The 72,089-nt window shown below is 38.7% G+C and overlaps 2 protein-coding genes across 22 annotated transcripts in view; one reads left to right on the top strand and one right to left on the bottom strand.

The window, feature by feature from the left end:
- Nucleotides 1-2,176, top strand: part of znf521 (zinc finger protein 521) — a 160,827-nt gene extending 158,651 nt beyond the window's left edge. For all 21 annotated transcript variants that reach the window (XM_083542596.1, XM_083542601.1, XM_083542599.1 and 18 more), the window contains one exon: nucleotides 864-2,176. In XM_083542596.1, coding sequence (XP_083398722.1) covers nucleotides 864-896 — 33 coding nt within the window. In that variant the 3' untranslated portion in view covers nucleotides 897-2,176. The remainder of the gene's footprint in view (nucleotides 1-863) is intronic.
- A 24,778-nt stretch (nucleotides 2,177-26,954) lies between these two features.
- On the bottom strand, nucleotides 26,955-71,064 carry LOC310726859 (histamine H3 receptor). The gene is made up of 3 exons (XM_083542896.1): nucleotides 70,544-71,064; nucleotides 54,552-54,718; nucleotides 26,955-29,395 (listed from the first exon to the last, which is right to left on the bottom strand). The coding sequence occupies exons 1-3, from the start codon at nucleotides 70,809-70,811 to the stop codon at nucleotides 28,640-28,642; spliced, it is 1,191 nt and encodes a 396-aa protein (XP_083399022.1). The 5' UTR covers nucleotides 70,812-71,064; the 3' UTR covers nucleotides 26,955-28,639.
- Between the last annotated feature and the right edge of the window lie 1,025 nt (nucleotides 71,065-72,089).

Raw genomic sequence — 72,089 nt, 5'->3', positions numbered from 1 at the left:
ATTCAAAGTACATTTGTCACATACTTATTCCTACAGAGTATGACATATAGTGAAATGCTTTTTACGACTGTCCAACTTGTAAACATAAAAGAAATACAATATAGATGAAAAAAAATGTAAAGTAAAGTAACAAACATTTAAATATAATCTGACTATACGTATGAATAATATATATATATATATATATATATATATATATATATATATATATATATATATATATATATATATATACACATACACACACACACACACACACACAGGCAAAAAGTATATAGGATGGATGGATGGATATGTATGCCAGATATGTATGACAGAAGTACAGGTTAAAGTGACGCAGTGTGATGTAATTTTCATTAAAGTGTCCATGTGCTTATGTAAAAAAAAAAGTAAGTAAAGAGTGAAAGTGCAAGTCCGGTCCAGTCCAGTTAGAGTTCCACTAGTGCAAGTAATGCAAATAAAAGTGAATATTTGTTTTCACTATTAATAAACACTTTTATGAGACTGGGGTGCCATACTTGTATTAACGTTATAATTAAATTAAAATACAGCGGGTATGTAAAGAAAAACATTTAATTTAAGGCATATGGCAGACGCTATCAATAAATACATTCTGACACCGGTTCATTAAGTCGACAAATTTCATCAATCTAAAAACTCAGTTGGAAGGGAGTACAGTTCGAAAAAGGAATGTGGGTTTTGTTTTTTTCAAGAAAAAGTGCTAATTTATGTACTTATTATGTACTTAGTGTCTCAGTTGTTTGGATATAAGTTTAAAAAAAAAATTAAATGTTTTAAAAATGAATTGCAATATGTCTCTGTATAGTATCTGATGTCTGCTATTTTTCTGCTATGTTTTGCAGAATCACACTTTGAGCCAACACAGCAGCAGCTAACAAGGAAGATCAACTCAAACTAAAGATTCTCTTTGACGAACATTTGGACTACAACCTACCGATCATTGTGCTCTTTTTCTTTGTCAATTTTGCACTGAAATTTTTATTTCAGTTAAAAAAAAAAACTCAAGAGCCAGAGGCGGGACATCTTGTGAAATTCGATGTTGACACGTTAATCCGACTTGTTTGTAAATACTGTTCTTTCTGTCTTGCTGTTCGTCAGCTCTTATGCGTTCTTGCGGTTGCCATTGTACATACCGTTTGTTGAGGGGGGAAAAATACACTTTGTCTAAACCATTATCAATGGACGAGTCATCAGCCAGAGACCTTTGACGTCAGGTGGACGATTTTTAAAGGCTGATACACGTCCGTTGGCCTGCGATGCACTCTCTCTAGCCGTGGGATGAAATGCCTGATCACCAGCATGGCCTGAGTAAAACATTTTACACAAGAAAAATACACACCTCAGCTGAAGTACATGGAGTACATTGTGTATCACAAATGTCCCAAAAGCAAACTGAAAGAAAAAAAAGATTGAAGGGATACTTGATATATGCAAAAAAAAACAAAAGAAACCAACAAAAAAACAGTTGTTTGGTTGAAAGAAAAATCGAAAGACTCTTTGGGTTGGCAGGAAGTCACAGATGGGACCCATTCATCATTCATCCCTCCCTCCAGATGAAAAACTGCTTTCCGCACTTGTACATTTCTGTTATTAATGTTTACCCCTCACCGAAGGCTGGATTTGACTGGAAATTTTCTTTCTTTCTTTTTTTTTTTTTGTCAGACATGGGGATTAAATGTATCCTCTGTTTCTGGTCTGTTTCTGGCTGATATCACTTGATTATATGGTGAGATTCTGGTCAGAAAAAATAAGTATTTCTACCCTTTGTCCACGAGTAAGCCGAGCCGAGTCATTTCTGTCGCTATGCTATTGTTCTATTCATGCTGTGAGACATGGTATTCTGTACAGTATTCTCATGGATCTCTGGTCTATGCCAGTTTGGAATTAGTCAATCCTGAAATGCACTTTTGTAACACTCCATACTTTCATGGATGTTCATGTTCGAAAGGCGTTGACAAGTGACTGTCAATCCAGCCACAAAACTTTGGAAAATCATACTTTTAACAAGGGGGATAACTTCTGGTGTTAACTGGGGAGGGAAAAATGTTATATACAAATATTAACCGGGGTCTGAATTTGCTAGACCTCTTTTTTTGTGTTCTCATGTGATGAAAACATTAAAAAAATAAAAAACATTAAAATTGTATGAAGATAAGTGTGTAGTGGTGTGAAATGAAGTTTGTGCATATATATATATATATATATATATATATATATATATATATATATATATATATATATATATATATATATATATATATATATATTTGTGTCAGGAACTTTCAGAAATTTGATCATCGTTATAATTATTGTATTTCTTCATATCTATTAGATTTTTTAATTGCTTAAATATTCGGCCATGTCCACATGTTTGGATAATCTGTGAGGGGGGAAAAAAGCTCACAATCCAATTCAGTTCAAGTCTAAACAATTCAATGGCTCCTAGCAAGGCAATGAAAATATTGGTCTTATGGGAGTCATTGAAAAGCAATGTGTAAAACATGGGAGGACTCAAGATAGCATTTGCTTTTCTGAGTGTAGGAGATAAAGGTACTGTTTTCTCTCACTGAATACACTGTAAAATGTATCACCAAATATACAGTATAGAACACTGTTCTACTAAGGACAATACAGAAAATTATATTTTTAGGTGACACACTTGAGAATTTGCTGAGTTCTTTTACTTCTAACTGTATAAGGCAGAAATGTACCAAGCTGCATCACCCAGATTGATTTGGACAGAATAAGGATGCAGGATGGCATGGTCTGAATGATAATGCACAAACCTATGATAACAGAAAAGCATTTCCTAGAATTACCTTACCTCTTAGACATTGTGCCTTGCACTGGCCATTTGAAACTGCTGACATTTTCCTTTCATTTTGAGTCTTTTAAACCTGTCGAGGGTCGTAGAGTGAAACCCCCAAAATTCAAAGCTACATTTGATTAAATTCATTTATAGTTCAATTCTGCTGACTCACTATAAGACGTTCCTCCAGCAGGAAACACTCCAGCAGCACTCCATTTTTAAAATGTCAATGTTTGTTCAACCACACTGTGCATCAGGGTTCAGAAACGTTGTGGTGTTCATCAAGGGTCTGTCTGAACATCTCTCCTCAGGCTTTCTGCATCTGCAGGTGTGATATAGAGGTTTACTTTGATAATAGGAGTACTGTAACAGACAAACCACTTACTACTTTCCTGGCCATGCAACCATTCCAAGAGCACCAGCAGTGCAGAGGTAACAATAGTACACACATCCTTGCGACAAAATGCGTCAAAGCGTTTGTCGAGCCCACATCAGCCACATACTTCTTGTTGCCTTCTGCCCTGCTTATTGTTAATTTCCTAAACTAGCCTACGTCTGTGTTGTGTGATAGCCAGGAAATGATACACCAGTGGTAGGTTCAAAACCTGCGCAAAGACAGGAACTACTAAGGTATTCTGTATTAGGATGATTTGTTGCGGAACTGATGGGCAAGAGAATTGTCTCATTCTCATTTTGTTATTGGCCAGTGCCTAAGAGCATTGCTGGTGTTCCTTCTTTGGCTTACAATGGATTTGGTGTCATACCTGACAAAAGCTGGGACATGATCAATGAAAGGATTCCATTACAGCATAACTACTGTACATCATGGGTTTTTACATCCTTCCAGTACCCTTCTTTTTAAAGGAAATAGGGGTACAAGATGAAGAAGTTTGAGCTGCTACAGCTAACTATGCATCCCCAATTCAAAAAAGTTGGGACACTGTGTAAAATGTAAATAAAAACAGAAAGCATGATTTTTAGATGTCATAAACATATATTTTATTAAAAATAGAACATAGAAAAAAATCTAATGTTTAAAATATAAAAATTTACAATTCTATCCCTTACGGGGGAAATATCAAGGTCCGTGACGTCCGAGTGACGTGGGGCCGCCTTCCCGTGGGCTCACCACCTGCAGGACCACCCACATCCTCCAGACTAAAGAGGAGAGGGACTCCCTAGCTTGTTATCAAAAGCCTAAAAGCTGCATCTCTGATGGTATTGAAGTGCATTAGTGCGTGTGGATATACAGGTTTTATAGCATCAAATGCTTCCATTCAAACAAATGCCTTTCTAACTGCATAAAGCAATTGCATGACTTCGTAGTAGAAGAGTCCGAGTGCTGAACTGGTCTGCCTGCAATCTAGACCTTTCACAATTTGAAAACATTTGCCGCATCATGAAATGGAAACACAACAAAGAACACCCAGAACTGTTGAGCAGCTACTGTAGAATCCTGTATCTGACACATATCGGACAACATTCCTATCCTAAAACTTCAGCAACTGAGACATGATGTGTAAACGTGGCCCAATCTCAACTTTTTTAAGATGTGTTGCAGCCATCAAATAAAAAATAACCTAATTTTTTCCTTACATTACAAACTTTTATGAAATTGGGTTTGTATTTCTATTACCAATAATTTTGAGTTTTAAATAATACCCTTAACACACTACACAACACATTGTTAGGTATATTGAACTATTTCACTCAGTGTTTAACTCAGTGTTCCAGAAAACAGCAGCCCCAGTGCCAAGCACTTTGGAAAGTTTTAGACACCTTCAGACAGTCCCTCAACTGCTAACAGTGAAGTTTACTCGGAGGCAGAACCAGGTCCACAGGACTGCCAATCAGCAATCCTGAGAAGGTTCAATGAGACTAGGTGGAAATAGACAGCCTCCAGGGATCTGGTTCTTGGTAGCCAGAGGGTGTAAAACCACAGGAATTATCTCTCTTTCATGGCACAAACTCGGTTTTCAATCGGTTGTGGTACTTCATGTAATTTCATGTCACATTTTCTCAGTTCTGCAGGGAGTATATCATTATAACAATCACACAACTTACAAGATACCCTTGACCCAATCTTGCTGTAAAATTGTATTTCTTTTGTTTCTTCATTTTACATTTTTCTTTCATTTTACTTTAAAATGTTACATGCCAAGATATTACCAGTTGGCTTTATTTGCAAAACCTACATTTGTATGCACCAAAACAGTTAATAAACTTATATGGTCAGAAAATCATATTATATAACAGTAATATTCTAAATTGTTTCAGCATTCTGCCGCATCTAGCATTGTATTTTTATTTCACTGCATTATGGTGCAGTATCCTGATAGTCTATAACTTTATTTAGCTCCTATACTGTATTCTCAATCCCACTGGTTATGGATGGCACCAACACAGCTAAAACTCAAGACAATTTGGGAAAGCCAGCTGTTTCCTTTTTATTAAGGATATGGGATTTGCTTTATTCTCATTCTGCACAGACATCGGTGTACCGTATAATCCATGGACTTGGCTATCTCAGGTACCAATTAAAATGGAACATTTAATCTAAAAAGATACTGGATACTGGAATTGTTGTGCAGATTATGTTAAATAAAATATATTGGGTGTTTTGGAGGGTTAAGCAGCTTTGCCTCCGATTGTGTTTAGCGAAATTGAGCATCTCGGTTTTCAAAACCTGCCTTTTCTCGTAACAACTGGTGCACTGATCTATTGATACTGGCCCTGCAGAGATTACTTGTCACTACTCATCACCCAATTGTAGCTAAATGGAAAGTGTCACACTGAAATGAAGATGTAAAAAGGCATCAGATACCTCACAGAGCCTCGCTGCACATCTGTGATGCAGACAATCTGTTTGAAGTTAGCCGAATGCTCGAGCATCACATCAAAAAACGTTACAGTCCATCTCTCCCAGTTTAACCATTAAACTGAATGCGCGTTTGGCAGTGACATAGTTAGCGAGTACCATTGCCAAGCACTTTTAATAAGCTTCAAGGGTATTCAGAGGCATCCAGCTCTTCGTGTTTGCCAACGGCATCCTGGCCCACTTCATCCATTCTATTAAAGCGGGTGGTGGCCTCCTGCTCGTGTTTGTGATTTAATTAAATGTGCTCGTGGAGGCGAGAGCAAGACCGTTGCAATGTCTGTCGCCTGAGCATGTGCATGGGAGACAGTGGCCTGTCTCGCTGCTTCCCAAAAAACAAGGGGTTTGTGGGGGATTTTCTGGCACACGCCATAATACAGGGCCATGTCAGCCTACATAGAAGCATCTGAACAGATCTGCGAATCAAAAGCTGGAGGCAGAATGCACGGACTACTAGCATGCATGGCCTACGCCAAATTTGGGTAGTCACGATGCCCTACAGACTTACCTGAATGTCACCGAAAATCCTTTTGAAGGCTAATGAGATCTCTATCATGATTAGAGAGACCGACAAGGAGAAAATGTGAGCATGACTGTCAGTGAAGATTGAATTTATTGACTCATTCATCCATGACATTCGTCCATTCACCAGGGATCCAGTAAAATATGACAGTTGGTTATTGAAGGCGCTATTCATAACCCTACCATGGAGGTTGTATTCTTAGGTATAATCATTTAACATTCATAGTAAGAAGGGTTTCTCAAAGGTGCTAGGTAAGACACTATCTGATCGGGAAATACACTATATTTCCAAAAGTATTGGGTCACCTGTTCACAAGTATGGTATGTGATGTTTGAGCATTGTATCCCACATTTAGTCCCAATTTGCTCTTATAATTCCCTCCACTCTTTTGGGAAGATGTTCCACTAGAATCTGGATTGTGCTAATGGATTTTTGTGTTCATCAGCCACATGGGTATTACAAAATTCAGGTACTGATGTAGTTGAGGAGACCTGGGGTACAGTCAGCATTTACATTAATCACAAAAGGTGTTCAGTAGGGATGAGATTAGCGCTCTATAGCAGGCCACTCAAGATCTTCCTCTCCAAAGCATGTAAACCAGATCTTCAAGGAGCTCACTTTGTGCACAGGGGCATTGCCATGCTGGACCTGGTTTGGGTTTCCAAGTTCAAGTGAATGCTAAATTTTATTAGAGCGCATCTAAAGAAGTCCTGTACTATCGAGTGCCTCCAGTTTTGTGGAAACAGTTTGGAAAAGAACCAAATATAGGGGGAAGGGTCAGGTTGCCCACTACTTTTGGAAATATAGTGTACTTTTTAAGGGTCCTTAAGGGTCTTTAAAATAATCTTTATTGATTCCCATTGTCCTTGAATTTGTCCTGTTTAACTTTTTGGATATTTCTAAAGCTGTGAAATTAATATAGCAACATTGCAGTCATTTTTGATCAGCAAAACTGAACTAATTTCAGTAGCACAGATTTGCTAGATTTGAAACAAGAATGAGCATTATTAAATGCTTGGGTATGGTATAATTTAATCACCATGGTAATAATTTCAATAAGACATATTTTGGATCTCTATGGAGAGCATTCCCATATTGCAGGCAATTGCATCAACTTGTAAATAACCCTGCTAATGCTCCAGCTAGAATGAATATTATGTGTGAGGTGGTCAGCTAGACACTAAATGAACTGCTAAACCCAATAAAATCTTGTACCAATGGACTTGTGGCAAATTAATGATCATAATTAAGTTGTTTTTGGCATTTGAGTGTACACTCAGGGGTTCTACTTTGAACAGTTTCTGAAAAGGAAACACACTACTAGCATGGTTGAGTGTAGCTTGGTTTCATGTATGCATTATGTATCTTGTACCTGCTGTAATCATAAACGCTATAACTATAAATCATTACATTATAATACTAATATTTACAGTACAGACATACAAAAATATATTTTCACTTATTACTGACTTTATAGTATATAGTAGTTGAGTAATAATGCTTAGCCTAATTAACAATGTTAGTTGCTAGTCAACATCTACCACCTATTTTTCAGTTTGCTTCTCTGGACAAATCTGTCAAGGTTCTATGTATGAGTTATTATCAAAACATTCTGACCATGTGCATTTCCACATCTGCAATATCATCGTGGACAGCAAGTTAAAACAAAGAGCAAACGTGAAATTCTGTGTGAAACTGGGCAAAACTGCTAAAGACGTTTGACACGACATACATTTGACATATAGCGATGTTGCAACGAGCCATTCGAGGCATTTTAAGCAGCCCGAGCGCTTCAAGAGCGGAAGAACGTCACTTGAAGATGAGGAGAGATCAAGAAGACCTTCAACGAGCTCAACCCCTGAAAAGTCAAAACCATTCGCCAACTTGTGAATGACGATCGTCGAAGAACAATCCACATGATCTCACTTCCGCACCCACCCTACACGCCGGATTTGGCTCCTGCGGACTTCACTCTTTTCCCAAAGTTAAAGACACAGCTCAAAGGTCGTCAGTTTGACAGAGATCCAGCACAATTCGCAAAAGGTGCTTGACACGTTTCGAAAAGAAGACCTCCAGGACACATTTTAGAAGTGGCAGGAATGCTGGGAGCACTGTATTGCTGTGCAAGGGGACTATATTAAAGGTAATAGTGTTAACATAGATAAATAAAGTACTCCTTTTTGTGAGCAGAGATTTTTTAAACCACCTCGTAGAATCAATGTTTATTTTTTTTTATTTTAAGAAGCAGTTTGTTCAGTGTCTATCAGACCATCTTAAACATAATATTAATGCCAAATGTAGCATTAGCAATTATTTAACTGTTGATGCAATTGCCTGCCACATGGGAGTGATCATCCCAAGACAATTTTTTACAATACTCACATATCATTAAAACCCACTTAATACTGTATTTGTAATAGTTGTATAAAAATGCTTTATAATCTCACTATACAGGGCCACGCAGATGTTGATGGGCTTCAGGATTCATTTCTCTTATGATTTTTAAAGTGTTTCCCTTAAAGTAACAAATCTGGTTTGCTCATTAGTGATCGAAATCTACATTTTCAACTGAGAAGTTTCAATTGAGGCAGAAGCTTTTCAGTTTTCAATTTTTTTCAGAGCTCATGACCACAGGCACAGATCAGAACCTGGGCCTAAACTCGGCAAGGCCACACAGAAGTTGAGCAGAGGTTTAAGTGTGGTGTAACTTCCTCAGCAGGCACAGTAAAGCAACACAAGAATAAGTTTCAGGTGATAATTGGAGGGAAAAAAGCCCAGAACTGTGAATATCGCCTTCAGGTCCTGGAGGAGTTTCAGAGAAACTTGGCAGTGGTGAGCACATCCACCCCCACGCATTACTACAAATACACCAGATAACAAGTACACTGTGTTTCACATGCAATGTGCAGCAAATGCACTGTACACTGCCAAACTTTCAATGCCTCTGGATCACATTGTTCTCACACTCTTTCTCTGATGCTGAACACTTTTAAGCCTCCAGGTCCTGCCCGGACGGGTAATTATCTTTCCTCTAGTGATCTGCGATGCCTGAGGGGTGAGTCGCCCTCTAGCATCAGCTTCCCTGTCTCTCACCATCGCACTCCAGGAGTCTCGAACTACAGAACAGGTGTGTTTACCCCCCCTCTCTACACATCTAGCAGGAAGTGATGGAATGCAATTCCTACTTGTCAGGGTGAAAGCTACTTTAAATCCCATTAGCGTTGCCAATGTGAGTAGAGTAAAAAACAGATCGAGGAAAGGAGCTGCAGATAGGGGTAGTGCTGATCGGACGTGACAGCCAAGACATACTTTGCTTTTTATCTTTGACTTAATAGTCTGAACTTCAAAGAATTTATAAACAGCACACAATTATTTAAAAAGAGAAAAGATGGAGAAACCTGTTGGCAAAAGCCTCAAGTAGACAGTGTCGGAAAAATTCAACAAAATAATTTGGTATATCAAAATCTTTGATAGAGCTTAAAAAGAAAATCGTGTTTGACCATTTTCTGTTTTCTCGTTTCTTTGGAGTATAAATATGTAGTCCATCATCAAAGGCCATCCAGTACAGCTGTTGTATTGTATCTGTATGTATTCCTTGTGCAGTCAAACATCATGGCTATCAATTGTATAATCTATCATAAATATACATATATAAATATATAATGAATTTATTATGAAACAAGAAGTGGATTTGCAAACTGTATCATAAGTTAAATATAAAATAAAAACTTTGGGGAAACCAGTTTGGTGCAGAAGAATGCTTAGTTAACACATTTGTTTATGGTTTTTTTTTTTTTTTTTTTTATCTAATCACAAAAAAACAATTGTGTCAGGCTTATTCACAGAAATATAATTTAAAAGACTTAATAATCATAAAACACTTTGGAAAAAACGCTAACAAATTCTACTTAGCATTTCAGAGAGCCCCTTCATTGGTGTATTCACTAAGCAAAATCAAATGCACTTCAACTTTGATTAAACCAAGTACTAGTTGTAGTAGCACAAAATGAGTAGCTAAATCCTTTAATCTGTCTAGTCTTGTAGTTATAAAATTGTTTGAAAATCAATATACTTTATATATTTCACTATAAATACCATAAAAGGAGCTGGTGCTGGATCTGTGATGATCGCAAATGTTGAGCTATTTTATGAGTTGCTCAGTAGCTCCTAGTTTTATAACCACAATGACTGTATAAGACTGTAGAAAGAACATTACTCTTAATCTTACACTCCAGTACACATGGTTTTTCTCACTCTCCACTGTTCTGTATTGTTTTAAAGTCTATAATCACATTCTTGATATCACCCAAATGAGGATGGGTTCCCCTTTTGAGTCTGGTTCCTCTCAAGTTTTCTTCCTCATAACATCTAAGGGAGATTTTCCTTGCCACAGTCGCCACGGCTGCTCATCAGGGATAAATACACACCATTCACCTTCACTGTTAAATTCTGTAAAGCTGATTGACACAATGTCTGTTGTGAAAAATGCTATAGAAATAAACTTGACTTGACTTTTTCGGTCAGAGGCTGGTAATTATTACATAAACAGAAAGATAGCTAGCTAGCTTAACACTAGCACAAGTCCTGAGTGAACTGTCAGTCCAAACTGATCAAGTGTGAACGCTGTCTTTAAGGTAACACGCTCACAACATCGTACAGAAAAACAGTTCGATATATTTTGTGGTCAAATAGAACTAAATCAGGGGATTAATTGACAGGGGTTTTAACTGATGACTCTGCTTTTTTTTTTTTTTTTTTGCCCATGTTAATATTTCTCCACTTTTCATTACTATTATTAATGCATCATTATGTTCACCATTTAATGTCACCCAAAATGTGCAAACTCATCATTTGTGGCCTCAAATACAATATTTCTAAAAGAAAAAGGCAAATGACCCCAATCAGACAGGTAATGGAGCTATTTCCCAACTCAAATTTCAACTAATCAAGGCGTTGAATTGGAATTAGACACCAGTGCATTAACTTTTCATAATAATGACAGATTCATCTGTAGGCACAGGTTTGTTAAGGGTAGGGTCAAGTAACTGATCCACAAACATTAGTCATTCATTTTAGAAACACATCTTTGTGTGTATTAAATGTACAACACTTTACAATGACCCAGACTCTGGTGATTGGGAAATTAATTTATCTTGTACCCTTTGGTGGTACAGAGTTGAGAAAAATATATTTAATTTTTTTACCGTGCCAAAGTCAGTGCTTGACTACATTACCCATCAGTCCCAGCATACCACATTTTGACCTGTTCTCACTGATCACTCACACCTGCTCTGTGTTGAACATTATTAGCATCGTTACTTAATTCCTGCTTTCTATAGATTTTCTTAATTAGAGTTTGTGAATGTGTGTATGTGGCAGTATATGTTTCAGAATGACACCTTCCTCATATTGTGTTAGTATTTCTGGTGATTTGTTGTTTGTGCTACATTATTTCAACAATATCTGTACATGCATCTGCTTCTTCAGTATCCTGGCTTGACATATCTGACTATCTTTAATCACCTATGAAGGAACTGGTTCTTGGGATTGCTCGTTAGAGCTCCAGATTTCAGACCCAGATTTCAGTAATGCTGCTTTATTACAATATCTGAAACTGAAAGCACTTGCATAAATGAAATATAATTAAAACTGAACTACATTTGTGAAAATGCTTTGCTAGCAGCCACATTGTTACCCAGCCACACAAAAAAAAAAAGAAAAGAAAGGGAAGCCTGACAAGAAACCTGCACAGACCACAATTTTCAAGGCCGACCTTTTAGTAGCACATTTAAAAAAAGACAACCAGTCTCATGTTTACTGAATAAAAAGCAAGTGAAACACTAGTTAACCATGTTATCTTGCTACATAATCTGTGCAGTCGCTCCACATTTGCTAGCTAGATCACTTGCTTTAAAGGTAACCTAAGAAAACATACAAGTAGAATTGACTGGCGTGTCTGTCAGCAAACTTGTGAACCATACGCAAAATAATCCAGAGGGTTACATTTGCTAACTCATTGTTACCCTGCACACAATTTACATCTAATCTCCAGAGTTTACTAATGCTATCTTAAAAAAAAAACTGCTTGGCTTAAAGACTGCTTTCATGTAAACTTCAAGTATTTTTATTACACATTTCAGATTCCAAAGTTACGAAGGCAAATCTTTTTTAGGGCTAGAGGGGTTGCCTTAATGTCTACCTTTTTCCCACAACTGTAACTTCTTTGCTTCTTATGTTTTAGGAAGAAACTTTTTGTTTTTGTATACATACATGCTATATACAGTACAATTTGAGGGGCAAATTAAAAAGATAGAATGCTTTTGCTGAGTCTTTGGGCTTCTTAAACAGCATTCTACTTCCTAATATGCATATAGAAATTATTTATATTAACAATATAAATTGGTAATATAAATAATTTATTTTAATGAGCACTAATATATTAATTTATAAATAAAATTATTAATATAAAATAAATTACAATTTCGTATTTTACATGCCATTCTTATTTTTTTTAATTATAATATTCTTTCAATTTATCTTATTTTACGTATAAAATATATATTAGGGCTTATATTTAATCATAATAAATTGCATGATTGTTATGAGTTAACTTGTAATTAATTGCCCCATTTTTATCTGCTCTAAATGTACCTTAAAAAATTATACTTTTAAAGTTTTTAATACTCTAATCAACATGGGTATGGACAAATATTTATGCTTTATGCAAATGTATGTTTATTATTAGTGAAACCAAACTCAACATACAGCATGAAGACTAAATATTCTTGTAAATCGTTTAAAGTAATTATGGTGTTTTAATCGTCAGGACACCAAACGGAACATTTTCTATGTTTCCACACGGGCGGTTTTATTTGCCGCATGTGTGCATCATGGCGGATTGATTGGCGCTTGATTTAAAACTTGGCAAATCAGTATAACAAATATCCAAAATTATTTTTTGGTGGAGTTTATTAGTTAAGAAGGAACGTCACTGCATTAATCGAGCGTTAATAAAATTAGTGCCGTTGAAATAAATTTGTTTTTAATAATGTGTTAATTTTAACAGCCCTAATATATACATATACATATAAGATATACAAAATACACAACAAAGGACACCCAGAACTGTTGAGCAGATAGAATCCTGTATTAGACACATACAGTATGGGAGAACATTCCTCTCCCAAAACTTCAGCAACTGTTTCACTCAGTTTCCAGATGTGTACATACAGAAGACATGATGCTAAACAATGGTAAACTGGTCCCAATTCTTTTATTTTTTAAAACCTGTTGAATCCATCAAATTCGAATTTACCTTATTTTTTCCCTTAAATTGTATATATTCTCAGTTTATACAGTACATTTTATTTTTATTATTATTTTTTTTTTTTGTAAACAGAAAATGTGTAGTGTAAATTTGCAAATCATTGTATTCTGTTTTATTTACATTTTGGAATTGGGGAATATATACAGTATATATATATTTGTATGTTTGTATCCATTCCGTCTTCTTCAGCATATTATCAACTGTAACAAAATTCCAGAAATTGTTTAAAATACATTTATAATACAATTTAACTAAAAAAAAAAAATAAAAAAAAACCTAGACATGTTTGAACTGTTTGTTTAAATTCACTTGTACCCATCAAAAAGAAAAAAAAAAAAAAAAAGAAAAAAATAATAAAAAGCCCTTTTGACTCTTTCTTTTAACCTCAATCACGAGTATGTTTCTTTCCCTCTTGTTGTTTTTCTCAGTCGGAGCAGGCGTGCCAGGTTACTTTAACTCTCTCTAATGGTGGTGTGTCATCTCTCACTCTTTCCCTCCTGCATAGTGGAGAAGCAGGCAGTACTGCAGAAAGCAGTCTCCTGGGAACGCCACATGTCTCCCTCTCTTCCGCCGTCTCTTTCGCTCCTTCCCGTCCACCTCTTTTGTTTTCTCTTGTGTGCTTATGAGACTTCTCTCTTCTCATAAGACTTTATCTACTCTCTCTCGCTCTCTCTCTTTTGCTGTGTTTCTTAGGCTTGTGGTCTCTCCATTTATGTTTCTTTCTACTCTATTACTTCTACTATACATGTCTTGCTTTTAAAGCAGGTCTTGCACTCTCTCCCACTCTCTCTCTCTCTCTCTCTCTCTCTCTCTCTCTCTCTCTCTCTCTCTCTCTCTCTCGCTCTCTCTCTTTTGCTGTGTTTCTTAGGCTTGTGGTCTCTCCATTTATGTTTCTTTCTACTCTATTACTTCTACTATACATGTCTTGCTTTTAAAGCAGGTCTTTCACTCACTCTTTCTCTCTCTCTCTCTCTCTCTCTCTCTCTCTCTCTCTCTTTTTTGCTGTGTTTCTTTCTCTTTCTTAGGCTTGCAGTCTCTCCATTTATGTTTCTTTCTACTCTATTAGTTTTATCCTTTCTTCTACTATACATAGCTTGCTTTTAAAGCGGGTCTTTCACTCACTCTCTCTCTCTCTCTCTCTCTCTCTCTCTCTCTCTCTCTCTCTCTCTCTCTCTCTCTTTCTCTCTCTCTCTCTCTCTCTCTCTCTCTCTCTCTTTCTTTTGCTGTGTTTCTTTCTCTTTCTTAGGCTTGCAGTCTCTCCATTTAGGTTTCTTTCTACTCTATTACTTCTACTATACGTCTTGCTTTTAAAGCGGGTCTTTCACTCTTTCTCTTTTTTCACTTTTTCTCTTTCTCTCTCTCTCTCTCTCTCTCTCTCTCTCTCTCTCTCTCTCTCTCTCTCCATCCTCTTGCTTATTGTGCATTGTAAACAGCTCACAAAAGCGTGACAAGGTCTCACCCCTCGGTCCCCCTCCCGTCGTAACCCTCCTTCCCCTCCCCACACTTGTTCTTTCGAGTTATTTGTTATTGTCTCAGAGCTATCGAGTGTTTGTCTCTTTATTCCCCCTTTTTTCCGGCAAAGAAAAGGAGAAGTTAATTAAATATGGAGCGAAGCGGAGAGGCATCTCTTTAAACCATCATGTCATTAAAATGGCGTCCCTGGGAGATGGGCTTAAAAGGAGCCGGAGAACAATGTCTTCCCAGTCAGATATTTATGGGATGCGTTATGTAAACACACTCCTTTTATTCTCTATGTATATTTCATGTAATTATCACTTTTTGTCGAGACGCTTCCTGGGGACCCTCTGGGGGAATGTCATTAGAAAAAAGACCGTTATTACAATGAAGCGAAGCTTCTCGAACGCACAGCGGTGCGGATTGGACGGAGTGGAGGGATTAAACCGCAAGTGAACGGATCGCTATAACAAACACTAAATCAAACGATGACAAAACGAAGGATCCTGTGTAAACCTGAACGTTCTGTTGCTCACGTGTCATAAAAAAAAGACTAATGAATACACACTCGGTGCAAACAATCATTTGTTTTTTTCTATTAGCCTCGAAAAAATAAACAGTAGACACTAGTGGAAATCTCTTGTAATGAAGAAAGACGAGGAGAAAAAAAATACAGAGACTGTGTGAAGCGAGAACTCTAAACACGCCGGGATTGATTCCCAGCTGTGCCGTGTGCCGTCCGAGTCGATGGCAAAGCAACTGCCCACTTCACCAGCTGAGAGACACTACACAGCAGGGTGTGTTCATTCTGTCTTCCTCGGGGACTGGTGGACTTTTTCAGCATGGCTTCACCAGTCCTTCCGGCATGCTGTTATCAACCCATCTCAGGTCATTGGAAAGTGGTAGCTCGATCTTTTAGGTGCTGATCTTTAGATCTGGAGAGTTTAAATCCCAACCACACCAAGCTGCCACTCCTGGGACCCTGACCAAGGCCCTTACCCCTATAGCTGCTTAATTGTATGAATAATATAAATGTAAGTCGCTCTGGATAAGGGGTCTGACAAATACAGTAAATAATTGATCTGAAAGTTGTTGTTGTTTTGGAACAGTGCTTCCCAATGTGTTTTATTCCTCTTTTACTACAGCAGTTTGGCAAAAAATTTCTTTCATTTATTTAAAAAAAACACAATCTCACCATATTTTTAACCATTAAATGGTACATATGTGTCAGTTGCTCCTTTCTCATCACCAGTCACCAGTATCACCAGTATTACCAAGAAACCACAAAGGAACAGTTTTACCTCTGCGGTGACACTGGAGATTCACACAAATGCTTATATCCATGATCATACCTTTTGGTCAAAAAGAGCATCATGAACTATCTTTTGCTATAGAAACAATGACATATTAGACAGAACAAGTGCATTTATTTTAATTTGTGCATCATCTTACGTCATAAGGTGTGATTCAAGACTGGATATATAAGAAATATGATGCATTTCTTAGTGTTTATGGTGTTACACACACAGCTAAACTGATAATCTGTATTATTATTGTGTTATTGTATCTGTTGTATTACAGTTTTCCTCTGATACATTAATAATCAGCGCATCTCTGCTTCCTCAATCTCTCCTTATCCTTCTCTTCTTCCTATTCCTCCTCCTCCACACTTTCACACTTTTCTCCAGCTGCCTGAGATGCTGAACTTTCCTTGCCAAACATATCAGCGCTTTCCAATTGTCCTTGCGTTCTCGTTTGCATCTCATTACTCGTTGCCATGAAGGAGCTTGCACTTTTCGCTCTGTGTGAACTCTCAGATGATTCTCCTAAAGCATGAAATGCTCTAATTTGGCCCGATGTTATGAGGCTGACTGTCAGCACCGGACCCCTTGATGAGAAAACATAATTGTTTAACTGAAAAGTGCTGGAACGTGTCCTGAGAGGATTCTTCCGGAGGTATTTAAGTTCGGAAGTGCATACAGGGTGAAGAGAAGAACGGAGAACATTGAGAGCAAAATGATGCAGTCTATGTTGTAAAGCAGCACCTATGTGCCATGTGTGGGAGCCAAAGAGGGTCAGAGGCATCCGGAATTTTCCCTTTTAATGGTGGTTCCATTTTGAGGAGTTGTTTTTTGTTGGTTAAGATTCTCTTGGTGTGGTGTTTTCTATTTCAATGTACAATATTAAAGACTAAAAAGTAATGAGGAAACATGAGTCCTGTTAACTTTTGGTTCCTCTCTGGGTTCTTTGTCATGTTCTCTCAGGAATTTTTTTATATACTGTATAACAACTGGGTTTGCATTATTATTATTATTATTATTATTATTATTATTATTATTATTATTATTATTATTATTATTATAAATTTTATACACAGTATATCACCCATAATGAGAAATACATATTACATAAACCACAATACAAAGCACAATACATATATTAAACATATGTATCTGTCTGCCTGTCTGCCTGTATGTCTGTCTGTCTGTCTGTCTGTCTGTCTGTCTGTCTGTCTGTCTGTCTGTCTGTCTGTTAGTCTACCCCAAAAATCTCTGAGAAAAAGAAAGGATCTCTGGCCTAGCAATTTTTGATAATTACACAAACGCAAAAAGAATGAATTGTCATTGACTTTGATGTATTCACCTTCGCATTTACACACAAATGTATTCATTAATAACACATTTATAACAATCAATGATTGATTCACTATTATCATGAAACAAATTGAATTCTGAATTTTCTAAACTAATGACATCATCACTACACACAAACACACATAGTCACTGTGAAACTGGACATCATCATTACCAGCCTGTGTCAAGGAAAAAAAACCTTCTAATTATATATATATATATATATATATATATATATATATATATATATATATATATATATAAACATTTAAACCTCCATTCTGGTTTTCTTTATACACAAATTTAAAATCCCACAGGATGAGGTGCAAGAAAAGCTCACACACGTGTTCGAGTGCTGCTGGTGTTTGCTCAGGGTCATACATGCCTACGTGAAGTGTGTGGGTTTGTACCGAAGAGATCGATTTTTGGTTTTAGCTTGCTGACGGCTGAGGGATCGTTGCAGCCCAGCAGTTTTTTATTCACAACTAAACCGAAACCTCGACTCAGCTAGTATCCTACGAGGAGGTCTTCAGCTCCTTGCTATCTCTGAGCTTAACTTGTTATAGACAGGGAGTAAATATATATATACAGAAACAAAATGTTGGAACTGCAGCACTTGAGGGGATGTTTAGACCCAGTTTCTTCTTCCTACTGCTGTGTTTTACTTCTCGCTTAATGGGTTCCATAAACTTTCAGGGCACAGGTGTGCACCAGAAGGGGTCACTGCTCTAGACAGCCCTCATGGGACTTTATACACACACACACACACACACACACACACACACACACACACACACACACACACACACACACACACACACACACACACACACACACACACACACACACACACACACACACACACACGTGTGGTGTAGCAGCACTGGCTACATCTTTGGAACATGAAGTGTCGAGTGTGGCCAATCAAACCTTCAGCATATTTTCCAGGTCCCGTCTATAACACATTTAAAATGAGGAGTCTATTATACATAAACCTTGTAGAATCCTTCAAAAATATATACTTCACATAATCGTCATTACAACAAAAATAGTCAAGTGGAAATACATTCAAAATCATCGAATGAATTAAATAATAATTAAATAATAAAATTAATTAATTTCATAAAGTATTCCCTGTTATAGGTTTAAAGCAATTTTAAATAAATCAATAAATAATTGTAATTATTTTTTACTATTTATTTACTATTAATAATTATTTTTAACCTTTACATTTTATCTTTTTGGCCTTTTTTTATTTTATTTTTTTTTTTTATTAAATTCTTGAAATTTAAAGAACTGCCAATTAAACAAGACTATTTAAAGCATTAAAAGTGTAAAACTTTATGAATAAAAGTTCAATATTCGCATTTGTTTATTGTAATTTTATAATAGTAAGAAATCGGATCTGATACTGAAGAGCTTGATGTTGATTATATATGGAACTAGAATACACCTGATAATTCCAGCCATATGTGGTTCTTCCTTAAACTGTTACCACAAACTAGACTTTGCAATCAGAGCTGCTCCCAGTGAACCAGTTACCAAAAATGTACAGTAACCCTAATTTAATGGCGTACAATATTACCCATGTATGTGCAATATTACCTATTGCCAAGTATGTTTGAAAGCGTAGCTATTTATTGGTTTCTCTTTCTTTTGTATTTATACACTCTTACATCTTATCTTATCTTATCTTTAAAGTTGGATCACACAACTGTATAGGACGCACTTGGATGTGGTAGCATTCAGTTTCCCTTCACTTTAACTAGGAGACCCAAATCTGTTCCAGCGTGACAATGTCCAGCTTTATAAAGATATTATTTACATGGTTTGGGGTGGAAGATCTCCTGCTATAGAGCTCCAAACCTATTGTACACATTTGGGATGATTGTGAATGCTGACTGCACCCTAGGCCTCCTCACCTTCTCACCTACATCAGTACCCGACTTTACTAACAGCCTGGTAGCTGAATGAATCTCCACAATATATCTTATTGCCAGTTGTCAACTTTTGTCCATACATACATACATACATACATACATACATACATACATACATACATACATACATACATACATACATATATAGATACACACGTATATATATATATATATATATATATATATATATATATATATATATATATATATATATATATATATATATATATATATATATATATATATATACACGCACATGTATGTATCCGGATGTGTCACTGTCAAAGGGACATCAATGATAATAATAATAAACATATATTAAACATATAGATTCAAACAATTGTAATTTATAGTGAATCCGCACATTAGAATATTTTTAGGTGAAAACTGAAGAAACCAGAAGAAACCACAGAGAACATGTACACAAAATCAGCACAGACGGCTTCCCGGAGACTCTGGAGGTGTGAGACATCGACTAATTTCATGTAAATCAAGGAATTGAATAATTAATTTCACAACCTATTACATTATATATTCATGGTTTTAAATAAAATAAAAAATTTTAAATTAAAAAAACTAATATATTAATAAATAATTACTTACATACATACATACATACATACATACATACATACATACATACATACATAGTCTAAGATTTCAGAAAATTACCCTGTATAGCTTGAAGACACTGAGTTTGTGTAATAATTAATAACTCATCAGAAAGTAATGAATAAATCCATCGCTGCGTTTTTGCCTGAAGCTCTTTTTCTTCAAGCCTGTTTCTTCTTCTTCTTCTTCTTCTTCCATTTCTTTCACACCTTATATTAAAAACTTGCTTAGAATGAAAAAATATATACATTTGATTAAAAAATGGGTTATAGAAAGAAAAAGGAAATTGGAAGTGGTACTCTGTAGTAACTGGTGACCCATAGTGGACTAAGAAACTTCAACTTTGCAGCCAAAGATCATTAAAGATGATTTGGAGATTAAGATTCAGTTACGGATTTTCAGCAGGAATGATCACCAGGAATTGGACATTTTTATACAATAAAGATTGGTTTGTGGTCAACATGGAGGTGTTAGCATGACTAGGTGTTAGCACATTTATAATCAGGAGAAACAAAAACAAAACCTCTGGAGAAAATATCCCCAAATCATTCAGAGCAGTTATTGTTCATTAGATGTCAATGATGTCCCATGCGTGTTTAGTGTCTGATCATCAGTATGGGAGATGTTGCACAGTTTGAATAGTTGCTTAAAGAGCTAGTGCTCATTATGGCCACCATTCATCCAACAATGTGTATTATGTGTGTCTACAAGTAGAGCTGATGTACCAATGTGAGAACTCACGTGAAAAAATAAACTACATTCCCTACAGGTGAAATCTAAACATGCGATCACGTGCAAATAAAACGGTGAAAATAATAACGTGAAGGAAAAAATCAACTGTGAAAATGAAAACACGCTAAAAGAGATAAATGCTCAAAAGTGGAAATAACACATTAGAAATATGAATGTGAGAATTCGTTAATCGTGCTGAAAAAAACAACAACATGAAATCAAACGAAATACAAATAAACCGAGCAAACAACAAAAAACGTTGAAAAAAAATGTGAAACAAACAAACCATCAAATGAAACGTAAAAATAAATGAACTATGCTGTGTAATAAATCTCATCTGAAAATAGAAAGACATGCATTTAAAAAATATACAATTATTATGTTATATAAAAATAAAAAAAATTGTAAAAATAAAATTATAAAAAAATAAAAAAAAACATTTTTACCACAAAATGAAGAAATGAATGAAATTATAATTTTAGGAATAAAATAAATTTTATGGAAGTAATAACAATTTAAATAAAAACAAATTCATAAATATAAATGAATCTATAAATATAAAATGAAATATAAATAAATAAATAATAAATGAATCATGAATAAAATCACGTAAATTTCATAAAACTTTTTTTTTTTTTTTTTTTTTTTAAGTATAATTAAGTATTTTGTAAGTGAAAAAATATGCAACCTCATTAAACTTCCAGATCAGGCTTGTTAGAGGAGAAAGATCTTCTCAAACTGACACTATGTGCTCTGTGTGAGCTGTAAACAATAAAAGTCCATAATAATCTACACATAATCCATTTATACTAATAATCAATGTGTATGAATGAATCCAGTTTCCAGATTTTATCAACAGAAAAAGTGATGAGGAGAATAAGATCCAATGCACAATTTATAAAATGAAATAAAATGCACAGGTCTGTATGGACAAAAGTATTGGGACACCTGACAAAGTTGGAGGCACATAGTGTTTGGATGTCATAGCATTACATTTTTCCATCACAAACCTGCTCCAGCATGACAATGCCCCTGTGCACACATCCAGATTCATAAAGTTATGCTTTACATGGGTTGGAGTGGAAGATCTCCTGCTATAGAGCACCAAACCTATTAAACACCTTTTGGATGATTGTGAATGCTGACTGCACCTCAGGCCTCCTCACCTTCTCATCTACATCAGTACTTGACTTTACTAACAGCCTTAGAAAGCATGAAAGAATCTCCACAAGCTTGAAAATCGAGTGAAACATCTTCCCAGAAAAGTGGAGGCTATTATAACAGCAAATGGTGATTCAATGTGGAATGAGATGTTCAAAAAGCATATACAAATGTATACGGTCAGGTGTCGACAAACTTTTTTTTATAGGGTGTATTGTTCACTAACTAAAAAAATAAAAAAAACTTTTCTTTTAAGGTCAATGCAAAAATTGTATGATCGTTTTGCTGTTTTATTTGTATTTGTTGTAGTTGCTGATGGTATCTGTTAAACAGCTCAAGGTCATGCTGAAGACATGCTGCAAGGCTGATAACAGTTAGAAAGATTACAGCAATGTGATACCACAAAATGTGTCCATGTATGAGAGACAGTAAACATATAAAACAGGAAGATAAACAGTGACTTCTAGAGGCCAAACGCTGGTAGTGCAGCAAAACAAATTTCTGATACAGAGGTCAGGGACAGGGGTTATGTTCAGGCCTGGAGAGGCAGAGAAATGTGAAAGTGATGAGATTTCATTTAACATACAAGTTCTTTGCTGAGGAAGTCAGAAAAGATGATTAAATTTGAAACAATGGAGTGTTTTAAATCCCTTAAAATTTCTATAGGGCTAAGAATGTCGTTATAGCTGGTTTGTACCAAGTAATTCAATCCAACACATGTGCATCTCAAATATATGCTTGCGGATATGGTTCCAGTATAATTTATCTCTAATACTTCCTGCATTTGTTTATAGTGACATTTGACCAGTACCACCAGGTGATTTGTTTTTATAAAACTTGAGCTACAATTGATATTATTGATATAACTTAAGAGAAATGCTGACATGAACCTTTTGGCATTTGGCTTGTTGATTATGCAAAAAACGTATGATCGATTTTAGATCCAATCCATCAGATTGTCTTCTGATCACATGTTTCAGTAGAGGACATGATGGAAATCTAACCTTTTTACAGGCAGTTCACACAATAGTCTTAAAATCTAGAAATAGATCCGTATTCTTGTATATAAGATTTTGTTTTAAATATTTAATTCTTCAAAGTAGCCCTCTTTTGCATTTACAGTATGACTGCTTTGCACACTCTTGGCATTCTCTCAGTCAGCTTTATTAAGTAATAACCTGGAATGGTTTTCCAACAATCTAAAGGTGTTGAGTGCTTGTTAGCTGCTTTTCCTTCACTCTCCAGTTGATCTCATCCCAATCCATTTGAACTGGATTTAGATAAGGTGATTATGGAGGCCAGGTCATCCGTTGCAGAACTTCATCACACTCCTTCTCTGACAAATAGTTTTTGAGAGGTCTGGTTCCTCTCAAGGTTTCTACTCAAAGACTCAAAGTCTCCTCTGAACAGTGGATGTTGAAATATGTCTGCCACATGAACTCAGAGAAGCGTTTATGTAAATCCGCAGTTCCTGCAGCTGGTAATTCTGAGAAAATGTATCCTCTGCAGCAGAGGTAGCTCTTGGTCTTCCTTTCTTGCGATAGTCCTCATTGGAGTCTGTTTCTTCAAAGTGTTTGATGGTTTTGGAGACTGCACTTGGGGACACATTTTAAATTTTGGATAGGCTAACCTTTATTTCTTAAAGTAATGATGTACTGTCTTTTCTCTTTACTCAGTCAACTTCTTTAAAGTGTTTCTTGAAATAATATCGATTTGTACAGTAGTTGTAGTAGCACTAGCAGGGTTATTGACTCTATACCCACCCTTTCCTCTGCACAAGACAACTGATTGTCTAAAGCACATTAGGAAGGCAAGAAATGTCAGCAATGAACTCTTGACAAGGCTCACCTGTGAATTAAAAACCATTCCAGGTGATTACCTCATGAATCTGTTCATGAGGCCATGAGTTTTTTAAGCTGTCATCAAAGATAAATGTAGCTACTTTCGACAATCTAAAATATAAAACCTATTCTGGGTTGTTTAACACTTTTTTGTTAAATAATAATAATGGCATACTCGTTTCATAGTTTTGATGTCTTCAGTATTAATGTACAAAAAAAAAAAAAAAGAAAGAAAAAACGCTGAAGGAGGTGTGTCTCATATACTGTATATGTTGGGCACATTGTGTAGAAAGGGCCTGATGGCTTACTTGCCATTCCTGAAGCAGTTTTGTTACAGTGTTGGGTTGCTGGCCCAATGCCCACCCTCCTCCTTTCACAGTTGGGCTTAGGATCGTCTATGGTGGAGTACTTTACCCCCATTCCCACAAATAAGCACCCATGAAGGGTCAATATATATAGGACCATACATATACATATACAATGATATATTTCATATGTAAGACATATCAAAATATTTTACTGTCTGAGGAGAATTGTTATATAAAACTGAAGCATGTACAGTAAGTACCAAGTTACAGTTGTAATGAATTTGAAATTGTACAGCAAGTTGTCCCACATTATATGTTTTTGCCAGAGCTACAACATTTTAGTGGGTCAATAAAACGTTGTCATGGCATTCTTACTTAAGGATGTCTAAAAACTTGCCCTACTAAGCCTTTAGTCCTAGGAACAGCACTGTTACTCTCCTAATAACAAACACAAAGATTGAAGTGTGACATGATGGTTTAACCTGAGGCTGCATTACTGTTACTGTCTCCCTGAAGTTGATTATATTTGAATAATTTTACGTTTTAATAATCTCGTACGACAGAAATTCCTCAGCACTTATTACACTATATTTATTACCAATAATTACACCTTAGCTTTGATATGCTTTAGATCTGTATTAACCCCTAAAGAAAATATGATTAATTATTCTTAAGCACTGGCTATTTATTACATGCTGGAAAAAAGAATCAAAACTTTAATTTGTTATGCTAACGTCAAAGGTCTGCTAATGCTAAAATAAGTCTGTCTGTCTGTCTGTCTGTCTGTCTGTCTGTCTGTCTGTCTGTCTGTCTGTCTGTCTATCTATCTATCTATCTATCTATCTATCTATCTATCTATCTATCTATCTATCTATCTATCTATCTATCTATCTATCTTCCTTCTCATGGTAACTTAAGGTACTTTTTAGATGCCTCTAATCAGTTCACCAATTCGAGTACTCTTATCCTCTGGCAAATCTTGATAGCCTGCTTTCGGATCATATGCACAAGTACAGTCTGAGCAAATTTGCATTGCTCTCAGAATGCTCAAAGCAGCTAAGGCTGATTTGCCACTCCCTGATCCTTATTAAGCCGCGACCTGGCAAGAAATCGAATGCTACTCCAGGCCTTTAAATAAATATGGGCAATTTAGCTTCAACTGAATCATCCAGGAAAAAACTAGATAAACATTCAAGTTAATTTGGAAATATTTTGAAAGTGTAAAAAACAGAAAAACGCCAGCACTGGTGCCGTACAATGAGCTATAGATATCTCTTTAGCTCTCACAGATGTAACGCTAATCGACTGTACCTGTATACTGTCACTTAATACCTGAAACATTGGAACTGAATGAAGGAACAAGTATAATTAAGTTTAACTGCAATTGTAATAAAAACCCAAAGTGCTATTGATCAGTCTTTTTTTTTATAAATTGGTGGAATATTTAGAAATAAAAGCTATCACAAGCCAGGTTTGATCAATGCCTTTTATCCTGTTGCCTATAAATCATTAAAGCGATGACAGCAGCTCATTAATACACACCCTATATGGACAAATGTTTATTATAACAGCAAATTACCATAAGATTGGCTGTTTTTTTTTTAATGTCCAATTCCACATTTAATTTCAGTTTGCAGTTCTAATAACCTCCACTCTTCTGGGAAGATGTTGCACTGGATTTTGGGAAGATTTTTGCTACAAGGGTGTTAGTAAAGTCAGAAACAGATGTAGGTGAGGTGAGGAGGCCTGGGGTGTAGTCAGCATTCACATTCATGCCAAAGGTGTTCATTAGGGTTGAGGTCAGAGCTCTATAGCAGAAGATCTTCCACTCCAACCCATGTAAAGCATATCTTCATGAATCTGGCTTTGTGTACCAGGGGTACTTTAATGCTGGAACAGGTTTGTGTCTCCTAGTTCAAGTGAATGGAAAATCGATTGCTACATCGTATATAATTGTGTGCCTCCAACTTTTTTGTACAAGTTTGTTAAAGAACCACATATGGCTAGATACAGTCCACATACATTCCTAATACTTTTGTCCATTTAGTGTATGTGTAATAGGAAATGACTTTTAATACCAACAGAGAGGGCAGTCGCCTGTAAAGGCAGAACAAATAAGTAAAAATGGATGCATTACAGTAGAAAATCTTGGTATATGGAATATATGGTGTATTAACACTTATTACACTGTAAGATAGATATCTATACCTAGTTGTTGTAATGGCGTTTTAAATATAGCACTATGCTGAATAAACAGAGATTCTGCAGGTTGTTGCCTGCCAGCTTTGGTTTCTTTCTTGGTGGTTCAGATAAATCAACAGAGTAGACACACAAACGTTAATTCATTAGAAATATTGAAATTCTGCCATTAGAAATGATGCTTCAATGTCCCAAAATGCAGACTACTGACTAATTACGAGTATTAATGCATTATTGCATTATTTCCTTCCTGCCATTATTCTCTCAAACTGATTCAATACAGTAAATAAACACTGAGTGACATTCAGATTGCAAAAGGGCTACAGATAGAACAGCAAGCTCTCTGAACAATCATCAAATTCAGGTTATGGTTACAAAAAGACCGCATAAACATGCTGAAATTCTCAATTCCTTATTAAACGGCGGTGTTCTTCCTTTAATATTCTTTCTAGTCGTCCAATTTTCTCTCTATGCAACTAAAAAGCTCTGAAGAACTTCAAAAGTCTGCACAAGAGAAATTTACTACTGCACAAGACTTTATAGCACAAATAATTCAATAAGTACACTGATTGCACAAATAATACTGCATAACTGAGTTACATCCAATGTACAGCTATGTACAGCATGAGCAAAGTCCGTACAGTAAAGGAACTTCACAGCGCCACAAGGTGGAGTTATAAACACAGACAATGGAGAAGCACATTCAGGACATTTCATTCTAATGCACTTTACAGAGAATGGATTTATATATGAATGCGTGTAGATTTATATTTGTCTGTGTGTAATTCATGCATTGGTTTACACTGGGCCTGCTTTCTTCTTTACATAGTCTTATGTACAATGGTCCATAAATGCACATTAACAAACCAAAATAATATTAATAAATACATCAATAGCAAACGAGAAGACATAACAACAAACCACAACAACAAATCAGTAGACATAAACATGGTAAAAAAAACAACAACAGCAAGTCAGAACGCATAAAGATAAAAACAAGAACGAGCTGGAAGTCGTAAAAGAACTGAAAATGCAACAGAAAACTCAGAAAGCAACAGCCAATGAGGCATGAAGGCCAAAAAATGCAACAACAAACTGGAGGCAGAAAACTGAAATACATAACAGTAAATCAAAGGCTTAACCAACCCAAACACACAGCAGCAGCAAATCTGAAAACACAAAAATAAGCAAATGAAAAATGAAAAAAACAATAATAAAAAAACCCAACAAACCCAAACACACAGAAAATCAGACAACACAACAACAAACCTAAAAACATTTAAAAGCACAACAAGAGGAACAACTTATTTGACATCACATGCTCATGGTTGATGCCTAGTCAAAATTTTATGAGTCTATTTTTAGATATATTGCCAAATATGTATATAATATTATATAGCAACTTTAATATTTATTTTAGTTTTGAATTAATGCTAATGTGTTTGTTGTGGCATTTTGATTTGTTCATGCGTTTTGCACTTCCAGGCCACCGAATTATTACTTTAAAACATCAACAATTGTACTAATAAAATAATATAGCATATTTTTTGAAAGGGTGAAAACAGAACAAGCGCCATGTTGATGATAGGCATTGGTTTACTAAGTAAAGAGTCAAAACAATCCATGGTAGAGAACTAAATTCTGGGAAATTTGGTATCACGTGACCTGGTGAGATCGGAATAATATCATTAGTGTTACAAATTAACCTCAGTCACTACAGTCCACATGAAATAAAACAAGGCTACGCTAATAGACGAATATTTGGTCGTCCCATTTTGTAATGTTTATACATACAGTGTGCGTATAAGTGAAATACCAGATGATTAGTCTTTTGAAACCTGAAGAGATGTTTGACGGATATTAGTTCAAAATTGTTGTAAATTCTCTCACAGCAGAAACCCTTAATGGTTTTAATTCAGGTAAAGTATACAGCTGTCCGTGACTCTAGGAGTTACAGTATTTGGTGAAAATAGGTTCTCTGTTTTCAAGGGCAGCAACAAGGAGGAACAGGTAAAGGTGGTACCATTATAGAAAGAACTTGGGTTGTCATGTAGGTTTCATCAAGTTTGCCCAGATTCCACTCACCTAGACGGTGGTGTATTTAGTTCTGACTGAGTGGAAAGGATCTATTATGATGTCTGAAGTTACCAAAGATGATCGAAGCATTGTCCTTTCAAAACTACTGGAGCGAGCTGGACTATCTCTAGTTGTTAGACGCATTATCTGACGGTGCTTCAGTGGTCCGCTGCTTGGGACACAAGATCTTTGTGAAAGCCCTTCGGAAGCTGCTGTGGCAGAGAGGGTACAGGAATGGGTTGATGGCTGAGTTGAGCCACAGCAGCCAGAACGTCACTTCGTACCAGTGGTGTGATACGCAGTTCCCCCTGCAGGCAGCGCGTATGATCATCAGCAGCGTGTACGGCGCCCAGCACACAGCAAACACGCACACGATCACAGCTAGCGACTTTGCGATCTTCTTGTCCTGAATCAGGCGCGAACACTGAGTGCTCCGAAGGGTCCGTGTGTCAGTGCGTCCTGCCGGCGTCGAACAGTTCTCACCTTCTGTTTCCGGCTTCTTCTTTTTCATGAGAGAGCTGCGGCAGATGTTGGAGACCAAGCGAAGCCTTTCGCGCTTGGGAGAGGTCATGGGACGAATCTTGGGCAGGCATGAGTCCTGCTGGTAACGGAGCCTCCTCTCGCGAATGCTGCGGTATATGCTGAGGTTGAAGAAAGCCACGGAGAGAAAGGGGAAAAAAAACTCAAGCGTAGAGGCGGAAAGCAGGAAGTACCAAGTGTGGAAGAACTCAGCAAAACACTCGTCTTCAGGAACATGGCTCTCTCCAGTCACTGCTTCCCATAGCAAGATGGCTGGGCCGTACAAAAGGAAAGCCAGAACCCACACGGCGGCCATCTTGGCGAGTGCGCTGCGGGTCATCCCTTGCCTCGCCCGGTATGACACCTTAAATCATAAATAAGAGCAAAAACAAGAGAGAAAAAAATGTGAATAAAACACTAGAACTAAAATTATTTAACTGACAATCAACATGCAGTATCTCACAAAAGTGAGTACACCCATCAGATTTCAGCAACCATTTTAGTGTAACTTTTTAAGAAACAATACTATAGAAATGAAACTTGGATATAATTTAGAGTAGTCAGTGTGCAGTTTGTATAGCACTACAGATTTACTGTCCTCTGAAAATAACTCAATATACAGCCATTATTGTCTAAATAACTGGCAACAAAAGTGAGTACACCCTCAGTGATAACAGCTGTACGTGGTGTAACCATGCAAAGCCACATGTCGTATTCTTAATGTTTATGTTTTTGTCTGGTGTCTTGGTGCTTTGCGTTAAATTCTCTCATACTGACCACTGGATGTTCAACATGGTACCTCATGGTAAAGACTCTCTGAGGATTTGAAAATTAGATTTGTTGCTCTCCACAAAGATGGCCAAGAAAACCAAGAAAATTAATTCATTAACCCTAACCCTAACCCTTGCATACAGTCAAGCATGGTGGTGGTAGCTTCATGATCTGGGGCTGCATAAGTGCTGCTGGTACTTCTAAACTGCGATTTATTAAGGGAAACATGAATTCCAACATGTACTGTGACATTCTGAAGCAGAACATGATGCTATTCCATTCAAAAACTGGGCCGAATGGCAGTTTTCCAACAAAATAGTGTAGAGGAATGGAATTTAGTTGCCTAGTACTTTAGTTTTTTTTATGTTTAAGCAGATGTAAATATACAGAATGTTTAGCTTGTTCATGCTTGCTATTTGTGCATTGAAATATATCCTTGAGATCTATGTGGGTTGGCGAGTGACGCTAGGGGGTGATAGAGAACAGACTCACGCTTCACAGAGCATATAAAGTCACACTGCCAGCTTCAGAGAAACACATGCAATAGCTCACACGTTTTCCCTATGTGTTTATTGTTTCTATAGGTGAGATCTGTGATATATCTGCAAAAGTCACTGTTAATATTAATATAATGTTCATGTGTTTATATAATGTTTTACTGTGTGTTAATATGTAGACTAGAGCATAAATCATCGCATCAGCGATTCAAGGCCAGATCGCGTGTGAGTTGGCCACCAGCCAAGATCGCACGAGGTTGAGACGGGACAATATAACATGTTAAAGTGTGTAATCATAATTGAGAGAGTGAATATATATGCAGTAGAACATGTATACTGGTTGATTGCTAACTAATGTAGGTTACATTTGGAAAGTATAAAGGTTATGCCGCCATTGTTTAATGGGTTTAAGTCAGAGGCTATGCTGCAATATTATAATACTAGGTGGCCTATGTGTTTCATATTTTAGGTGAGAATACTAATGTTTTAGTTTGTACTTGATCTGTAATTGGTAAGTTCAGTTTGTAACTAGAGAAGCATACGAGACATGTCTTTTGTGTGTTATCTGTTTAACGCTTCACAGAGCATATGAAGAAGTCACACTGCCAGCTTAAGAGAAACACATGCAATAGCTCACACGTTTTCCCTATGTGTTTATTGTTTCTATAGTTTCGACAGCTGTGACAACAAAATAAAACTGCTTTATGTTCCACCAGAAATCTCTCTTTTCTGTGTGTGTGTAACAATAGCGACCCCAAACACACCACCAGGCTGACAACTGCCTTTCTGAGAAAGCTGAAGGTGAAGGTAATGAAGTGGACAAGTATGCCTCCAGACCTGAGCCCTATTGAGCACCTGTGGGGCATCTTCAAGCAGAAGGTGGAGAAGCAACATGCGTCTAACATCCAGCAGCACTGTGATGTCATTATGGAGGGGTGGAAGAGGATCCCGGCAACAACCTGTGCAGCTTTAGTGAATTCTATGCCCAGGAATGAATGCAGTGCTGGATAACACTGGTGCTGATACAAAACACTGACACTTTGGACACAGTTTTGACATGTTCACTTGGGGTGTACTCACTTTTGTTGGCAGTTATTTAGACAATAATGGCTGTATGTTGAGTTATTTTCAAAGGACAGTAAATCTGTACTGATATACAACCTGCACACTGACTACTCTATTATATCCAAGTTTTATTTCTAAAGTATTGTCCCTTGGGAACATATAATAAATGTGAAATGTGAGGGGTGCACTCACTTTAGTGAGACACTGTAAAAGATCCAGCTCTGTTTTTCAAAAGGAAAAAATATTTAAATATCAACTAAATTGTTAGGAATTTTTGTATATGTGTATATCTCATTAATGCAATGTTCCAATCAACCAATTAGTGTTTCCAAAAGTTTAATGTTCACACCATACATTCATGATCGTAATAAAGCGGATATGTCAAATTGTATATGACAAACACAACTTGATTCAAATATTTCTAGGATAAATATGTTCAGGTCTTTTAAAACAAGAGTAAAAAAGGTGATAGAAATCGCAAAATATTTCAATATCAAGCCATTTTAATCACTAGGACTTGATTTGTTTATACTTCTGCCTAAGACTCAGCCAAGCATGCTAACTGGTTGAAAATCTTTATTTCCTTTAATATAGCTTATATTACTTATAATGGATATGAATATAGTTCATTTTAAAATAAAACTGCACAGTTGAGTCAATATAATGTAGGTCAATGAGTGCAATCATTTCCAAGTAATGACCAGCTGAGCGTTACAGGTAAACAAATCCAACCCAGATATCATGGCAACCCTCATCAAAAAACTACTGATTCAGCTGATGGGTTTGTGCAGGAGCTTCTCAGGAATCTTCTAATCATAGAAATAAATGAGTTGAAAAAACCCCCGAATGAAACGGATAACTGATTTAACAGTAAACACTTGGGTACAACCTATAACACACCAGTGGCAAGACAGGAGCTAGTTAGTGATTTTTAGCTATGAAAAAAAAAAAAAACTTCATGTCTTCCACCTACAGGATTATTGTATTAATAAGACAACAAAGGACAACATTTTGTGTATTGTTACATGTATTTTGTAGAACTAACCCGGAATGTATTTTTGTACTGTCAATATTTTAATGACAGCCATGCCCCTAGGGTGGTCAATAAAGTCTGTGAAAATGCCATTTAAGTTGTCAAGATCTGGTATGTTATAGATTTGTTTTTGTTTTCGTTTCATTGTGTTCCACGTATTCCCCCACCAGATGTCGCCACAGTGCTTCCTAGTCCCTGATTAGCTCCTATTGTTTCCACCTGTATCTTGTTAGCTCTGAGTTTATTTAAAGTAGAGGTCGACCGCTAATCATAGCTAGTTTGGCTCGTACTTGCCGATAACCGATTAATCAACAGACTGTTTTTTTTAATCCACTATCCATTTTAAAAACTAACAATCTTGATGTAAAATAAAAAGAAATGTAATTTTATTTTTTGGCCTTTGTGAAGACATCGAAAGATGGCCATTTTCAACATGACTGTATTTGTCAATTTGTAGCATTACTGACGTTAAATTAACTAGAACTATGAATTAAGATGAATGAGGTACAGCATGTAGTCTCACGTGTTAAAACAAACAGTACGTCCCGTTAATGATTGCCTATAATGGCTGCTCTCGAACTGTATAATGACAGAAGACCACCTCAGGCGCTCCAGTACAGACGTAACCCCGGAAAAACTATCAGTATGGATTTCTGCAGAAAAATCAAACAACTTGAGAAAAGTTCCTAAAAGCATTAAAAATTTATTTATTTTTATCCAAGTTCCCAAGAAGTTTTGTTCTTTCTCCTTTTGGAATTGTGGACTTTATTTTGTTCTCCCTTTCAAATTTCAAATTGTTTTTGAGAATATATTTGCTGTTTTATGTTTGGTGCCTTTTTGGGCATTTAACCTCCTGCCCACATGGCCAAAATCCTGACCATCCACTCTCTGCATGTGTAGTGGTGACATTTGTTATGCACCACCTATTATTTTAAACCTATTATTTTTCAGCCAGTAGCATTATGGAAATGTATATTTAAGGCACTTTATCATCTATAACTTTTTAAACAATATTAACTTTCGATGATGGGCAGTAGAGCCCAAGGTGTCTTCTTTCCAGAGATATCTAAATTGTGTATGTAGCCCACTTTTTCCAAGAACTGTTAATATTTACATTTTGGTAAGTCATTTTCATCCGAGTCCTGAAAGTGGTGGCAAAGACTAACAGGTTACAATTAAAAACAAATGTGATTTTCTGACATAATCACAGTTTGTCTCTGCATTAGGGTTCACACACCTCCCTATGGCAGATTCTTGAGCTCCTGCCTTTCATGTAGCCCTGACCCTGAAAAAAGCTGTATTAAAGGCAGGCCCCACCCTCTAATAGGGCATGTTCTGACAATACGTGATGTCAAATATAAACTGTTACCATAGAACCATAGTAAGGCTAGCAAGCTTCTTAATGGCATGCAGTGGTTAAAGACAAAATGCAGGTGCATATACTCAGCATGTTGTGTATTAGTAAAAATTTAATCAATGTACTTGGTGTCCATACCCAAACGGAGACAATTTGTATTAGAAATAGTTGAAAATTTACCGGGAACACAAAAGCATGGAACAGGTATCAGGTATTGACAGCAACAGACAGGACAGGGGTGGAGACAGAACAGAAACCAAAACAAATATACATAGTCATAACAAACAAAGACAAATTATATAAAGTCAAAACATAACCAATGAATGCAGCACTTGCAATGCTGAGAAACATGGGAATTTGAGACATGCTGTACTGCCAATAAGCATGAAAACATAAACCGTTCCCATACTGGCTACTAATATTTCATTAAAGCATGTCTAGAGACTTCGATAGTGAACTTAATAAGGAAATTCATAAAATGCATGTAATTGTAAATAATGTAAAGCTTTCTGTGTGTCTCTCTTGTCAGACCTTGAACTGTTGGTTTAAAATGTTGGTTTTATTTTTGGGCTTCTCTTCTGTTTGCACCAGGTTGCACTCGATGCACTTTATGTAGCTTGTGTTGTGTTGCAGCTTTATGTTATTGTTTAGTGTAGCACCAGGGTTCCGGAGCGGTTTTTACTGTGTACTGTGTACCACTGTGTATAGTAGAAATTACAATAAAAGCATCTTGACTCTTGACTTGACTCTTGACCTAGACTCTCAATCACGAACTTATGCTTAAATATAATTTCGTCCCTAAAGATATATTAAATTATTCTTAATAATCTATTATTAAATACACTCTTGTATACAGTTCTCTTTTGCACATTGTAATGTTACATATTGTACAGTAGGTTTACTGGTGGCGCTATTTTTTTGTTTTGCATTTTGTGTATCTGTCCCACACTGTCTTTTGTCTGCACTATTTGCACTCGATCCACTTTATGTGGTGAGGGCACTTCCTTTAGTCCGAAACTCTGTGTTCCGTTATGTAGCTCTATGTAGTGTGATGTAGCTCTATGTTCTTCATGTAACACCGGGGTTCTGGAGAAACGTCTCATTTTACTGTGTTCTGAGTCAATGATATATGGTTGAAATGACAAAAGCTTCTTGACTTGAATTTCATTTCAGTGTTTTTCTTGGGTATGAGGAGTGAGTGTATATCTAATCAGATTTCAGCCAACACATGACATGTTGCCTAGGTCAAAGGAATCTGCTGTAAGGCCTTCAGAAATTAGCACTTCATGTTGCTTGAAGCTGCTGCTTCAACCAATCAGATTGCAAGTTGCTGACTTTGGGGCCCTCTAGAAGGCGTCCAATCACATCAGCATTTTCACGTCCTTTGATTGAACTAGCTAGAGCTTGTAACCCACATGTGTAGCAAAAGCTCAAATATATTTGTTGGTTTAATCGCTGTTTGTTATTTCCACAATAGCTGACAGAGGAGAAAAAAATTATACTTTCAAAGACATTTACAAGACGGCCCTTTCGAAAAAAATGTCGTGAGGACAGCCAAAACAGTTAAGCTTTTTCATGAACCATTCATACTTTTGAAATTTTTACCCTTAGAATTTGCAAAAAAAAAATTTTTTTTAATTCACAAAAAAACTGGGCTCATTTTGAGGTTAATATCGATGCTTCTGCTAAAAATGATGTATGCTGGCAGTGCAGCTGTGGCTACAGTGAAAGGAGACTTGTTCAATTGTGTTCTTTGGGTTTTCTTGCTTTAGTAATTGCATTTAGTTTCACTGTATGAGATTCCTGTCTGTTTGTGATGCAGCGCTTTGATATGCTACGTTTCTCTATAATATTGATGTTTTCTGTAGCCGTGGTGTTTTAATGATGGTAATAAGATGTGGTTTATCTTGGGTAAAACACCAGAGAATTCACAGCCCACCACAGTTTTTTTATTTGTATTTATTTCCTAACCTCTCTAACATACACTATTTGATAAGATATATATATAAAACTTTCTTTCGGCTTCTCCCATTAGAGGTCGCCACAGCGGATCATCCGCATGTTTGATTTGGCACGTTTTTACGCTGGATGCCCTTTCTAACGCAACCCTCCCCATTTATCCGGGCTTGGGACCGGCACTAAGGCTTGTGCAACCCTAATGGCTGGGGTTGGTTCCCTGACCGGGGATCGAACCTGGGATGCAGTGGTGAGAGCGCCGCATCCTAACCACTAGACCACCAGGGAACCTATTTGATAAGATATATATAAATCTAAAACACGCTGTACTGCCAATAAGCATGAAAACATAAACAGAAGCAATATTGGGTTTGTACGAATGAGTTAGTTCCCATACTGGCCACTAGTATTTCATTAATACATGTCTAGAGACTTCTATAGTGAACTTAATAAGGGAATTCATAAAATGCATGTAATTGCTAATAATGTAAAGCTTTCTGTGTGTGTCTCTCTTGTCAAACCTTAAACTGTAATGTTGGTTTTATTTTTGGCCTTCTCTTCTGTTTGCACCAGGTTGCACTCAATGTAGCTTGTGTTGTAGCTTTATGTTATTGTTTAGTGTAGCACCAGGGTTCCGGAGCATTTATCCAGGCTTGGGACCGGCACTTAGGCTTGTGCAACCCTAATGGCTGGGGTTGGTTCCCTGACCGGGGATCGAACCCGGGATGCAGCAGTGGGAGCACCGCATCCTAACCACTCAAAAAGCTGCTCAAATTCAATCCTAATGTAATTACTATAAAATCTTCATGACTAGGTGCCTGTCCATAGTTGGATGCATTGCATCGCAGTGTTAAAGAGGACAAGATTTTATAGTGTGTATGCCAAACAACATGAAATGACATAAGAGTGACACACACACACACACACACACACACACACACACACATACACACACACACACACACACACACACACACACACACACACACACACACACACACAAAGGGAAAGTAAAATCTCAAGCTGTTGATTGAAGAGCTCTCGAATTAGAGCACTCACTCTCAAAAGCTCCTCCTAATGACTATATTAAAGAGCCACAGCTGCTGCGTGCCGAGTCGGCATGTTACCTGATGATCACTGGAGACGGTTTGGACGCTCATTCATATTCATCACGTTTACCTGACCTTTACGAGCTGGGGAGGCACCATGGCCTTGGGATTTTAACATGTTTTGACCACAGAGTGCTACAATGCCATGTGCTGTGTGATAACGAATGCGTGTGGTGCTCCCCATGCAGATGATGACTCGAAACAAGTTTTTGTCAGTAGATGGAAACCTGATATTTTAACACTGTTCATTAATTTATCTCTCTCAAAAAAAACACTGTTCTTTTTCAGGGACCAGGAGTCTGGTGATCCATTTAACACTAGGCATTAGCTTGTACTCTAAATGGGACACCAATACATTATTGGGTTCCATGGTAGGTTTTTTGGAGAAAGGAGGAAGCTGGAGATCCTGAGAAAATTCTACGAGTTCTGGGTCAAATTAGGGACCCTGGTGCTTAAATGCTGTCAGTTATGCTTGGCCGATATATCAGTGAGGTTACTAGTTAATATATTTCACAAAGATTGGTATGTGTTAATTGAACATCCCATTCCACATTTAGTTACATTTTAGGAAGAACCACATATGGCTGGAAGTTAGTTGTCCCAATATATTTTTTTGTCTATATACTGTATCTTTACTCATCGATCATTTCTTTATGGACTCCTACAAAAGGGGAAATGATCTACACACTGCCTATTACAAAAGGATGTAAATGGCAGTGAAAACATGCAAAACATGGGAACATCCTTTTTCTGTGTTTGGAGGTGGGAGTTTAGTGGTTGCATCCAAATGTGAGTTTAAATCCCAGCCACACCAAACTGGGCCCTTGAGCAAGACCCTTAAAAACCTTAGACCTATTTAAGACCTTAGGAAACGGTTCAGACTACCGATCAAATCCCGGTAATAAATAAATATCAAAATGTATTATGGTCTAGCAAATATGAAAAGCATATCAATCCTAAAATTTATTTTCTATAAAGGGAAGAAAGTATATAAACATTATTTGACAATTTGAGTACAGGTTTGTGATGATTTTAATTTGGATTATTAATGGTCGAAATAATTGATTTGCTGTTTTGAAATTACTGTTAAAAATATCATTACAGTTTATTACAGTCTACTTAATATTAATAATGATGGCCTTAAAAATACTGGTATAGGTATCAGTACTGATATCCATCATACTGGACTTGAAAGTGCTTGGTATCAGATCTCAAAGAAAATAAGTGGTCATCCCCACTAGCAAAAGACTGAAATAAACAAGGGAAGATACAGTACTGGTAAAAAACACTCCTAGGGGAAAAAGTGTTAAATGCTTGAAAGTTTTCAAATCATTTATATGACATGGTGAAAATTAAAAATGGATACATCACTCTCGACACCTAGTTTCTCAGAATTCTGTCATCCTTTGAGACTTTTTTTTTACGAGCAGTGTTACTAATGTTTGGCATCAGTTTATTTGTTCCCAAAGGTTTCACAAAGCACTTTATTACTATGAAATAATTACACAACTGTGAGATGATCAGCAACATCTGTGTGTGGATGATAAACACAGGACGATATATATACAGTGAGGAAAATAAGTATTTGAACACCCTGCTATTTTGCAAGTTCTCCCACTTAGAAATCATGGAGGGGCCTGAAATTGTCATCGTAGGTGCATGTCCACTGTGAGAGACATAATCTAAAAAAAAAAATCCAGAAATTACAATGTATGATTTTTTAACTATTTATTTGTATGATACAGCTGCAAATAAGTATTTGAACACCTGAGAAAGTCAATGTTAATATTGGTACAGTAGCCTTTGTTTGCAATTACAGAGGTCAAACGTTTCCTGTAGTTTTTTACCAGGTTTGCACACACTGCAGGAGGGATTTTGGCCCACTCCTCCACACAGATCTTCTCTAGATCAGTCAGGTTTCTGGCCTGTCGCTGAGAAACACAGAGTTTGAGCTCCCTCCAAAGATTCTCTATTGGGTTTAGGTCTGGAGACTGGCTAGGCCATACCAGAACCTTGATATGCTTCTTACAGAGCCACTCCTTGGTTATCCTGGCTGTGAGCTTCGAGTCATTGTCAAGTTGGAAGACCCAGCCTCGACCCATCTTCAAAGCTCTAACTGAAGGAAGGAGGTTGTTCCCCAAAATCTCGCAATACATGGCCCCGGTCATCCTCTCCTTAATACAGTGCAGTTGCCCTGTCCCATGTGCAGAAAAACACCCCCAAAGCATGATGATACCACCCCCATGCTTCACAGTAGGGATGGTGTTCTTGGGATGGTACTCATTATTCTTTTTCCTCCAAACACGTTTAGTGGAATTATGACCCAAAAGTTCAATTTTGGTCTCATCTGACCATATGACTTTCTCCCATGACTCCGCTGGATCATCTAAATGGTCATTGGCAAACTTAAGACGTGCCTGGACATGTGCTGGTTTAAGCAGGGGAACCTTCCGTGCCATGCATGATTTCAAACCATGACGTCTGAGTGTATTACCAACAGTAACCTTGGAAATGGTGGTCCCAGTCTTTTCAGGTCATTGACCAGCTCCTCCTGTGTAGTTCTGGGCTGATTTTTCACCTTCCTTAGGATCATTGAGACCCCACGAGGTGAGATCTTGCATGGAGCCCCAGTCCGAGGGAGATTGACAGTCATGTTTAGCTTCTTCCATTTTCTAATGATTGCTCCAACAGTGGACCTTTTTTCACCAAGCTGCTTGGCAATTTCCCCGTAGCCCTTTCCAGCCTTGTGGAGGTGTACAATTTTGTCTCTAGTGTCTTTGGACAGCTCTTTGGTCTTGGCCATGTTAGTAGTTGGATTCTTACTGATTGTATGGGGTGGACAGGTGTTTTTGTGCAGCTATCGACCTCAAACAGGTGCATCTAATTTAGGATAATAAATGTAGTGGAGGTGGACATTTTAAAGGCAGACTAACAGGTCTTTGAGGGTCAGAATTCTATCTGATAGACAGGTGTTCAAATACTTATTTGCAGCTTTATCATACAAATAAATAGTTTAAAAATCATATATTGTGATTTCTGAATTATTTTTTTTGATTATGTGTCTAACATGTTCATGCACCTACGATGACAATTTCAGACCCCTCCATGATTTCTAAGTGGGAGAACTTGCAAAATAGCAGGGTGTTCAAATACTTATTTTCCTCACTGTATATATATATATATATATATATATAAATATATATATATACATACATACATACACACACACACACACACACACACACACACACACACACACACACACACACACACACACACACACACACTGGTAGATATTATTTTTAATGCTAGCCAAAATCTATCTATCTATCTATCTATCTATCTATCTATCTATCTATCTATCTATCTATCTATCTATCTATCTATCTATCTATCTATCTATCTATCTATCTATCTATCTATCTATCTCTCTCTCTCTCTCTCTCTCTCTCTCTCTCTCTCTCTCAAGGAAAATAATGTTTTGCCTATTTTAAGTTGAAGGCACGCAACTGCTATAAAGCTCTGACCTCAACCCTATTTGAACGCTGACTGCACCTCAGGCCTCGTCACGTCACCTACATCAGTACCTGACTTTACTAAAAGCCTTGTGGTTGAATGAGCACACATCTCTACACTCCAGTGAAACATATTCCTAGAAGATTGGAGATACTTATATAAAAAAAAAAAAAAAAACAGGGATAAATGTGGAATGTTAAAATCACATCCTAATCTTATGGTCAGGTGTCCACAAACAATGTTTTTTAAACCTATGATTGTTTTTCACTTTTTCTAAACGTAATATTTATCCTCTTGAAATCTGGTTGTTGAACAATATATTTTATTTAAACGGTTTATATAAAAAAATAAAAAATTAATCTTGTGTAATGTATGTCATACTGCAGACATCTTGGATAAAAAACTGAGGAGAAGTGCTCACTAACACAGATTTCGACAGCTTGTGAACAGTATTTAAGAGAAATAGGCCTTTTGTGTATATAGAAAATGTCTTAGATCTATGAGTTCAGCTCATGAAAAATGGGGGCAAAAACAAAAGTGTTGCGTTTCTTTTGTTCAGTGTAATAAGACATACAATAAATGCAAAAAATTTTAAGATAATAAAGGTAAAAACAGTGAGACAGTGAGGAATGTCAGCACTGACTTTTTCCCCCTAAATGGAATTAAAGAGTCGCATGGCATGGGGAAGGAACAACCTTAGTATGTTAGTGGAACAGGGCTAATGCTGCTCCTCTGCCTGGAGATGATGCTGTGCAGTTAATGTCGTGGATTGTCCATGATTGACAGGAGCCTGCTCAATACCCATCGCTCTGCCACGCTCAGCCCACAACCGAGCCCGCCTTCCTCACCAGCTTGTCCAGACGTGAGGTGTCCTTCTTCTTGATGCTGCCTCCCCAGCACACTGCCACATAGAAGAGGTCTCTGGTCACAACAGTCTGATAGAACATCAGCAGCAGCTTTTTGCAGATCTTAAAGGACACCGGCTTTCTGAGAAATTACAGGCGGCCCTGTCCTCTCCTGCACAGAGCGTCCATGTTAGCAGTCCAGTCCGTTGTATCATCCAGCTGCACTCCCAGGTATTTGTAAGTCTTGTGGAAATCCATATCCATAGAATTGGTAATCAGATGTAACAAAAAGAACAAAAAGCACAAAAAGCACACAAACACACACTTGTGGCGGCACCGCAAGCACCTCTAAAAAAAAGATGCCCACATTTGGCCCCCGAAAGTTGCCACCCTCCTCCTGAAATTCCCACAGAAATAGTGGAACCTCCATAACTCGAAAGTTCCTCTGATATATACAGTATACACACTTCAAACTGTGCAAGTATGTGCTTCCTAATATAACTATTTCTGGTTCTTTTGTTTATCAAATTGCTCAACTTTTTGCTGTATAATTACCCAGTTTGGATTTAAGCCTTGATAACCTAAGAATTTATGACCCAACTGGGACCATTGCTCCTAGTATCCAGTGTTTTGATAAACTGAGTCAACTAAGACTTTCTGGGAAATATCGTCATATTTCAGCTGTTTGACAGGCAGTAAATGTGTCGAAACCTTCTTTATCAAGCTTTAAAAGACAAAGTACAGATCTTTTATAGGTTAAACAAAAAATATTCCCATCACAATTATAATATAATATATTATTTTCATTTTGGTATGTATCGACTAATGCCTAATCACCTCCAAACAATTTGAAGTGCTTAAGTGTTTTCAAGGTGCACCCACAACAAACAATGCAAACAAAAATCCTTCAGAAGCAAAGTTACTCGATGGAAAACAGCCAAATGAAAATGTTTACAAAATCTTCCAGTAATACAGCTCAGCCACTGCAGCGAATCAGATAACAGACGGCAAGTCAAATTCCCCCTGTTTATTTAACAACATTTCTTTTGCCCTTTTTTGGATTTTATTTGGATTGCTTTATTTTGATTTATTGATATGAAATGACTGAATTTCACCTCATTTACAGAGTGGTGCTGCTACACAGGACATTTTGGAACTAGGAGTTGGCGACCCTGGGCAATTGTTCGAAACCAGTGCAAGCTCGTTTAGAACCAGTTGGAGAAATGGAGTGCTGTTATTTCCAGTTAGGACATCATGGTCATGTCCCATCTGCTAATTTTGAAGAAACAAGTTTTAAAAAAGTCCCCAGGTGGTGTTCGAATGCCCCGCACACCAGAGAATATCGAGGCTGTTCGAGTTGCCATTATGAGGAGCCCTCGCCATTTCGTTCCACAACCTGCTTCATCATCATTTTTTTTTAAATTGCACTTAAAATATCACCATTCTTATAAAAGGTTTTACAGCAAGGCTCGTTGCGCAAAACTCCACTGCTCTGCTCACGAGGTCACACTGGTTCCAAACAATTGCTGATGTTGCAAGAATATCCTACCTTGCATATTAAGATATATGATTCATAATTAAAATAAATAATCAATATACAAGGACGGCGTTTAAAAAAAAAATTCAGTAATTTATTGCCCAGTATATGTTTTGAAAGCAATTGTTCTGGTTTAAATGGTCCTGCAAACATGAACCAATAATGTCATTCAATTCACGGCTTCAACAAAGGCCTAAAAAAACTCGTTTTGCTGAGAATATGAATATTTGAAATTCATAAGCGTCAGTTTTAATGTCTCACATTGGGTTGCTTTTTAGGTCCGTTGCATGTTCATGTTTCAGCCAAGGTGTCTTGTTGATTCTGACCGCTCTTGCATCAGAATAAAGCTCAGATTTAAAATAAAAAAGCAAAGTATACAAAAATGAATGCATGATAGACCTCCATATATTTTAGAACTTTGTTCCCTCAGCAAATAAGACTTTTCTTATAGCCTGCAGCTTTGACAATCCTCTTCACTAACTTACCCAGAAACTCCACTACACTCAACAAGTGTCTGCCTGGAATATGAGACGCTTTTTTTTCTCTTGAATTATCTGGCACGAAATCTCGTTCCTTAAAATAGAAGACTGATGGATCGTTTCCCACTTTAAGATCCCTGCGCTGATTTTTCCTGGTCTCGTCATTCGTTCGCTCATTAATCAGGTTTCTTGTCTCTTCGCTAATGGTACAGAATACAAAGCAGCATCCAGGAGACTGTCATGTTGGGCGTGTTTCTTTCCTGCGGTGCTGCGTGCTCTCGGGTACTCTTCGGCCCCTTTGATTGAAGCTACGATTGAAAGTAGAGTGGAACGCATAAAGGCAGAGTGTGCGAGATCAAACAGTGCACGCTTCCAGATTAAAGGCTGAAGATTATTTTTGTGAGGCTTGAATCCACTGTTCTGATTTTATGTGTGTGTGTGTGTGTGTGTGTGTGTGTGTGTGTGTGTGTGTGTGTGTGTTTGTTTGTGTGAGAGAGACAGAGAGAAAGAGAGAGAGAGAGAGAGAGAGAGAGAGAGAGAGAGAGAGAGAGAGAGAGAGAGAGAGAGAGAGAGAGAGAAAACTAAAGTAGACTTTGTCAGGGCGACTGGGTCATCGGATCAGACGGCACTCCTACGACAGCTTTGAAGCTTTTGTAACACTTCTGCGCTGTATTTAGATTCTTACTGCATCAGTCCATTAGATTAGTAGGTGGCCACTTACATTAACATAACATTAACATGATGTATTTATACACACACACACACACACACACACACACACACACACACACACACAAAATTGTTGAGTTTGTTTTCCCCTCATGTTGTAAATTAAATGACACCAATATGGTCTGTGTCTTAAATGTAGCATGTTGCATGTAGCATGTTGTGTAAGAGCTGTGTGGGTTTCTAGTCTCTAGTTCTTTCTAATAAGCCCCTCCTGCGTTTACACCTGGCTTGTTACTCTATTGTGTGTTCCTATTCTGTGTCCAGACATTAAATTTTTTTTTCTTTCTATTTATACCCTGCTGTTTCTTTGTCTCGAGTCTTAGCACGTCTGAACATCTATTTCTGTATATTTCCATTTCTGTTTATGCCATTTGGGGATGTGCACTTATCCAAGTGCTTTGTAGATTCATTGAAAAGCGTCCGAATACAAAAAAGTAAAAAGAAAAAAGAAAGAAAAAAAAGTGCTAATTATCTAATATTCGCATTCGATGCGTCACCTCGAGCATCAAATCAATTCCATGATCCACAATGGGCATGAGTCATCTGCATTTACGAGCTTACGAGCTACGGACAGCAAGAAACTGCAATGGCGCGCTTCGATATTTAATCTGTATTAGCTGCAGTTTGAGTCAGGAGCAGGTGGATTAACATTTCTGCCGATTTGCTCTTGTTGGTAAGAGATATTCACCCTTTAATGTTTAACAACGATTAAAGCAGGTCTATTTTAAAAGCTGTCATAATCCCTTAGCATAGACCACGCAACCCTTCAGCCACGCCCTTATCGGTTACACCCCTCTCAGCCACGCCTCTCTCAACCAAGACAAGCAAACGTCCTGTTCCCCGTGTTGTTATACGATCTTCTTCTTCTTCTTTCGGCTTCTTCCATTAGGGGGCGCCACAGCGGATCATCCGTCTCCATACCCCCCTGTCCTCTACATCTGCCTCTTTTAACCCAACTACCTGCATGTCTTCCCTCACCACATCCATAAACCTCCTCCTTGGTCTTCCTCTTTTCCTCCTACCTGGTGGCTCCATCCTCAGTATTCTCCTACTGATTTACCCCATGTCCCTCCTCTGCACATGTCCCAACCATCTCAATCTCACCTCCCTCACCTTGTCTCCAAAACGTCCTACATGCGCTGTCCCTCTAATGAACTCATTTCTAATCCTGTCCATCCTCATTACTCCCAACGAAAACCTTAAATATACAATTATTATTATAAAAACCAATGTAAGAACACAATGAGGAACTGTAGCTCAACTCCACCATAGAAGGTAAACAATTTCACCTATGGAGACGGCCAATTTCACCTATGGAGCCGGCACTAATACAACGACTGGAAATAGACATGAAACAGTGGCAGCATTATTTGATTTGCTAGTGTACAATGAAATACTTTTTAAAAATACAACAGGTGATTTTTTTTATTCAGTCCATGTACAAATGACCTAGAATATATGTAGAAAGTGATAAAAACCGTTAACTTAGTAAGAAAAGAAAATCTGCTTTACTGAGTCTCAATGAGCTCCTTATTTTAACAGTCAGTGCGCCGATCAGCAAGTTCGACATTTTAAGGTCTAGTAACTATGCACTGCAAAAAAAAAGAAAAAAAAGAAAAAAGGAGCAGGGAAAACATTTCGTTCACAAATATGGTCTACAGTGTGGAACCCGTCTTGGAAAAACTCTGTATGACCTTGACCACTGTACTGTAACTCAGTTTCAGGGGGTTACTGATCTTCTTATAGCCTCAGCATCTTTGTGTAGAGCAACAATTCTAATTCTCAGACCCTCAGAGAGGCTTTACCATGAGGTTGAACATCCAGTGGTAAGTATGAGAGAATTGTACTCAAAGTGTCACATTTTAACTGCTCTAATACAAGATACACAAATTTGTATGGTCCTGTCAAGCGGACAAAAACATAAACATGATGAATAAGGACTGGATTTGCATGGTTACACGACGTACAGCTGTTATCACTTAGGGTGTACTTTTGTTGCCAGTTATTTAGGCAATAATGGCTGTATGTTGAGTTATTTTCAGAGGACAGAGAATCTGTACTGCTATACAAAAGTTTCATTTCTATGGTATTGTCCCATGAGAAGATACCAAAATGGTTTGTTAAAATGTGAGGGGTCTACTCATATAAATAAAGTGGATGAAATTTTTTAGCAGAAGTAAAAACAGATTTTGCAGAATGCAGAATGTCAGACTACAATAATAGTTATAAAAGTTATTGCACATGCAACTAATTATCATTATTGCACTGAGATTATTGCACTTAAAACTCTATCTCTAATATGCATTTAGTGGACCAGCTGTTTAACACTCCAGGGGAGGAGTCATATCGTTTGATGGCCACAGGCAGAAATGATCTCCTGTGGTGCATCATCACTGTATAAGTCTGTTAGTGAACGTACTCCTCAGACTGACCAGTGTTTTAAGTAGTGGGTGTGAAGTCTATCAACAGGATACAGATCATTTTGACTTGGGCATTTTAAAAGTAGCTTGCAAGCCATTAAAGTGTTAGCACCCTTGCGCTATGCTATATCATGGGGGCAGAGCTTTGTGAAAATGGTCTGTAGTGTCTGTAGAACCTTCTTCATGAATTTGGACAGTGATATTGAAGTAGGCAGAATACAAAATAAAAATAAATAATTCAAATGTCAAACCCAGCTGAATAATCTTAAAAAATACAACTGATAATTAAAATCTCACCTAATGCACTTTTAAAATAAAATGAAACAATGTTGTACGTGATGTTTGTCTTGGTACTTCAAGGTTTGGACAGGTGCTTGCCAGTGCCCCATCATTTAGACTACAATGATTCTTGAATTGTCCATAATAAAATATATGCTAAGTGACTGCTTTAACATAGTTTGCATCTCTAAATCAAAAAAGAAAAAAGAAATCAGAAAGGAATTATATATCGCTTAGCATTATTCAGGTACTTAATGTGTGTACAAGTGTACAGGATCCACAGGCAAGCAATTCAAACAGTAATTAGGATGTAGGAATGAGGCCCACTTGTGGCACTTGTGAATTTAAGTGTATTAAACATACCCCTTAAAATTACCCTCTTGTACTGTAAAACCATAATACTGAGATATTTAAGAGCACTGCAAACTGGAAAAAAAAAGCAACACAATATAATTAGTAGAAAATACTGAGTGTGGTGGATTTGCCTTAGCAACGGCTTCTAAGATTTAGGCAAGCAATTAAGTCATTTCAGTAGAAAATCACTTGACATATTTTTCCAGCGCTTCTTCAGACATTCTTGTAGATCTAGAGCACTTGACAGTTGCTTAGCATCGTCGCGTCTGTCTAACACGTCGGTGTGTAAATGCTGTCAGTGTGATGACCGGCCTGCCCATCCTGACCTCGGAGGGCGAGTTGTTTTTCAACTGCTTTGCTTGTTGAGGTGTGTTATGCCATATTGACTGGCACTGCAGTATATAGGGTAAATATCAGCAGGGGAAGGTAGCAAACTCATTGCGCACCACATTGCACAATCACAGCATGGCCTTACAGCCTGCTTCCTAAAAAATCTAATTACAAACACATTCATTCGCTTAAGGATCTGAAAATTTAATCTTATATATACAAGACATATACATATTTTCACCGGTCAGCAATATTGATTATCGTTTGTTTAAACTTTTGTCCTTAGTAGACACGGACCTTCACTAAATATTGCTAACTGTTAACTAGGTTGTCTAAAACAGTGGTCCCCAACCCCTGGGCTGCAGCCTGGCACCGGTCCATGGGTCAATTGGTACCGGGCAGCACAGAAAATATATAACGTACATTATTTTCGTTTTATTTATTATCTGATTTTGAACGTTTTTATTTTGGGAATTTGGAAAACATCTGTCTATGACTCACTCTTGATGCACGTCAAGATGCCTCGGTCACATGTCTTACCTCCATCCTCTACCTTCTTTAAGGGGATGCTCTGGCCGCTTTACATTAGCGCTAAATTCAAACCCCCAAGCAAGCAAAATAAACAAAAAACAACACAGTGGATTTACGTTTATTATTATATTTAGAAAATGCCAGTTTTTATCGCATCATTTTTACCACCACACCTTAAAGGCCAGTCCGTGAAAATATTGTCCGACATTAAACCGATCCGTGGCAAAAGAAGTTGTGACCGCTGGTCTAAAAAACACTGGACTATGCTTCCCATAAACCCCCTACGTGACTACTGCACCTGATTCCAATTTACAGCTGATTACCACAAATATATAGCCTCACCCTTCACAGCACTTCATTGTTGTCGGGTTTCTCATTCCCAGGTTCGGTTTATGTTCGAACACTCAATTGTTTTTGTACACCTGCACTTTATTCGATCAGTTATCCATGCTTGCATCAGGTCCTATCTCGCTCAGTTTCTTTCTTTCTTTCGGCTTCTCCCGTTAGGGGTCGCCACAGCGGATCCTCCGCACGTTTTTGATTTGGCACATGTTTTACGCTGGATGCCCTTCCTAACGCAACCCTCCCCAATTTATCCGGGCTTGGGACCGGCACTAAGCGTGGCTGGGGATGGTTCCCTGACCGGGGATCGAACCCGGGTCGCAGTAACGTAGCCAAATCCATTTTATGACCCCAGACTCTAGACTCTATATATTTTGAACAACTTGCATGTGCTTTTTGAATGTTTCAGAAAATGCTTATAATGGGAATCAGCTGGAAACTGGAATAGCCCTTATTGCCTTCACTTAGTGGCATGTTATATCTAATGGATATCATTTAGGACCAAAATCCCCCAGAATGCCTACAGAAACTTGTAGACCATTTGTTGGTATCTACTGGAAACCAATAGGGACCATTAGAATGCCATCTAGCATCCACATTTCCAATAGATTTCAACAATATCTTCTTTGGTTTGATGAAAACAATTGAATGATTAAATGGGAATTTTTTTTTATTGGAAACCACTTGATAATGCGATACAAATAAAATTTAATTGAATTAATGGCTATCAGCTGTTATTGATTGTATTTGTAATTAAAAGCATTAGAACTTCTGTGACAGCATTGTTTTTCTAGCTGTACAATTGTAATTCCTTTGTAATACCTTAGTAATTGATTATATTTGTAATGTAAACCAGCTGAATTTCTTTTTTTTTACAGTCTGTTAGCTGTATAAATTTTTTTTGGTTGAACTGATATTGTTACATCAGTAAATCTATATAAACAATTATAGTTAGCTTCAGTATTTTGTGTGACCTCGACTTAATCATTAGCAGCTCTACATTCTTGAATTCTTGCTGGCTCATTACACCAAAGTTTGTGAATTCTGAAGTTGATTTTACCTGGCTAAAATGAGCTCCATGCTAAACTATAAGAAACAAGCTTTCACCTTCAGTAAATTAGCTACAATTGCTACAAATATAAAATTTTTTTGTTACCACTATTGAATTTGTAAATGAACTTAAAAAAAAAAAAACGTAAAGTGCGTAATGTCTGTTTAAATACTATAGCCTAATAAAATTTGAAAAGAATTTAATTTGCTGAACTTTTGTCATCAAACTGAAACTAGGGCCTTTTCCGAATGGAGGTCCAGAAATTCTTCAAAATATTTATCACATTTTAGGAATTATTATTATTTTTTTAAAAAGCATTTATTGTATTTTTTCTTCTTTTTCTAAACATAATGGAAATCAATGAAGTAACTGAAAAAAAAAAGAAAAGAAAGAGAAAAAAAACAAGATTTCATGATCAGCTTGTTATTGTCAGGCTGCAGACGCGGAAGCCGATATAGTCCGATCATTGTCCTTTTATTTCAAAACACCGTACAACACAAAAACACTCATAAGCCTTTAAAAATAACAAACAAAGACATCCGCTCGATACGCGTTGTCCGCTATGAGTTGGAATGTCCCAAGCATAATCCATAAAGCCTTCGGCAATGAGTAATCCAAGTCGGAAGTGGAATTCGGATATACAGCCGGCGGCCGAGCAGCCACGCGATTGTCCAGCTTGACAATATAACGACCGACAGCCTGTGACTCAAGAACGTGAGTTTAAGTAGTCTGTTCTTTAATGAGCCACAGCTGTCGGTAATCTTGGAAAGCAGCGTGACTGCTATCGAGGGGGCGTGGCAGGGTGAATCCCTGACAGCTACAGAGGGGGGCGTGGCAGGGTGAATCCCTGACAGCTACAGAGGGGGGCGTGGCAGGGTGAATCCCTGACAGTACCCCCCACTCCAGGGGCGACACCTGACGCCCCAAAACCCACCTATGCCAGGCAGGCCAGGGCACTCCGAGGAAGGCCTCCTTAGACGCCTGGGAGCAACGGAGGCCTGGTGAGCATCCTCTGCGGAGAGCCGGAATGGAACAACACCTTGCAGGAGGATCCGAAACGGAGCCACGCCCTCGGTGCTGACGGGAGGCTGAGTAAAGCCCCTGGCGGGGATTGGAGCCAGAGCGACCTCCATGGCGGGGAACCGGAACTGGACGGCAACCATGACAATGACCGGGGAGTGGAGGACATCCCGGGTGGAGACCTGGAGGACCGACGTCGCCGTCAGAGGGACCTGGAGGACCGACGTCGCCGTCAGAGGGACCTGGAGGACCGACGTCGCCATGCGGGGATCCTGGGGGTGATCCGTCGCCCTGAAGAGGACCTGGGGGCGATCCGTCGTCCTGAAGAGGACCTGGTGGCAAGACGTCGCCCTCTGTGGAGCTTGGATGCGATCCTTCGCCCTGCGTGGAGCCTGGATGCGATCCTTCGCCCTGCGTGGAGCCTGGATGCGATCCTTCGCCCTGAAGAGGACTCGGGGGCATTCCGTCGCCCTGAAGAGGACCTGGGGGCGATCCGTCGTCCTGAAGAGGACCTGGTGGCAAGACGTCGCCCTCTGTGGAGCTTGGATGCGATCCTTCGCCCTGCGTGGAGCCTGGATGCGATCCTTCGCCCTGCGTGGAGCCTGGATGCGATCCTTCGCCCTGCGTGGAGCCTGGATGCGATCCTTCGCCCTGCGTGGAGCCTGGATGCGATCCTTCGCCCTGAAGAGGACTCGGGGGCATTCCTTCGCCCTGAAGAGGACTCGGGGGCAAGACGTCGCCTTCTGTGGAGCCCGGGAGCGAGACGTCGCCTTCTGTGGAGCCCGGGGGCGAGACGTCGCCTTCTGCGGGCGCTGGAGACGAGCCGTTGCCTTCTGCGGGACTGTGGGGTGAGCCGTCGCCTTCGGTGGAACCCGGGGGCAGCGGTTCGACTTCCCTTTCGCAGTCCTGGAGCCGGGGTGAGTGCACAGGGAAACCCCTGGGCGTAGAAGCGCTTCTTGGGACCCTTAGGAGCAGATCGGAGCCTACTGGGCAGCCTTGAAATGGGGTGAAGCCTGCCTGGAGATCCACGAGCGGAGAAGGGCTTGCCTGGAGGTCCATGACATCAGTGGAGCTCTCTTCGGGACACTGAAGCGGAGACAAGCTCGTGGGGTCGCTCGGAGGCGGAGACGAGCTCTCGGGAGGAGCCTGGAGCAGACTCGTGCCCTCTTAAAGAGCCAGGAGCTGGGCGGAGCTCTCTTGAGGGACCTGGAGCTGGGCGGAGCTCTCTGGAAGGACCTGGAGCTGGGCGGAGCTCTCTGGAAGGACCTGGAGCTGGGCGGAGCTCTCTTGAGGGACCTGGGGCGGAGCCGAGCTTTCCGTGGGCGAGATGTCGCCTTGGAAGGGGCTCTGGGATGTGGCGTCGTCTGGAGAGGGACTCGGAGGAGTCACCTTGCCTTCTGTGACCGGAGGTGTCGGCGCGGCGCTCTCGTGACGACTCTGTGGCAGGAAAGCACGCTCCTGGAGACACTGTGGCGGCGCGGCGCTCTCGTGAAGACTCTGTGGCGGCGCGGCGCTTTCGTGAAGACTCTGTGGCGGCGCGGCGCTCCCGTGAAGACTCTGTGGCGGCGCGCCGCTCTCGTGAAGACTCTGTGGCGGCGCGGCGCTCTCGTGAAGACTCTGTGGCGGAAAAGCACGCTCCTGGAGACACTGTGGCGGCGTGGCACGCCCACGGGAACCTCGGAACAGAGCGGCACGCCTGTAGAAGCTCTGTGACGGCATGGTGTGCTCGCCGACGCTCGGAGATGGTGTGGTGCGTCCACGAGAACCCCGGAACACAGCAGCACGCTGGTAGAGACCCTGAGATGAAGCAGCCCTCTCATCAAAACATTGGGGCTGAGCTGCAGGCTCATGGGAGATCCGGCACGGAGCCGCGTGCTCTTGAGAACCTTGGAATGAAGCACCTTCCTCCTCAAGGGGACTGTAGTGGAGATCCACCACCTCTATCCCCAACTTCCCCAGAAGCAGCCCGCTGAATTCGGCGAGTGAGCCGAATTTGCCCCCTTTGGCGTTCCATAGTGAGCTGGCTTTGGCAAGAACTTCACCAGACAGGAGGGAAATACAGAGGGCAATCTTGGCTCGTTCGGAAGGAAACCGGGAAATGTTAACAGCCACATACTCGCCGATGCCTTGCAGAAATCCGGCCAATTCGTCTTTTTTCCCCGAGTACCGAGCCGGTAATCCCCTCGCGCTCTCTGAGGGGCGTGGCGCAGCCGCGCTCTCATGATCCGGCTTCTGTGGATCTGAACCGCGAGAAGCGGCACTGAGCTTCCGGAGGAAATCCAAAGCCGGGTTCAGCTGCCGATCCGTTGCGGTCGGAATCGCAGAATGGCGAATCCGCGTTCGGTATAGGTCGGTCGTTCTGTCAGGCTGCAGACGCGGAAGCCAATATAGTCCGATCATTGTCCTTTTATTTCAAAACACCGTACAACACAAAAACACTCATAAGCCATTGAAAATAACAAACAAAGACATCCGCTCGATACGCGTTGTCCGCTATGAGTTTGAATGTCCCAAGCATAATCTAATAATAAGAATTCGGATATACAGCCGGCGGCCGAGCAGCCACGCGATTGTCCAGCTTGACAATATAACGACCGACAGCCTGTGACTCAAGAACGTGAGTTTAAGTAGTCTGATCTTTCATGAGCCACAGCTGTCGGTAATCTTGGAAAGCAGCGTGACTGCTATCGAGGGGGCGTGGCAGGGTGAATCCCTGACAGCTACAAAGGGGGGCGTGGCAGGGTGAATCCCTGACAGTTATGTAAGTTTGGTATTTTATATTCAAAAATGTTTTGTCAGATTTCTCAAAGAGGTGGAAGGAGGTCATAATGATTTGAACCTTGTGTGACATTGTCAAAACATTTCTCTTGCTGTTTCTCCGCCACCCATGCATGCTCCTTCTGTGTTTTGTCAACTCCTAACCTCAGAATGCTTCCTGGTACGGTTTGCCTGAGTTCAAGGTGTTTACATGAAAGTTAGATGATGGGAATGATTGATTACGGGAGTAATTATTATTATATTACAAAACTTAGATGCAGAACCAATGTATATGATAAGTGTGATATCACGGATTCAGACGTCTGTCCAATGCTGATGTCATCCATTAATTAAACCACAAGGCAAATTAAAAGAATGTGGTAAACATACCCATTGGCTATTTTTGAACGTGAACCCAAACAGTGAATCCATTAGTAGGTTTTTAGAATACATCCCGAGCATGAACACAGAAAATAACAACTGACGCAAGCCTTGTCGTCGCCACTGGTGTTCGAAAGCCAAGGGATCAAAAGTGACTGTGTGCTGTAGGTGGGAGGGGCATACTTTCTTTCTCTCATGTCAATCACAGCAGCACCTACCAATCATGGGTGTCTGTGATGCAAAAAAGAAAAAAGCTAGCTAGTTCCTTTATGGATATATCTATACTAGTTGGGATAAATTTAACCACGCTCTGCGTTTACACTATCCTTTTCAATCATTTCCTGAAATTTACTTATCCACTGAAACAACTGAAAACTCTTACGTCCCTGTACTGCGCATCATTTCGTCTGGCATTAATTTACTTCCCGGCTCTTTTGAAATGACGTGGCAAAGACTAAATATCGGCCCCCATTTTCTCGGTCCACACTGCGATGCGAAAACATCGTTATTCAAATTGATCCACTTTAGAGAGGACGTTTTTCCGTTGACTAAAAAATGCCGTCTTGGTGTGGACCGAATGCCAAAACAGAAAGATAATGCGTTTTCGAATGAGAAAACATATAAGTGTGGACATGGCCTTAGTGTGCAACGGTTGACTGATGTTGTATGGTAGCTGTTGTAAAAAAGGTGCTTTAGATTTGTCACATTAACAGTGAAATTTCTTTTTCCTTTTTTTAGGATGTTAGGAAGCTGGGGGTCAGAGCGCATGTTCAGCCATGTTACAGCACCCCCTAGAGCTAAGGGTTACAGGCCCGATGAGAGAGAGAACTGGAAGGTGTCTATGAATGGTTAATTGGTGAAATGCCGAATCACGATTACTCATCTACAGTATGCATACCTTTGTTTGATCTTCAGGCAACCGAAACTGTCAAAAAACAACTTTTGAATGCACTGTTCTATAAAGTCATTTTTGGATAGTAATACTAATGTACTTCCCTGTCTGGGTTCATAATTTATAAAGTCATTCTCTGTACCAGAACTATGTGACACTCCTAATGTTAAACAGACACTTCTGCTTATACAGGTATGCGACCCCAATCTCACTCGTCGTGCAACCGGAAAAAAAGAATATAAAGAAATATGAAGTGTTAAGTGGCTCACCGCTCGGGTGACAGAGAGGAACCGGTCGTAGCTGATGAGGACGATGTTGAAGACGGAAGCGGTGCACAGGAGGTAGTCCATCACCAACCACAGCTTACACAGCCCTCGGCCCAGCATCCATTTGCCTGTCAAGATGTAGGGCAAATACACAGGAATACAAAAGGCCCCTGTGGAAAACAGCAAAACAAACTTCAGCACCAAAAACCAGGGGGCATCCATTTCCATCCAGGTTTCTGTCCAACTGAATACATACGTCTAGTTTAACTGCACTACCCTGTTTACCAAGACAAGAAATACTCAACGTGTGATTCCTGAAAGCTTTTGTAATTAATCAGTAAGAATAAAATGTAACATTGATGAGTAAACGGTCACCCAGTGCTTAATTAGAAATTTGTGCGCAGATAATATTCTATTAGTTTTCATCCAACTCACTTCAAACAGCCCTGAATTGCCGATAATTCACGTACCAAATTGGTTCTCTAATCATTCCTTATATCCACATATCAAGCTAAAAAAAGCATGTTTGTATACCACAAGCTAGTTAACCCCCAGGCATTGATTTCCAATCCTTGAAATCAGCTTTTTTTTTGTCGAACTTTGATTTGCCCTTATTTTACTGACATATTACTTTTACCACATACAGTACAGTCGTCCCTCGATTTATCGCGGTTCGAATCTCGTGGTCCCACTTTATTTTTCAATTTGGCACAAAACTATTTTGTTCGGCGAATGGTCCCGATTTATCGCGAAAAATCTTAACTTATAGTGAATTGTTTGATATTGAGTTTTATGTAAAAATGAGCTAATTTATTAATAAAAATAGAAATAATACTTATTAAATGAAGTCAATTGTTACATCAGTGCGGCATTCATATTATTCTGTATAACTGTTATGTTATAGTTTTGTGCCTTTTTTTTATTTTTTAAGTTTGAGCCTTGGTGTTTCTCCATTTATGGATTATCCTAATATAATATTTGTTGTCCACATGGCTATAATTATATGCTTACTATTCCCGAATAAACACCAGAAATGCACTAGATCAATCCTCAGGATTGAAAACTGAAGTATTGCACTGCCATATCTGGCACCATAGTTTATGCTTCGAATGCATGCGACCAAAAAGACACCTGTTTCGATAACTGAGAGATAAATGTCAATATCATACAGAGAATAGGAAATGACGATTGCATCATGGCATTCTTACATGAAGCACATTTAATAAATACTATTAAAGCAAACAGGATATGTGCATATTTATCTCATGCATGATAAACACCTCAGTGTGCACCACTAATGTAGAGAATCTAGAGAGCAGGTATGGTGCTGTGCTTAATCCTAGAGTGTCTGCATGCATACAAATGTTAAATTAGTTCATAAGGGCAATGTTTGCAATCCTAATTGATCTGAGCACACGTTACACTTTCCAAACATGCTGTTTAGCTTCAAACATCTATTTCTAGATCTTTTTTCATTCCCTAATCCGTTAATATGCAAATATTGTGGTTGGTCTTTTCTTCCGAAATACATTTCCTTGAGGTAAATCCAGATTAAGCATGAATTGGCAGATATGTTTAACAGACATATAAATAGGGGAAACTTAGTCATGCAAGCCTTTGAATTGGATTACATTTACAGTATCTCTTTCACTCAGAGTCTGGGAATAAATTAGTTCACTGAGCAAATGTATATATCAATACTGTGCAAAATGAAATGCTGTAATATAAGGATGCTTTCGAAAAGATGTATGAAATTGTTTATTTTGAGCAATTTACAAAATGCAATGTAAACAAACTGGAGAAATCGAAATGCTCTAGGTTTTTTTGGGATCAGATTCAGGTGGATATGCTAATGAGCATCAATTTCATATGAAGGTTGAAAAACATTAACTGAAACAGAAACAGCTGTGTAGGAGGCTTTAAACTGGGTGAGGACCAGCCAAACTCTGCTGCTAAGGTGAGGCTGTGGAAGACAGTTTTATGTCACACGTCATACACCATGGCGAGACCGAGCACAGCAAAAAGGCAGTTCTACTGAATCAGCAAAGTCTCTCCCAAGTAAAGAGTTCAAAGCAGACTAGGGTTTCAAGATGTGCTGTTCAAGCAGTAGTCAGCCAAGAAAATAAAATGCAGCAGAGGAAAGACACATTATGCTTCTTATCTTTAAGAACTGGCAGAAATCAGAGGGACCCAGGTATACTCATCTACTGTCTGGAGAAATCTGGACAGAAGTGGTCTTTGTGGAACAATTGTGGCCAAAAAGCCATACGTCCGACATTAAAACAACGCTAAGTGGAGCAACTATGCATGAAAACATATGGAATGAGGTCTAGAAAAATGGCAGCAGGTGGACTAATGAATCCAAATCTGAAATATTTGACTGTCGCAGGAGTTTATTTGCAGAAAGGCTGAGAGCGATACAATAATGAGTGCCTGCAAGCAAAAATAAACCATAATGGAGGTTCCTTACAAGTTTGATTTCTGCATTTCTGCAAATAGATAGGAAATTTGGTCACCAAATGTTTTCTGCAGCCCAAAACCCAAAACATGCAGCCAATATCCTTAAGAATTATCTTCAGCATAGAGAAGAACAAAGAGTCCCCCTACTGAGCCCTGAGCTTAACATCATCAAGTCTGTCTGGGATTGCAAAGAAAGGAAGGATTTGAGAAGATATGTGGGCAGTTCTCCTAAAGGTTTGGAACAACTTACCTGCCTAGTTCCTTCAAATACTGTCTGCAAGTGTACCTAGAATAATTAATGCTGTATTGCAGGTGAACAATAGTCACACTGAATTTTGATTTGATATGGAGTTCTCATCTGTTCATCCACTTTACATTTGGTTCACTTAGTCGTCAGTTACTACCGTTTTTGACGTTTTGTCATGCCAACATCCCCCAAATCCAAGTGACGCTTTTCTGCTTAGCATTGTTGAAACAGTGATTGAGTTATTCTATCCTTTTTTAGCAACTTTCAATCTGCTAGTTGCTAATTTCCTCTTCTACTTTCAAGCCATTACAGGACTTTAGGACATTTTACTACTACCAAAGTTTATTAATGACATTTAAAATTCAGGGGAAGAAAATCATTTCAATGTTCAATGAAAACATTTTTGGGCTACTTACAAATGCTGTTATCCTCCATTCACCATTTCTTAGTGATGCATTTTTGTTCACCATTGTTGTAGTGAGTGATCATCTGATTCCTTACTAAATCCTTCCTGGTAATTTATCCACTTTCCTCTAATCTATTTAATCAACAGAAACATTTTCAACTGCAGAAATATTTCTAACTTGATGTATTTTGTTTCACATCATTATCTATAAACTCTATAAACACTTATGTGAGAGAATCCCAGGAGATCAGCAGATTTTGAAATACTCAAATCTGACACCAATCCACATTCGGGTTACAAAGCTCACATGTTTTTTCAAATTCTGATGATATTACATTTGCATGTAATATCAAACACATTAATTTCAGTCACGATAATTAAATACAAAAAATGAAAAAATCATGACCTTACCCCTGAACCCCCAAACATAAACTTTAACCTCATCCATCTGTTCAAAACCTGTGCCGGTCCAGACCACCTTTTTTTGCCGATTTAAATTATTCATGGACGCATGTATATTATTACATGACTTGTAAGAAAAAATGAATAAACGTTCATTAAAATAAACGTACATTAAAAATGTTCAGGACATTTAAATGTTTCTCATTAATATGAGGAAGCTGTGCTTTTCTTTAAAATGGGGAAAACGAAAAAGACTGGTGAGAGAATGGCTGGTTAGGGTTTCTTTGTCTCTAAAGTTGACTCATTTACAACATTAAATGGATAAAAGCTGTAAAATCTTTTTCTTCTTCTTTCGACTTCTCCCATTAGGGGTCTCCACTGTGGATCATCAGTCTCCATACCCCTCTGTCCTCTACATCTGCCTCTTTCCCACCAACTACCTGCATGTCTTCCCTTATCACATCCATAAACCTCCTCCTTGGCCTTCCTCTTTTCCTCCTTCCTGGTGGCTCCATTCTCAGCATTCTTCTACCAGTATAACTGATGTCCCTCCTCTATTGTTCATGAACAAAAAAAAAACAGTTTTAGTTTTGCAGTTTGGGTTATTGCAAGCGAATCACCATCCATCGTTGATTAATATACTCTAAACATGAGCACAAGAGTTTTGTATATTACATTCCACGTCCACGAAATTGGAGGACATTGGTGATTTAAGCCACCAAGTCACATGTTCCCAAGGTCAAAAGTATTAGCCCTAAGCCACTTTACAGTGAGAACTGTAGCTTCTTGTAGTATAAAATCCATGCTGCTGATGCTCTTGCTTTAACCAATCAGGTTGCTGTCCACCAGGGCCATCTAGCAGGCGTACAATAATGTCTTTTAATTAGATGGTCATAGAGTGCACTAGTCAGACTTCGCAAACGGCTTTTCAAGCAAACTGCACAACATATTCATGTGGATTTAATTGTTTTCAAAACATCTCTGATTAAAATTTTTATACTTTAGCATTTTCTTTCCCATAAAATTGTTGTACAAAAACACACAACTTGTCATCCTTTCAAATCCCCAGGAAAACCGTGATGCACGGAAAAAATGCAAACATACACCTGTACTGATAAAGTTGCCAATTTTTGAGTCATCGAGAGTACTTCCTGAGAGTATTTCCTGTACGGCAAAACAAGCAACTTTAGTACCAAAATGGGTTTATTACAACACACTTGCAGCTATAAATGACATATTGAAGAATGTTGTTAGGCATGCCAGTTCTGCTTGTGTAACCCAAACTGGTCTGTTTTACATTTTAATCACCCCCACCCTACCCCCACAAACCTCCCGTCGCTCAATATCGCTGTGCTTTTAAGAAACTTAGATATTTAATTTGAGCCTGTTTAGAATGAATGCCCTTTAGCAGTTAAAGGTCAAACTGTCTGAGGTTACATAGAGTCTTCATCAGTCTTCATATTGTCTGCCTGCAGGAAACAGCACATTGTTCAATTTACTCTCACTGAGCACTTTATTAGAAAGACCAGCACACCGAGCCGTTCAAGCATTTATCTAATCAGACAATAATGTGGCATCAGTGCAGTGTATAAAATGATAATAATAATGATACAGATCAGCAGCTTCAGCTAATGTTTACATCAACCATTGATATGAAATAAATAAAAAAAAAAATTATATATATATATATATATATATATATATATATATATATATATATATATATATATATATATATATATATATAATTTTTCATATATCATAAAGCAAAAGTTGTCTCAAACAGGTTATAGGAACTTGACAATAGGTTCGACGTCCTCCCTTGGTCTCCCCAGTTACTGGGTCTGAATCCACTTGGGATGTGGTTGCACGAGAGAGTCACAAAAAAAATCTACAGGATTTACGTCAACGCCTCAAATCAGCATGGAGCAGAATCGCAAAGGAATGTCTCTACAAGATTGTAAAATCCATGCCATAAAAAATTAAGTGAGTTTTGTGAGTAAAATAAGGCCTCCCATCCAGTATTAGTACAGTGTTCTTAACAAAGTGCAGATCTCCATTTAGTTATACATTTTATGATGTAATGATGATTAAACAAAGGCGAATTATTTTGTATTGTACAGAATTCTGGATTCTGATTGGTCTGAATGAGGCACATCACTCCACCTGGATGAATAGCAAAGTGGGAGACTATTAATGTGTTCTATGTTGTTCATCATTCCAGTAGTAACAACAAATTCACACTAAGCTTAGCTAATGATAAACATCTCGTATGGAAACTGCAATACATGAAATGCACTTCAACAATGAAAAGACTTTGCTGTGGCAATGAAAGCTGAGGTGATACAAACAAAACAGCATTAAAATGATTGAAAGCTGACCAAAGTTACACTGTATGGACTGTTTGTGGACACCTTAGCATAATATTGGTATGTGCTTTTTAAACATCCAAATCAATATACGGTAGATTACGCATGTTAGCTTGATTTCTTTTTAGACTTTTCCGATTCCGACAGCACAGAAAACAATTCCTGGTTTGAGGTAAAATTTATCTATAATCTCCCACTATTTTTTTTTTAACCAGACGCCGTGGCTGACATCAAAGTATCGTGTCTCATTCAGAGGTCTCAAAAAAAATGAAAGACTTCTCGACATACTGTTAATGGAATACAATTACCGCTACGTATATATTTGATTTCTCACATGTTGGACGTGAGTCTGGTGTATATTAGGCGTACATGCACAAGAAGCAGAGCTGCCCAGTTCTAAACACTCCTCCTGTGTCTACAAACAGGTCTGTTTATCTCACACTACACCCTGTGATGTTGCTTATCTCGTCTTGTGCTGCTTTTGGAAGTCTTGATATTTGCTTTGGGAAGTCTTGATATTCAGTGCAACGCTGCCAGAGATGATAAAGCATGTCCTTTAGAGGTTACAGATGTAGGAATTCAAATATCTCTTCATAAACTATCAAACTTTTGGACCGCTCCAAGCGGCAGCCCTGACTGAGCTGACAACACATCCTTTATTCAGTTTTCTAAAAGAGTTAGCGATGTCAATTTACTGCATTCTTCCTCAAGGGGTTTGAGTCAACATCCACCAGGTCTTCAGTGTCGAATGGACTCCATTAATTCACGCCAATCCTGGATTCGAAATTGGAAAGTGTCAAAGTTACTCACCGTAAAAAAAAAGTTAAATCACTTCCCGGTGTGAAAAAGGGACATTTTTCATTACAATAAAAACTATATGACGAAAAAACCTACCACCTAAAGCCCTTTTTCACAGTCAAGGATTAAATAAAACGAGACGTTCTTTTCCTGTTCTGTCTCCAGGAAAATGCAGCTCTACCTCTGCCATGTTAATCTGCATTCTATGTGACTTTTAGGACATGCCTCGATCTCCGTAGTGTTGTGATACGTCATATTCATGTAGCAGCAGTGGTGCTGAGAGAACAGTTCAGCGAGAAGAAAGCATTTACATTAAAATTATTGGTCACTTTCTAAATAATGAAAGCACAGTGCACTAATAATTATACTATACATAAACACATTTATTTTTACAATGGTACGTCTATAGAAAAAGCTGCATCCCAATACAAATGGCATCTTGTATCCGATGGAGGGCTACTTAAGTAACTTGATGTAATTCGATTACAAACATTTTTTTTGGCAATTTAACTAAACACGCCGCACTGTGTTTCCCACAGACCATTATTACCGACGCACCGCCCACTAAACTCTGGAGCGCTCTGGACACAGGAGAATGAAAAAATGGAGGGATGGCGAGAAAACAGAGCGAGGCGAGGAGAAGATTAAGTCCAAAGAAAATGCCAGAAAGTGAAAATTTGGGATAATTCAAACAAAAACACGGTTAAGTCATTTTAAATAATTTTTTATATTTAAATTTATATACAGCACGTTTTAAAAGCAGAGGTGGGAAGTAACGGAGTACAAATACTTCGTTACTGTACTTAAGTAGATTTTTTTGGTATCAGTACTTGTACAATCCGCTGGTGTATAAAGTCCTGACTCTCACTCACCACTAATTTACGAAGCTAAGAATGAGCAGGGTAGAAGGCAGTGAAAAGTTTGGGGTTAACGTGGATGAGACAGAGGGAGTCAGTGATGTAAACATGACTGAGATCAGACACATTTATGATCATCATCATATTTTCTCTGCTTGTGTTCTATATGTGGATCTCGAGCCTGGATACATTCATTAGGTAACAACATTTTTAATTCATTTTGTATTAATATATATATTTGGCTGTCAAAATTCAAAATAAACGGCACTAAACTGTATTAACACGCTATCAATTCAGCGCGCATTTCTGTTTCTACCAAATTTATAAAAAAATATAAATAAATAAATATAAAAGAGGCGAAATTAAAACCTCCAGCAAAACATACACTTATTCACGATGTCCCTTCTTTACTTAGACATAAAATAAATAAATAAACTTCACCGAAAAATAATTTTAACCAGTAAACTTTTGCGCCGTCTCATATCAAACACCAAATCCGCCATGTTTTACACAATTAACCCTCTGGGTGGCGTTTTGTGGGTTTTTCCCTCATAATGTCGAAACAAACTTAAATTACTGTCTTTATTGATCGTACAGATAAAAACAATACATCATTCAAATCTGTAAAATGTCTATGATATATATATATATATATATATATATATATATATATATATATAAAAGCTTCTTGACTTGACTCGAAGAGGTGCACTTTCTTCGGTATCACCTCATTAACTGTCCGTGTGGAAACATAGCAAAGGCTCTTAATGATGTCCACACGTCTCTGCACTGTTATAGCCTTTATATATAATCACTGTGCATATGCTTACATATGTATCACATGCTGTACATATGATACATGTTTATCTGCACTATTTGCACGATTGCTACTTTTTGCACTTCTGGTAGATGCCAAACTGCATTTTGTTGCTGCGTACCTGTACAATAAAGTTCAATCAATCAATCAATCAATCAATCAATCAATCAATCAATCAGTCTGTCTGTCTGTCTGTCTGTCTGTCTGTCTGTCTGTCTGTCTGTCTGTCTGTCTGTCTAATATTAATATGATGTGAGGTCCAGTTAACAGCTAAAACAGGTAGAAGTAATAACTACTTTTTACTTAAGTACATGTCAGAGCCAAGACTTCTTTACTTTCACTTAAGTAAAAAGGTATAATCAGTACTTCAACTTTTACCCGAGTATTTTAAAACATGAGTATCTGTACTTCTACTTAAGTAATGGATGTGTGTACTTTTGCCACCTCTGTTTAAAAGTCCCTCCGCAGTGTATTTAGTTTGTGGAAAATTTCAAGCAGCTTTTCCGGAGACAAGAAAAACCTAATCTCGATACTGTGCGAGATTTAATAAATAAATACATGAGTGAGAATAATTATGAGTTTCATTGAACCAATAGTTTCCTATAACTTACTCTACGTGGCCACTGCGAAGGCGACTTTTTGAAACGTCTTATCCGATTTTACGGCTTACTAAAATAATCGATAGCAGCAGCTCTACTCCGATGCACAATTTAAAATCGCAGCATTACATCGTTAACTTTTATACCGATGCGAAACAGTGAATCTTACCATCCCTTCAGAAAGTATTCGGACCCCCCTTCGATTTCCTCAATGTTTTGTTGCACCTTGATACTGCAATTGTTCGAATTCTTTATTTCTCTCATTAATCTATACTCAGTACCCCGTAATGACAAAGTGACTGTTGCAGAGATGTTTCTACTCATTGATTAAAGTCCACATGTGGAACTTTATTGAGGGCACACACACCTCTCTATAGAAGGCTCAGAGCAAAAACCAAGGCGTTCAACATCATCTCCTTTTTCTATCTTACCCATGTCATTCTTACCCAGGAACCAAAAATCGCAATACTGAAGACTTCCAATTGGTTGGACATCCCTTTGTTTGAACTGACACTAGAGAATCCATCCATAATTGAAAATTTGTATTATTTGTGGTACATTGCCATAAAAGTCCCTAATAATGTATAAGAATGAGCATATAAATATAAAACCTGTGATCTGAACTATTAGAGGTTCTGCTATGAGCGGTATTTACAACTGAAAGAGAACTCTTTCAGCATGATAATGTGCTCTGCCACAGTGTAAATATTCATCTAGGATAGTTTGTGGTACATGGAAAAAAAATAGGTTTGAAGTTGCTGATTTGGCCTCTATATTTCCCAAATCTAAACCCGATCAAGCATCGGTACAAGGATGTGCTGAACAACCAAGTCTGCTACATTTCGGCTATACCTCATAAAAACCTTCAGAGGTCTTAAAAGCCCATGCCTTGATGGGTCACAGCTGGTTTGGCAGCTCAAGAGGGAACTATACAATTTCAGGAAGCTGGATTTAATACTATGGCTGATGGTTTTGTGTATGCCTTGTGAATGTATTCTAATCAGCATTACTAGACAGTGTCAGACAAATGTCACAAGAATTCGGAAATGCTGATGTTTACTATTAGGCCGTTTATGCGTGGGAACGTGTTTATGCCATAGTCTGCGGCTGCTGCATTTTCGTTGATGAGGTGCCGGAAATCACTCAATCTCGACAATACCAGAATAATCGAGAATGATAACTGGGGCGAATGACACTACGACACAGCATGACACATCACAGACGAACTTTCGGTGCTTTAGAGGCATTTAATGAGCCTGTCTAGGCACAACATGCGCTCATGCATACATTTACAAACATGTTTTTCTTCTTTTGTTTTAGTTCAGATCTGGTCACAACTTCCTCCGAAAACGATATCAGACTTTAAGGTAGTAATCAAATACACAGAAAATAGTCCTTGTGGGACGGAATTGAGCTCTTTGGAATTGCATCTGTCCATATTAATTACAAAAAACGTCCAAAAGATGAATCTTTCATCCACAGATTTATTGCTGGAAGCCTGACGCTCCTTATATATCATTCTGGTGGTGAGAGGAGGCTGCTCTTCTTGGTTTGCTCGTGAGGTCCGGCACATTCCAAACATTACGTCCATCCACGGTTCCAAAGCAAACACTATCTGGGTGTTTTGCTAAGCTCGAGCGGCTTTCTCAATCACATGCCCGGAGACTCCATACAATACAAACTGTTCTAACACAACAGATTCGCTCAGTAGGTTAATATTTAAGCCCTTTACAACACTTAAATGCATACATCGGTCACTATATGTGACTACGGTCCTCATTTGCACATTACCTTGTGTAGTTTTTTCCGGGTTAGGGTCCTGCTTTAAGTTTTAGATCATGTCTTTGATCATCACTTTTATGCTCAAACAAAATAAAACTGTCAACATTAAAAATGCTTGTGCATTTGCAGGACATGCTGCATTACAAATCAAAGAGGTAAAATATCCCAATATGGCAACATTATTAAGATAAAGTTCACCACAGTGCTGTCGGGTTCTTGACTTGTGATGGTTAGTGGGCTAGAAGTCTCTGCAACTGGTCTATATTAAATTGCTTGTTGTAAATAAACCAATCTAAGTCACGCTGGATAAGATGTGTAAATGCTGAAATTAAAGCTCCATTGAAGAAACAATAGCTTGTCTGGATATCAATATGTATAACTTTCTTTCTTTCGGCTTCTCCCATTAGGGGTCGCCACAGCGGATCATCCGTATTCGTGATCCGCATGTTCGATTAGGCACATGTTTTTACGCTGGATGCCCTTCCTAACACAACCCTCCCTATTTATCCGGGCTTGGGACCGGCACTAAGAGTGCACTGGCTTGTGCAACCCTAACGGCTGGGCTGGGTTCCCTGACCGGGGATCGAACCCAGGCCGCGGTGGTGAGAGCACCGAATCCTCACCACTAGACCACCAGGGAAGCAAAACATGTATAACAATAGCCTTAAATGGTCAGCAATTCATTTCTATGCAGACTGTATGAATAGAGTATGAATGGCCACCTGAGTTTAGCAGGTGGCTCTCAAACAGGGAGAGGGAGAAAAGGATCAGACAGAGTATCAGATAAATGTTTGTAGGAATCTCATTTGTCATAAAAGTCTTCATAATATTTAAAATATAAACTCATGAGACATGTGGCTTTTAACCAAGTACTTTTCTGGATTGCTCCGGGACTGATTTCATGTATTTATATATGAAACAAAAATAATGTCCAATGCAGGAAATGTATATCCATGGCACTTCATCATCTATAACTTAATATCATTTGGAGCAATAACAACTTTTAATGATTGACATCAAAGCTCAAAGTGTCTTCCAAAGATATAAAATTGGAGCCCTACAGCATACAAAGAACTTCTATACTGTTGTGTGTGTTCTTCCAGTTGGATATGATGATCATATACTGTAGTAAATCATTATTAAAGAAAGACACACCCAAAACTATGGAATGGTCAATGTTATTATCCATTCAGACTCTTATTTACATTGAGAATATACAATTTCTAACTAATGAATCCACCATTATAAGGTTTTCCGTTATCAGAGAGCCAGAGGTGATGGTGGTGATGGAAAAACCCCTTGAGATAATATCTTTAAATCCTTGACTCTTAACTCAAAAGGGATCCTCGCCTGTAACACCGATTATGCATAACTGCGTAACAAGGAAATTCCATCTAGTTCCATCCTGAAGTTCAATTCGGTTGAAGTTTATCACCTGCTGACTGATGTGGACTTGAGCACCAAACTGTTCATGGCAATCGCAGTCCTAAATCAATGTAGCAAACTGTATATATTAATCATTGCCCAAATCCATCTTCATGGTTCTTGAGCTTAACCTTCCACAGTAACCTCGTAGATCTTCAAGCTGTTCATGTGGAACCGTCGTCAACTGCGGCGAGTGGTCTCCAATTAAAGTAGAACATTATGCAGATGTAGGGTGTCAGGATTAATCAGGCAGGTCCGGGAAGTAGAAATGAACAGGATGACTGGTACCTCACGTTCAATAAAAGCAATCAACACTGTATGAAGAAACATGCACACAGTGCTGCATTTTGTATGGAATGTATGTTGCTACTTCAACATCCTCAGTATGAGTTTCTAAATAATCCAGCTGGATGGAAATAAACACTGTATGCATCCATACACCTCTCTTGGGCTGCAAGTTACGCAATAAAAAAAAGATTGTTGTGCTGTTTTATTTATTGCATTTCGCATGCTTTCTGTTACAAGTGATGTACACGCAAGCGTGATTATTCACACGGGTTTGTCGTGGTTTGTACACAACCGGCTTTGAATCCGCCCCGTTCACTGACGCACTAAAACATAGGACTGTAATTAAGAGAATGGAGGAATTGCAGAATGACGCACACTGTGCAGTTCGACACGTTTGCTCAATCGCCCTGTCTCTGATGACGCATTGTTCTGTTTTTTTTTTTTCCACCTCTTAACAAATTATTTGGTCTTTCAACTTTTATATTTATATTATTATTATTATTATTATTATTATTATTATTATTATTATTATTATTATTATTATAATACTGAACTGTTCATGCATTTACATTTATGGCATTTGGTTGGATCCATTATACACAGTGACTTATCTCATTCATACTTCTGAATCAGATTTTTGTGGCTGAGATTTGAACTCACCACCTTCAGATCCAAAATCCAATGTCTTTACCACTTAGCAACCCTCTTCTCCTATCTCTTTAATACATCTGAGCAACTATTGGGTTGAGGGCCTTCTTTAGGGGCCCAGTAATTGCGGCATGGTGTGGCTGGGATTTGAACTCACAACCTTCAGATCCAAAATCCAATGTCTTTACCACTTAGCTACCAACACCCCATATCTCATAAATACATCTGAGCATGCTATTGGGTTGAGGGCCTTCTTTAGGGGCCCAGTAGTTGCAGCATGGTGTGGCTGGGATTTGAACTCACAACCTTCAGCTCCAAAATGTAATGTCTTTACCACTTAGCTACCAACACCCAATATCTCATAAAGGTTGATGTCCTTGTTTAGGGGCCCAACAGTGGCAGCATGGTGTGGCTGGGATTTGAACTTACGACCTTCGGCTTCATAATTCAATGTCTTTACCACCTCTCCCTATCTCATTTATACATCTACGCATGCTATTGGGTTGAGGGCCTTCTTTAGGAGCCCAGTACTGGCAGCATGGTGTGGCTGGGATTTGAACTTACAACCTTCAGATCCAAACTCCAATGTTTTACCCGCTTGGCTACCACCTCCCCCTATGCAGCACTGAAATCCTTAAGCATGGTACGACCTCGGTTGTGCTGCGTAACCATCGAGTCCTGTCTTATTATTAACTTTTTTTCCCTCTGCGTATTCTTCAGTAACTGCTACCAATTATTTAGTAACTATAGTGTCACTTAGGAAAGGTGTAAAATCAGTGGTGTTGCCAGAAATTTACTTCAGGAGATGACAAGAGAAAAGTTTATGGACACCTGACTATATGATTGGTATGTCCTTTTCTGAACATCCCATTATACATTTAGTGTCTATTTGCTTTTATAGTAACCTCCACTCTTCTGGGAAGATGTTCAAATAGAATTTGTGAAGATTTGTGCTCACAAGGGTGTTAGTCAAGTCAGGTACTGATGCAGGTGAGGTGAGGAGGCCTGGGGTGCAGTCAATGTTCACATTGTCATCATTCAGTTCAGCTGCTCTGGACACAGAAGACACTGCTGGAACAGGTTTGGGTCTCCTAGTTCAAGTGAAGGGAAATTTCATGCTACAGCATCCAAAGACATCATATACAAGTGTGTGCCTTCAACTTTGAGATCCACTGTAGCTTTACCTTTCTCTTTACCAGGTCACTCAACATTATAATGATTACTCAACACTGTAACTGTTCACACTCGAGTGTTTACTGTAGCATTAATCAAACACTAGAATAGGTGATTCAACACGTCGAGCATTAATTCAGTACTAAACCTGTGGTTTTTAATGGTTGCTTTGGAATTTCTTGGAAAGTTAAAGGTTCATACTTTAACAAAAGATTCAGCTCGGAGCCTCTCATGATCACAGGTGCAATTAACTTTCTGTCACTCTAAATAATGTGAATAAAATATGTGAATATATACTTAAGAAATCTTTTTTTATAAGTTTAAGGGGTGAATTCAACATTTCATTGGTGTGTGTGTGTGTGTGTGTGTGTGTGTGTGTGTGTGTGTGTGTGTGTGTGTGTGTGTGTGTGTGTTTAAAGAGGAATACAACATTTATGGAGCTTATATGTACACTGATAGAGTTAATGCAAGACTGTGTGTGTGTGTGTGTGTGTGTGTGTGTGTGTGTGTGTGTGTGTGTGTGTGTGTGTGAGTGTGTGTGTTTGTGTGTATGTGTGTTTAAGGAGGAATATAACATTTATGGAGCTTATATGTACACTGACAGAGTTAATGCAAGACTGTGTGTGTGTGTGTGTGTGTGTGTGTGTGTGTGTGTGTGTGTGTGTGTGTGTGTGTGTGTGTGTTTAAGGAGGAATACAACATTTATGGAGCTTATATGTACACTGATACAGTTAATGCAAGACTTTGGGTTTGTTTGTGTGTGTGTGTGTGTGTGTGTGTGTGTGTGTGTGTGTGTGTGTGTGTGTGTGTGTGTGTGTGTTTAAGGAGGAATACAACGTTTATGAAGCTTATATGTACAGTGATAGAGTTAATGCAAGACTGTGTGTGTGTGTGTGTGTGTGTGTGTGTGTGTGTGTGTGTGTGTGTGTGTGTGTGTGTGTGTGTGTGTGTGTGTGTGTTTAAGGAGGAATACAACATTTATGGAGCTTATATGTACACTGACAGAGTTAATGCAAGACTGTGTGTTTGTGTGTGTGTGTGTGTGTGTGTGTGTGTGTGTGTGTGTGTGTGTGTGTGTGTGTGTGTGTGTGTGTGTGTGTGTGTGTGTTTGTTTGTTTGTTTGTTTAAGGAGGAATACAACATTTGTGGAGCTTATATGTACACTGACAGAGTTAATGCTAGACTGTGTGTGTGCGTGCGTGTGTGTGTGTGTGTGTGTGTGTGTGTGTGTGTGTGTGTGTGTGTGTGTTTAAGGAGGAATACAACATTTATGGAGCTTATATGTACACTGATACAGTTAATGCAAGACTTTGGGTTTGTTTGTGTGTGTGTGTGTGTGTGTGTGTGTGTGTGTGTGTGTGTGTGTGTGTGTGTGTGTGTGTGTGTGTGTGTGTATGTGTGTGTTTAAGGAGGAATACAACGTTTATGGAGCTTATATGTACAGTGATAGAGTTAATGCAAGACTGTGTGTGTGTGTGTGTGTGTGTGTGTGTGTGTGTGTGTGTGTGTGTGTGTGTGTGTGTGTGTGTGTGTGTGTGTGTGTGTGTTTGTTTGTTTGTTTGTTTAAGGAGGAATACAACATTTGTGGAGCTTATATGTACACTGACAGAGTTAATGCAAGACTGTGTGTGTGTGTGTGCGTGCGTGCGTCCTGGATATTAAGTGAGCAGCACTGTTGGGGTAACTTATTCCAGTAACCCTGTAAAAGAACAGATCACTCTTACCCACGAGGAAGTCTGAGATGGCCAGGTTCAGGAGGAAGTAGTTGCTCTGCCTCCTCAGGCTCCGGTCGGTTTTGAAGGCGAGAATCACGAGCGCGTTTCCCAGCACGATCACGCCGATCAGCAGCAGCATGACGGCGGCCAGCAGCACCAGCACCGGCGGCCCGAATCCCGCCTCCGTGCCCATGTGAGCCGTGGCGTTGGAGCCGAGCTCCATGCGCTCCCGGGACGCGTTGCGCTCCAGCATGACGGCGCCCATGCGCGCGCGCATACGGACTCCGGTGCACGCACGCACGCGCGCGCGCGTAATGCCGCCTACCAAACGACTGCTTTTTAGCTGCGCTCGCGTCCGAACTGCATCTCCAACCGGATCCCGAGCCAAACCCGGAGGTAACCGTGAGGAAATTACGATTCACTGTATCACAGCGGATCTCCAGACCTCGCGCGGAACGGCGTGTGCGCACGAGTTGCACGCGAACTTCGCGTTTGCGCCAAGTTCACGCCCCTCGGCGTGCCAATCATCTGAGGATTTCCCCATCTCTCTCTCTCTCTCACACACACACACACACACACACACACACACACAGAGTCTTGCATTAACTCTGTCAGTGTACATATAAGCTCCATAAATGTTGTATTCCTCCTCACACACACACACACACATACACACACACACACAGCAATTATCTACACATTATACTGAAAATGGCTTTATATTTAAGTGCACTATTCACCCACTAGCCACTTTATTACCAATACACATGTACCTTTGGACCAACCAGCCAATGATGTAGCAGCAGTAGCAATGCACAATACCATGCATATGCTGATGAATAGTATCTCAGTAACTTTTACATGGTTTCTGGTGTCAGACGGGCCAATTCTGGTATATCAGAACCCAACTGGGACACGACAGTCTCTAAATCTTATACAGAATAGTGCAAATTCTCCTCCATCAGCATTAGATTTAATAGTGAAAAACACCAAAAAAACCCTCAAATAAAACAACCGTGCTGAACAGAAAAGCATGATACAGCACTATATTGTTCCTAATAAAGTGGCCGCTTGAGTGTTTACTTATTTGTTTCTAAAACCTTCAGTTACTTCATAGTTTTGTATATTGACCCGGATTGTTGAGTCCACATGACGTTTCTGAGATCGAAGTTTTAATTTGTTTTATTGGTTTAATGTGGTTTGAGTTTGAGGTACATTAGCTACGGACACAAATTGAGTAAATAGGAATGCATTATTTAATTGATAAACACTACTAACAAGATTCGAGACTTTATATTGTCACATGGACAGGAAACGCTTTGTTACACCATACAGTGAAATTCTCACTCTGTGACAGCACCCCCTGACATTTATATGGGATAAAAGGAAATCACGAAACATAAATGACAAATATACATAATTACAGTGTGTCCAATGTGCAGTATAAATGTGTAAAGACACACCTGTGTAAAGTCCTGGAGAGTCAAGTCAAGTCAAGTCAAGTCAAGTTTATTTGTATAGCGCTTTTCACAACAGACATTGTCTCAAAGCAGCT

This window comes from Silurus aristotelis (genome assembly GCF_946808225.1).
Source record: "Silurus aristotelis genome assembly, chromosome: 5".
Taxonomy (NCBI): domain Eukaryota; kingdom Metazoa; phylum Chordata; class Actinopteri; order Siluriformes; family Siluridae; genus Silurus; species Silurus aristotelis.
This window is presented reverse-complemented; position numbering and strand designations above follow the sequence as displayed.

Bases quoted from the DNA above. Each gene is read 5' to 3' on its own strand.
- LOC310726859 (XM_083542896.1), bottom strand. From the start codon at position 70,811: ATGCGCGCGCGCATGGGCGCCGTCATGCTGGAGCGCAACGCGTCCCGG. The intron at 54,719-70,543 runs GTAAGAGTGATC...TGTTTTCCACAG, and splicing joins CATCTCAGACTTCCTCGTGG to GGGCCTTTTGTATTCCTGTG. The intron at 29,396-54,551 runs GTGAGCCACTTA...TTATGATTTAAG, and splicing joins TCCTCTCTGTCACCCGAGCG to GTGTCATACCGGGCGAGGCA.